The sequence below is a fragment of the Lathyrus oleraceus genome, chromosome 4, assembly GCF_024323335.1.
Source record: "Lathyrus oleraceus cultivar Zhongwan6 chromosome 4, CAAS_Psat_ZW6_1.0, whole genome shotgun sequence".
Lineage (NCBI taxonomy): Eukaryota > Viridiplantae > Streptophyta > Magnoliopsida > Fabales > Fabaceae > Lathyrus > Lathyrus oleraceus.
Genome location: NC_066582.1, coordinates 484,290,414 through 484,362,502, shown reverse-complemented (window position 1 = coordinate 484,362,502; position 72,089 = coordinate 484,290,414). Strand labels below are relative to the sequence as shown.

At 34.8% G+C, this 72,089-nt stretch overlaps 2 protein-coding genes and 2 long non-coding RNA genes across 5 annotated transcripts; 2 read left to right on the top strand and 2 right to left on the bottom strand.

The window, feature by feature from the left end:
* Positions 1-7,538: 7,538 nt before the first annotated feature.
* Positions 7,539-9,348, bottom strand: LOC127135678 (uncharacterized). 2 transcript variants are annotated; one of them, XR_007808645.1, is made up of 3 exons: positions 9,112-9,348; positions 8,812-9,040; positions 7,539-7,827 (listed from the first exon to the last, which is right to left on the bottom strand). It is a non-coding gene; the product is annotated as an uncharacterized LOC127135678 (long non-coding RNA). The 2 variants fall into 2 exon arrangements; XR_007808644.1 differs by lacking the exon at positions 9,112-9,348 and having other exon boundaries at positions 8,812-9,097.
* Positions 9,349-27,765: 18,417 nt separating this feature from the next.
* On the top strand, positions 27,766-38,261 carry LOC127076425 (ubiquitin carboxyl-terminal hydrolase 6). Its single transcript, XM_051018077.1, has 18 exons — positions 27,766-27,934; positions 28,571-28,716; positions 28,922-28,957; positions 29,050-29,157; positions 30,712-30,812; positions 30,908-31,034; positions 31,384-31,443; positions 31,522-31,589; positions 31,889-31,939; positions 33,563-33,671; positions 34,663-34,751; positions 35,943-36,012; positions 36,127-36,207; positions 36,319-36,414; positions 37,320-37,368; positions 37,451-37,561; positions 37,643-37,717; positions 37,942-38,261. The coding sequence occupies exons 1-18, from the start codon at positions 27,925-27,927 to the stop codon at positions 37,995-37,997; spliced, it is 1,443 nt and encodes a 480-aa protein (XP_050874034.1). The 5' UTR covers positions 27,766-27,924; the 3' UTR covers positions 37,998-38,261.
* Positions 38,262-42,743: 4,482 nt separating this feature from the next.
* LOC127138112 (uncharacterized mitochondrial protein AtMg00810-like) lies at positions 42,744-43,862 on the bottom strand. Its single transcript, XM_051064513.1, has 2 exons — positions 43,720-43,862; positions 42,744-43,296 (listed from the first exon to the last, which is right to left on the bottom strand). Exons 1-2 carry the CDS (start codon positions 43,860-43,862, stop codon positions 42,744-42,746), a joined length of 696 nt encoding a protein of 231 aa, XP_050920470.1.
* Positions 43,863-49,959: 6,097 nt separating this feature from the next.
* LOC127076424 (uncharacterized) lies at positions 49,960-51,385 on the top strand. The gene is made up of 2 exons (XR_007786815.1): positions 49,960-50,496; positions 51,059-51,385. It is a non-coding gene; the product is annotated as an uncharacterized LOC127076424 (long non-coding RNA).
* Positions 51,386-72,089: the final 20,704 nt, after the last annotated feature.

Genomic DNA, 72,089 nt, shown 5'->3' with positions numbered 1-72,089 from the left:
ATATTACACATTTTTATAAAAAACATTTTTATAAAATTAAAAGAAAATAATAATTTTTTAAAACTAAAATAAACAGGTCTTAGTTAATTGACTTGGAAAAAATTATGAAGAAAAATATACTAGCTCAACAAGAGCAAAGAGAATAAAAAATAGTTGAAGTCGTGATGTTTTCCTTACCATCATTAACATTTTTCATAAATTTTAGAGAAATTAAGCAAAGTAAATTTCTATTTATGTCATTACTAGATTAAGTCATTTGTATGCATCATACATATCAAATGTTTTTGCCTTTAACTAACCTTATCTAATGAAATTCTTATGCACATTATTAGTTGTTCTCATGTTTATGAAGTTTGAGACCATTTTTACGCTTATTTTGACAAACAAAACTTGTGTCAAGGCCCACACAATTTTTCTACTGAACTTTGCTCAACACACTTCCTTTACAAATTAAAATCAGAGTTTAAAAGCATTTTGAAAATGTTTGAATATTAAGTTGTAGAAAAAAATTGCAAAACGTAAATTGCAGAAAATAAATATTTAAGGGAAGAGATGAACACCAAGATTTTTATTAGGTAAAACTCACGAACTCCTTTATACAAGGAAATTTGGTTGACCTCCAACCAAAAACAACAAGATTGGGAGTTTTGCGATTGAGTCCTCTTTTCCAAGCAGTGGATTAAAGCAATTAGTACTCCTTTCACAAACTGTAGATTGAAGTGGTTAGTATTTTTTCCATGAGAATCTTAGAGCAGTTAGTCTTCAAGCTTCGAAACAACCTTTGTAAGCTTTTACCATTCGCTGAGCTCACAAACTATAAACCTTGGTTTTACAAGAGATAACCAATAACCTGGGAGATTTTAATATCAGGTTAATCTCAAACCTTATCCAAGCTTTTATCACAAGCTAAGCTTTAACCAAACATTGGTTTTACCACAGGCTAACCAAGAACCTATGAGATTTTACGACAGGCTAATCTCGAACCTATTAAGCTTTTAATAACAGGTTATGCTTGAACTTAAACAAGGGTTTGATCATACAATCCTCAAACCAAAAGCTTGTATGGGTTTAGCTTTTAATCCAAACAAATCCCTAAATGGATAATATTCAACCAAGGTGTATACAAAAGACTCCCTTGGTGAATTTACAATTCTACCCTTCCAGAATTACAAAATATCCCTACTCACAAAATGATTTTCTCAAATAAGCACTTTGGTTGAAATATTAGTGAGAGAAAGTAAAAGATTTTTTTTAAAGAGGGAGAGAGAGTGATAAGTGTCATATGAGATATTAGATCGAACTCTAGTATGGTCGAAAGGTAGCTTTTTGGTTTGACAATCTGACAGGATCGTTAGCATGTCTTCGAAGTCTGTTCACATGTTGTAGTCGAAGTATGCTAGGATTGTTATCATGTCGAATTTTGGCCTATTTGTTATGTCCAATTGTTTAAGTTAGCTTGTTCTCTAAGTTAGCTTGTGTAATGGGAATGTGTGTAAAAATCCATTAGTTTATTGTGTTAGTTTTCTTATAAATAGCATACTAGTCTCTCATCATTGTATAAAGGCAAATACTAATTAGGGTGAGAGAGGTTATATGTTATTCTGTAACACTTGTTTAATCTTGTTTCAAAGAGAAAGTAAAGAATAACAGTTTATAACCAACTTATTGTGTTATGCTTGTTTCCTTTTTTCTACCTTTGTGGGTTTCTTACAAATCAAGAAACCGATTATACTTTGTAATTCCGACATCGTTTTCACAACAAATTGGTGCAGTGAGCATGGAGAAGATGTCATTAACAAAGTTTGAGATTGAAAAGTTCACCGGAGTGAACGGTTTCATTCTTTGGCGCTTGTAGATGAAAGCCCTACTGGTTCATCATGATTGTTTAGAAGAGTTGAAGGGATTTGTAGCCATGGACGTTAAATTAAAGGATAAAAAAAAATTAACTATGCAATTGATAAAGCTGCATGAAGAAAGCTAGTTTGTTCCCTTGATGTTATAGAGTTTGATTCAAGGTGGAGATTTGTGAGATATTGGATCGAACTTTAGTATGGTTGAAGGGTAGTTTCTTGGTTCGACAATCCGACAGGATCATTAGCATGTCGTCGAAGTTTGTTCACATGCTGTAGTCGAAGTATGATAGGCTTGTTGACATATCGAATTGGGCATGTTTGTTATGCCCAATTATTTAAGTTAGCTTGTATAATGGTCATGTGTGTAAAAGCTCATTAGTTTAGTGTGTTAGTTTTCTTATAAATAGCATACTAGTCTCTTATCATTATATAAAGGCAAATCCTAATTAGGGGAAGAAAGGTTATTTGCTATTATGTAACACTTATAATCTTGTTTTAAAGAGAAAGTAAAGAATAGTAGTTTATGACCAACTTGTTGTGTCCCGCTTGTTTCCCTTTTTTCTACCCTTGTGGGTTTTTTACCGATCAAGAAACCAATTATACTTTATAATTTCGGAATCGTTTTTGCAACATGTCAAAACACGTTTCTGGAAGAAATGAAATGAGGGAATGGGCCTCTATTTATAGGCTAGAGGTTGGCTCAAAAAGGAATTTGGTTTTAATGACTTTTAAACAATCTAATCGATTAGAAATTTCAATGGTAATCGATTACCAGTTCCAAAAAGGAAAGAAAATATATCTAGTTATTATACATCATTAAGGCATTATCGTAATTACTTAGTGTTTGATTTTGAACGGGTCTAATCGATTAGACAAGAGCTCCAGTCGATTAGAAAAGGCAAAACTTTGCCCATAATAGTTTTGAATACTCTCAATTCATCTGGCACAACTTCAAGACTTTTAGAAAATATTTTATTAATAACACTTATCTTGAAAAATAAGTTTTAGTGTGTTAATCCCTAAGTTTTAATGTGTCAACTCCCAGATCCTTCAGGCCAATTTTCCTGTCAGATTAGGCAACATAGCGCGTTAATCCCTAAGTCACAATTCCTAATTATACTATCTCTGGTCAATTCGTGAATTCAACATTTAAAGTATGTCAGATAAATAGCCTACGGGTCAGTATTCATTACTTATCAAAATCAAATTGAATGTTGCAACAAACAATAGGCAATGAGAATAATCAATTACTGAATAATAACAAAAGAGTCAAAGTAATTACATTAACATCATTCAATCATATGTCCCAATCAAATAAAAATAAGTTAATTATAAAATAAGACCTAACTTAAGAGGAATCTAGCTACTCATGTTAAAATTAATTAATACCATAAGTGTAGATTCAAAGATCGTGAAGAATCGCCAAAGAAAATGCTCTCCGATGGCCTCCAAAAGCTCCAAAATTTCCCTAATATGTCACTTCTCTCCCTTGGAAATCGAACCCATTTTTCTTCTCCTATTTTTCCTTTGAAAGTAAGCAAAAATTGTTTCAGGAAAATGCAATAACACATGCACGCTTGGTAGCAACGCAGGCGCGATGAATAATGATTAATCCAACGTGGTCGCGTTATGAAATGGTGCGGGCGCGTAAAATCCAGTAGATAGCAATGTGTTTTTGTTCCTTTTTCCACCAATTTTCACAACTAGTATTTTTCTTCACCCCAAAAGAACTTTTCCATGCTTTTCCCACTCTTTTGCTTCTAACTTGCTCATTTTAAGTTTGATTTGTATGAATTTTCTTACTAAATGACGTGCAATGATAGCATGTCATCACAACCTCAAGCTCGAACTCTTACTTGTCCTCAAGTGACCTATCTGTACACTAAAACTTTGTCAGAATAAATCATAAACCTTACCACATGAATGTCACTTACTTTTGCTGATCGAGGCCTTCCCTGCTTCGATCTAATCAATTCAGATTAGTGCTTGCACCACAAGTACTCAACTTGTCTCTTTACTAACCATTATGCACCTAATTGCAAGTGTGTTCACTCAATTAAGATACAAACATAAAAATCAATGAATTTGTAAGTTATTTGTAAAATCAGTCATATCATATTTAATCACACAATTTGAGGAATTTAAAGGTTATAATGTGCCTTATGTCGGGGTAGGATAATGTTTGGACAACCTGTTTAATCCTTGGAGTTAGGTACCTTTTTGTATTTCTCTTATCTTATTCCTTTCATATCACTCTTTCATTTATATTGGGTACTAGAGAATTTTTCTTTTTTTTGGTCTTATTGTTTTATCATTGTTTTTTTGAAAATGTCATGTTTTAACATCTTTTTTTTCTCTTTCTTTTTATTTTTCTCTTTCTTTGACAAATTTCTCTAGTACCCCTAACCCCAAACTTAAATGATGCTAACTTCCAAGAATAACCCCAAACTTGGTGATTAGCATAGATTGAAAATGAAATCTATCTACCTAACTCCAAGGAGGGTGGAAAGATTTTATCTTTCAAGTCATGGGATTATAATTGGCTAAGTCACCAAAGGGAAGGCTAAGACTCAAATTGGTTAGCAAGGGATATCAGTTAATATACAGGGGTCGTTTACAAGGCCATCGAGTTTTCACAAATAACTGCCTATATGTGTGTTTATCAGATCAACTAATTAAAACAGATAAAAATTCTAGATATTATAAATGTATGGATACGCTTCAGAACAAAATAAGTAAAAAAATGGAAATATTTAGGCTCAAACCTTACTTGCTTAGATATCTTAAGGTTGAGTATAATTAGTGGTGTCCCTTTCCTTTATCAATCATCACTAAGCTCGGGTACTTCAATCTCGATCACTTTATTCACTTTTTTTTTGTGATTGCTTTTCTATTCAAAGATAAGGTAGCAACTCAACTGAAAAAGAAACAAGCACAAACAAATTCATTAATTCAAAACAAAAAATTAGTACGACAAAGGGGAAGAACAATTTTCGAGCTAGTTCTCCACTTCTAAGACACTAATACAAAAGGGAAATAATTGAAAACAAAAACTAAATACTACAAACCAAATTGTGGGCTGTCTCCCATGCAACACTTATTTAAGGTCCTTAGATTGACTATTTTCTCCGCCGTTAGGGTGGCATATATGACACAAATAATACACCATCCTTATTCTTACTCTAGTTTGGTAGGATTCTCTTGAACTTGAGGAATCGATAATGTGGTTCCTAAATCTTCTTCGGCTCAATAATAGCGAACAAAGCATAAATGAAGCCCAATACTTTATTAATTTCTCCGTTTCCATCTGCTTTGTTCCCAAAATAGCACTTGGGGACATATTGTTGTTGAAGATGCTCATGTTGGATATTTATGTATAAGCAAATTATTGCCTTTGAAACTTCATCTGCAACCAGACCATCCTCTCTTAGTCTTTTTGCTCATTTCATCTAGTGGTGTGCATGTGTCTTATTTTCTCTCTGCACTAGTCTTATTTTCTCTCTGCACTAGTCTTTTATGTATAACTCACCTCTCCACTTCTGAACTCAACGGAGCTAAGATTCTCGTTCTTTGGGTTATCCATTATATTGTAGATAAATCCCCCACTTGAACTAGCTTGAGCTACCATTTGTTGGAACAATTGACCGATTTGCAATTCTAAATTCTTAATAAATGCCTCAGTGTTATTGTTCATTGTCAGCTATTTCTTTATAATCTCTTCATGATTCTTTTTTACTCTATTAAAACCTACTTGAGTGGCTTGCATAAAACTTGCCAATGTTTCTTCTAATTGTGATATCCATAGTAGTGGATTTTGAGGCGCTTATGGGATGAAACTTTGAATGTGGCTATTGTCAACTTACAACTTGAATGCTTATTCCATCTTGAAGAGGTATTGAAGGAAGTGTTTGGCTCATGATAATTTCTCGCATAGTGCACATATGCAATGTAACTCTCTGGTGTACAATGACCATTTTGGTGACATTCACCAAAGAAGTCACATTGTATCACTATGACGAGATTAACATTTGTCGAACTCGGAGTCGAGGCTACAATTTTCTTTTCTTAAGGTTTCAATTCGTACTAATAGAGCATATTAAAGATCCTCTCCATTGTACATTGCTTCTTTACCTAGCACACACAATCAAAAGATAAATACCTTAGTAGCACTACACTAGTTGATAAAACTAAATAAGAACATAAATTTGGAAACTAAACTAAAATGAAAAAAAGGAAAACTATTTTTAAAAAATTCAAAAACTAAAAATAACTAAATACAAAATTTATGAATGTTGCACACTATTGCCTTGTCAAAAATATCAATAATCCCCAACAACGGTGCAAAAAACTTGATGACAATTTACTAGCAAGTGTACTAGTTGTAATCGAAGTAATAAAATGAAATTTTCTCCACAGGGATTGCGAACTTAGAGCAAGGAACGTTGTGCGATATAAGTAAAAAAACAATAAACATGGGTGTTTTCCATATTGTTATAACAAAGATGATAAAGACGATCAGATCTTATTATCATAATCTCCTATTTATATTTTATTGATGAAACATGCATTAACAAACATGTCGTTGTCGTACCCTAAAATTTGTCCTCCCTATTTCATCTTCTCACTCAACCTATGACTTGAGATTCATCTGCACACACTCATCTTCATTCATATGCAACATGCATCCATATTAATACAAGCATCATAGAGTCAAAGATTATGGTTAATTAAAATCAAGGTTTTGCTTGAATATTGGATAATTGCTCATCATAAGGAGAGCAAACCCTAATTTCATGATCTTGATTCATGGAGTTCACATCAGGACATTCATTTATGCATTTTAAACCCTAGCTATTGACTTTGGGTGTTCATTTTTGCTTTGGGAGGTCATGAAGCCCTAATGCATACATTGGCCCTTGGTTTGATCCATCACTTGGTTTTGGTTTAGTACATATTGAATTTCAATTTGACTGTAGTGAAAATTTCTCATCTTTTGGAAGCATGGATTCAAGAATAATCTTTTATTGCAAATTCATATCATTTATATTTTAACTTCCATAAACCATACTTACAAAAGTGAGCAATTTTTGATAATATTGACTATTAGTCAATTGTTGAATTTTTGGTCAATAGTTGACCAAAGTCAACATGAGCTAGCAAGAAAAAACTCATCTTTCTTCATCCATCATCTTCATGCCAAGTTGTTTCATTCAAAACAGTTTGGAACATTTCCATTAATCTTTTAAAAACATTTTTCAAATCCTTTTCAAATTATTGACTTTCAAAAACTATTTCAAGTCAGGATTAGGAAACAATTTTCAACATAACTTTTAATTCATTTCAACTTCTTTTTAAACCAATAACATTTTCATTAACATTGTCATTGATGTTTAAATTATATTCTAATTATGCATTCAAGGAGCAATTTTTAAATTGACATTAAAAATGACATTCTATACATAATTCAAACTCTTCAATACAATAAACATTTTTTTCCATTTAATACAAATTCAATATAACTTTCCATAAACCAAATTCCAAAACCATTACAAAACCATTAATTCAAATCATTCATAGTTAATCCATTATATTCAATACATGTTCAAATCCATAAATAAAGTTTCAATAAGCAGTCAAATGTCATTCAATACAATTACATAGAAATTTAATTCATTCAATTCAATATCATTCAAAGAGTATAATTTTTATTAAAACCTTGCCATAACAAATTCAAAATTCAATACAATTCAATAACCCAATTCATTATAATCTCATATCATAATCCCATTTCCATTAAATCAAGTACATATATCAAATTACAATATGACATTATCAAAAAGCACCAATCCAATTCCAAGCTAACCCAAAGTCTTCAAGTTTTGTCACAACCGCCATGATTTGCCAAACCTTCATCCATGAACCATGACTATATCAAACCTTCACTTCCTCGACAAGACTATTTAATAGCAACAACCTGCAGCATGTCACCGATGCACATTAGAAGGTTTCACTGAATTTGAGTTGATTTCAAACATTCCAAGTACATGGCATAAGTAAAACCAGTTGACATAACTTCATTTGACATAACTGCAGAAAAAGTAGCAGCAACAAGCATATCCAAACAACCATCTGCAGCAGCAAGGCAAGGCAAGGCACCAGCAGCAGCCCCAAGTTGGCGTCAATGACATTGGCAACATATTAAATAAAAAAGGCAATGCAAAACATGTCAACAAGGCCAAACACCTCATGAACACAACACATCTGCAGAACTTGACATTAAACTCCCAACTAACCTATCAATTCACCATGTTGAACCAATGAGTGAAAGCATAAAAAGAAATCAAGTCCCACCTGCATAATTTTTTCAAACGGAACAAAATAAGCAATCCACAAACCAACTCAAATTCCTTTAAAATCCACATAAGCATATAACAATTTATAATCCTAACATCAACTTTAAACTGACGTATTAACTCCAACTAATCACAACTTGACTAATTCATTTGCCAATCTTTACACCAATGCATACCATAAATTATTTTCATGGATTCTATAGTGGGGCACGATTCAAGTTTCACATAATAACTAAACTCACCAGTTTTTTTCAACACTCAAATCAACATCTTATTTCTAGCTGCAATTAATTCAACTGGATTTCACAATTAATAAAATTCATAGTTGTCATAACATAACTAACCAATTCACCTCTTAGCTCTAATAGTTTTTCAGTTAAGAATAACTAACTCAGATGCCAAGCCCTAACTAACATACTAACTATTTTTAATTTGTAACTAACTCTATTCAATATGTGAATTTGAGATGAATTTGATAACTGAATTTCATGGATATATATATATATATATATATATTATATATATATATATATATATATATATATATATATATATATATATATATATATATATATATATATATATATATATATATATATATATACCTTTTCATTCCATCACAGAAAAAGGCTCATTTTTGCTTCTTCATCCTGCAATTCGTTTTCGTCATTCCGCATCCAAAACTTGATCATTCTACAACAATTCCTATTAATCGTTCTGCATCAGTTCTTCATTCTGCATCTCCATCTGAGAAGTTTCTCCTTCTGCACCAAAGCTCCCTCTTCATCCTCGCCACAAAGATCTTCACTCAAGATCCAGAAATCCAAAAGTTCACTGAAGAAGAAGAATAAGAGAGAATGAAATGAAGCAGAGCCAATGTTTCAATACATGTTGATTCACCATACCAGAGTTCGAATAAGGTGAGTTCTTCTTGACTCCATCGTAACCTGTTATTTGGCTTCTCCTTTGATCGATTTCGAGTGTGGCAAAGACGACGAGCGGCGAGCTAGGTCTGGTTTTGTCTGCGCGTTGAGTTGTGAGAGCGAGAAGCATAAAGCGTGGATGGAGAAGCGCTTCGGTTCAGTTTTGGCGGTGCGAAGGGAACGATCCACCTCCTGATTCGTTGAAGGTGTCCTCAAAAACGAGATTACGGTGACGGCCCCGTTTCGGAAGTTGTGAGAGAGATATTTTTGGCCCATCCTGATTCAGTTAAGTTGTTGAATATTTTTCCGATTGTGTTAGTTATGGATAGCACCTACAAGACAAACAAATATAGACAACCTTTGTTTGAAATTGTTGGCATGACATCAACCGAGTTGACTTTTGCTGTTGGATTTACGTATATGGAGTCTGAACAGACAGAGAATTTTTGTTGGGTATTGGAAAAACTAAAAGAGTTGTTTGTGAAGAAAGACTTGTGTCCACAGGTGATTTTGACAGATAGAGATCTTGCTTTGATGAAAGTAATTGAAATTGTGTTTCCCAGGTCGATTAATTTGCTATGTAGATTTCAGATTAACAAAAACGTTGGTGCCAAATGCAAACAACATGTGGTGAATGACCTGCAAAAGACGATAGACACATTATGGATGGAAGTTGTTTGTGTTGGTGTAAGCCCTAGAGGCCAATACTTTTGGTACTTGTATCGAATTATTTAAAGGCATTTTCTTTATTATGGTTGATTAATAAAGTCCCTGGAATAGATAGTCCGTTTAATGTATTAAGTGTGACTTAATCATGAGAACACATTAAACATAAGGACACTATTCTTAAAGTATCCGTAGTCGAGCTTTAGTGTGAAGTGGGATAATATTAAAGCATTAAGACTATTATGTTTGTAGACTGATGATCACATCTCATGGATCATGGATAAAGAGTTATTAAGTCTTAAACATAGGTATGAATATTAGGAGTAATATTTATACCGGATTGACCCGCTATGAGAATACTATATAGAAAGTTATGCAAAGTGTCATAAGTTATTCTCATGGTGATAATAGTGTATACCACTCTTCTACCTGAAACCACTATGGATCCTAGATGTAGAGTTGAGTGCCTTATTACTGATCCAACGTTATCCGTAACTGGATGACCATAAAGACAGTTGATGAGTACTCCACGAAGCATGCTGAGGGACATGAGTGTCCTAGATGGAATTTGTCAATCCTGCGTAACAGGATAAATGTCTATGGGCCCAATATTGAACTGGACAAGGGTGACACGGTCTATACCTTGTGTTCAATATAGACATAAGGGCAAAGGGGTAATTATACACATAATTATTGTCACAGGAGGTTTTGTCAGATCACATGACATTTTCGTGACTTGGGTAGCAGTGATGTGTTGCTAGATACCGCTCACTGTTTATTATGTTAAATGCGTGATTTAATATAATTGCCAACGTCGCGAAAAACCTATAGGGTCACACACAAAGGACGGATTGATGAGAGATAGAATAATTAAGGAACATCGTAAGGTACGGTGTACTTAAGCAGAATACGAAATATGGTAAGGTACCAAATACTTAAGTGATTTTGGCATATTATGAGATATAGGCCAAAATGCACTTAAGTGGGCTTTTTGGCTTGAAGCCCACACAAGTGGTTCTATAAATAGAGCTCTTGTGCAGAAGCTTTGTATGGGAATACAACACAACTGAAGAGTTGGAATTTCGTATCTCTCTTTCCCTCACTCAAAGCCTTCATTCACAAACAGCTAGCACTGCGATTGAAGGAATCCGTTTGTGTGGACTGAGTAGAGACGTTGTCATCATTCAACGTTCGTGATCGCCCCGTGGATTTGCTTCAAAGGATACGATCATTATCAGAGATCTGCACCAAAGGTTTGAATCGCCACAAGAGGTAACGATTCTATCACTGATCATGCTCATTCGTAAGGATCACTAATGGAGAAATTTTTAAATTCCGTTGCGCCTTGGATGGCAATTCTCCTTCAGTTTGGGCTAGTGATGAGGTTGAATATGGTCAACGGTTGCATCAACTTGAGCAAGCATGTGTTGATTATAGTGGATTTATGAATTATGTGAAAGACACATGGTTGACTCCACATAGACATATATTTGTTGGAGCATTGATTAATCGATTGCTACATTTGGGTAACACAACGACTAGTCGGTACGTCTTATAATTTTTTATGTGTTATTTTTATATGTGATATTTTTTCTATGTATTTTTTATGTGTTATTTTCAATATTTTTAGGGTTGAATCTGCTCATTGGAAGTTAAAGCAAATGTTAGGAAACAGTATAGGTGACATGGTCAAATATTGGGAAGCTATGAATAACAACTTGAGGTTACAACTGGGAAACATTAGAGCTTCTTTTCAAAAGAGTTTTTACGAAGTTGAGCACGCGCACATAAGTCCCTTTTATGGTTATTTGCGTGGTTCCGTATCTCGAGCTGCTTTGAGACGTATTGCTGAAGAGTTATTGAGAGTTGATTATGTTGGAACTAACAGGCAAATATGTGGTTGTACTCTTAGAACATCTTATGGATTACCTTGTGCTTGTGAGTTAGGAAGATACGCACTAGGTCGTATACCGATACCCATAGATGTTGCTCATGTTCATTGGAGGAAACTAACTATGGAAGTTGAGTTAGAGGTAGGTGCAGATGATGAATCAGAGGTGGATATGACTTGTGCAATGGATGAATTGTGGAAACGATTTAGATCGTTAAATGTTATTGGGAAAAGGGCATTAAAGAGTAGGGTATGTGAACTAGCATACCCAACAATGACTCCATTATGTCCACCACCCAAGAAACTAAAAACTAAAGGAGGAGTGAAGAAGAAAGGGAAAAACCAGCAGAATATGATGTTTATAGGGACCCTTCGTATCATGAGTATGTTGATAAGGCATCTCAATCTTCACAAAGGCAATCTCAACCATCACAGACTTCGAAGAAGTTAAAATTATCAAAGAAGCAACCACAATTCACTCTTCAATTTCCTCATCATATTAGGTCATACATTGAAGATGTAGTTAATGTTGAATCAGATGGTAATTATGGATTTAGAGTCATTGCATCATTGCATGGATATGGTGAGGATGGTTGGCCAATGGTTCGCAGAGAGTTGGGGTTGGAAATAATAGACAAGGATAGTTCAACTTTGTATGACAAGTTATTTTCCAATCGATTGTCATAAGTGAGAGAATCTTTGATGATATAATCCTTTGGTTCACAGCCACCTGAAAAATGGTTGACTCTACCAGATATGGGTTACTTGATAGCGAATCACTTGTCTGTTTAGGCAATCCGTGCATGACTTTCTTTCCTATGACAAGTTCACATTCACCAAATGTCTCTATTTATTGCATTGGTTTTGTTAACAAAAATCATTGGGTTCAGGTACGTATTTTTTATGACAAGTTATTTTATATGATTTAATATTTTAATTATTTCACTTAATATTTTATATGACTTAATATTTTAATTATTTCACTTTATCAGGTTAACATGAAAGAGGGGTTTTCGTTGCCACCGGTCACATTAGATTGGAGGAAATTTCGTTCTCATACAACAACGTCTTGGATGTTAGCATTTGCAGGACGTCTACAGCATTGACAATTACTTACACCTATACTAGCATGAATATGTACTTAAAACATGAATATGTAATCAAAACATGAATTTTATATTATGTCTATTATATTCAGTTCTAAAACTTAATACATAAATCAATGTGAACGAGAAATATGCAAAGCTTCAAATAAATCAGCAAACTGTGGATCTTCCTCTTCGGCATTAACCTGTCTCAGATAACGATGAATCGATGTAGATACACGAGCCCAATCAGGATCAGATGGTCCGACGTCATATACAGGAACGGGTGTAACAACCCAATTTTTAGTATTTATTTATTATACTGTTATTACTTATGTGGAGTGTTAATTAATTATTTAGTTGATACGAGATATCATGAATAATTGAATTAATTAACTTGGTGGATATATGGTGTTAGTTTAATTTATTTGAATTAAATAGAGATATTTAAATATTAGGTCTTATTGGACCTATTAATTAAATTAGAAGTATAATGACTTAAGCCCAAATAGAATACTAATATAAATAGTAAGAGGTGAGGAGAATGAGAATTATGATTCATTTGATCATTGAAGGCAATAGAGAAAGAGGAAAGGAAAAGTAAAGAGAAAAGCTAGGGTTTCCAGAAAATTGAAGAGGTAAGGGGGGAATCCTTATTATTATGGGTTGGTATGATCGGGTCAACGGGTAAATGTATCTTTAGGTTAAAATCCCTAATTTTGTATGGTTGTTTGAAATTATTAGGTTTTGATGATTATTCTTGAATTGTGGTGATTGATTGTGTTAAAACTGCAAATTAACGTTATATGTTGAGAGTATTGTGTGAGTTATAATTTTCTAAACGTTTGGCTTTTTATGGAATTGAAATCGGAGGTCCAAAGGTCCTCCAACGATGAAAAATGCAGGAAATTCTGCATTCTGTTTTGTGTTAACGCAGGAATAGCATTCTGTTTTGCGTTAATCGGTTAACCAAATGCGTTAACCGGTTAAGACTATTGAAAACATGTTAGAATTGTGTTCTGTCTTGCGTTAACCGATTAACCAAATGCGTTAACCGGTTAACACTGTTGAAATTGCCAGGAAGTGCATTCTGTGTCGCGTTAACCGATTAACCATACGCGTTAACCGGTTAACACTGTTTGAAAAGTGAAAAATTGATATTTGAATGTTGTAATTGTTTTGGAATGGAATCTATATGTGCACATTTGATAAGTAGCTTATATTTGTGAATGATATATTGTTATGAATGTGTATATGTACCATTGGTGGATTGTGAATGATATATTGTTATGAATGTGTATATGTACCATTGGTGTATGATTCATAGAGTTGAATTATGGTGATATGTGGAATGTTAAAATGGTAGAGATGATCTTAACTGCATATGTATTGGTATTTTTACATTCATTCATGGCATGGTCGGCTTCATTGTGGAAGCGGTGGAACGTTGAGTCCATATAGACGTTGATCCTTAATTGGAAATAGACGTAGCAGACGTTGATCCTTAATTGGAAATAGGCGTGGTAAATAGACGTTGATCCTTAATTGGAAATAGGCGTAGCAGACGTTGATCCTTAATTGGAAATAGGTGTGGTAAATAGACGTTGATCCTTAATTAGAAATAGGCGTAGCAGACGTTGATCCTTAATTGGAAATAAACGTGGTAGCTTGGATTCTAGATATTGAATCGGAAAGCGGTGAAACGTTGGGTTCACATTATGGTACCACATGCATAAAGTCACATGTCTTGCATTGAGTCACATTAGAGTCATGTGATAGTTGAATGTTTGCATTGTTGTGATTGTGATGTGTGTATGAGATATGGTAATTGAATTTGGTGATGTTTGGATACATAACTTGGCAAATTATGTGATAATTGTAGTTATGTGTATTTTTGGGAATATACTATTGAATTTGAATATTATACTCCTTGAGTTTTTATGTGTGCTTGAAACATGTGAAATAAATGTTGTTTAATATTATTTACATGGTTATAGGAAGTGTGACGAATTCCTTTAATTGTTGATTTAATCATCGTGCTTGATTAATACTTCTTCATAATGATTTGAATTCTTACCCTTTCTATTTGAATGTTACCTTTACATGGGTATCGCGCAGATACTCAGGAGTAGTATCGCTGAAGTAAGTGGACGGTAGCTCACTCGAGATTAGCTGGAGAGTTGCGGTACTTCGTTTAGAGACTAAGTAGTGAGTCAATGCTCTGGTCATGTAACACTAGGTAGATTGGTAGTATGGAACTCATATCTGATTTGGATACGTTTTATGTTATTAATTGTGAACATGTGTAATTGAAGAGATTATTGAGAGATGATCATGGTATGGGACATGGATCATTTGATGAAATGCATGGATATTCGTTATTTTCCGCTGCGAACGCATATGCTTGAATATTCATGATAATTGAAATGTGTTATTTTAAATGACCAGGTGTATTGTATATTGATGATGAATGATGTTGGTTTTTGAAAGCTCTTAGTTTTTGAAAACGTCGATGTGACACCCTTTTGTTTATATGCGTGCTTATTTACTCTGATTATATGTTAAGTATTTTGGGGTAGAAAAGGGATGTTACATTAGTGGTATCAGAGCATGGTCGACTAGTTGGTCAATAGTCGTTAGGGTTTTCCATCCCGTTGTATTTGATTGTGTATCTGACACGATCGATACTGGTTGTCTGATTGTTCGGACTGTTCAGGACGATGGTTGCAGGCAGGAATGATGATGCCATTGCTGAGGCGCTGAGGATGTTGGCTGAATCCATGGGTCAGATCCCTCAAGCGAATGCTGGTAACCGAAATGGAGATGATGATGAGTTCCGTGCTTTGGGGAGATTCCAGCGAAACAATCCTCTTGTCTTTGAGGGTGGGCATGAACCTGATAAAGCTCAAGCTTGGCTGAAGGCAATTGAGAAGATCTTCAGAGTCATGAACTGTACTGTTGCTCAGAAAGTGCAGTTTGGTACTCATATGCTTGAGAAGGAAGCTGAAGATTGGTGGAATAACACTCTTCAGAGGTTTAAAGAAGACATCATTGAGGTTACTTGGGCTCTGTTCCGTGATGTCTTCTTGGAGGACTATTTTCCAGAAGATTGTCGTGGGAAGAAAGAGGTGGAGTTCCTTGAATTGAAGCAAGGAAATGGTACTATTGCTGAGTATGCTGCTAGATTTCAGGAGCTTATCAAGTATTGTCCTCATTACAATACTGCTAATGCTGAGAGATCTAAATGTTTGAAGTTTGTGAATGGCTTGAGACATGATATCAAGAAGGCCATTGGTTACCAACAGATTACTCGTTTTACGGAGTTGGTTAACAAGAGTCGGATTTATGATGAGGATAGTAGGGAAAGTGCTTCTTTCTACAAGAGTTTGAAAGGGAAAGACCAAGATCGTGGGAAACCGTATGATGACAAGAGGAAACAATCTGGTTTTGGCAAGAAGCCAAGTGGGGGAGGATCTTCTACTCCACTTACGTGTTTCAACTGTGGCGTTGAAGGTCATCGTGCTGTTGATTGTAGTAAGGATCCTGCGATGTGTTTCAAGTGTGGCAAGAGTGGTCACAAAGCAAACCATTGTGGAGTTGGTTTGAGCGTGACTTGTTACAATTGTGGGGAGAAAGGTCACATTAGTACCAAATGTGATAAGCCAAAGAAGGAGCAAGCGAGGGGAAATGTGTTTGCATTGTCTGGCGCGGAGGCCACTACCGATGATAGGCTAATCCAAGGTACGTGCTTTATTAATGGTACACCTTTGACTGCCATTATTGAGACCGGTTCAACACATTCTTTCATTTCTTTGGATTGTGCTTGGAGATTGAATCTTATATTATCTGATATGCGTAGAAGTACGGTTATTGATACACCTGTTATGGGTTCTGTTTCTACTTCCTATGTGTGTCTGAATTGTCCGTTGAGTATCTTTGGTAGGGATTTTGGAATTGATTTAGTTTGTCTTCCTTTAGAGTAACTTGATGTGATTTTGGGTATGAATTGGTTAGAATTTAATCGGGTGTATATCAACTGTTTCGAGAAGACGATTATTTTTCCTGAGGTTGGTGCTAAGGAAGATTGGTTTGTGAAGCGACGTCTTCGTGTGTTAAGCTTGGTATGTTGAAGCTTACGTGTGGCATTCTTGACGAGATTATAGAAGATCGAGAAGTGAAGAAGCTTCGTGGTAAGGAAATTGCTTTGGTGAAAGTGATATGGGGCGGAATCACCAATGGCAATATTACTTGGGAACTCGAGGATAAGATGAGGGAGTCGTATACGGAGTTGTTCGTTTGAGGTGAATTTTCGAGGAAGAAATTTTTTTAAGTGGGTGAGAGTTGTAACAACCCAATTTTTAGTATTTATTTATTATATTATTATTACTTATGTGGAGTGTTAATTAATTATTTAGTTGATAGGAGATATCATGAATAATTGAATTAATTAACTTGGTGGATATATGGTGTTAGTTTAATTTAATTGAATTAAATAGAGATATTTAAATATTAGGTCTTATTGGGCCTATTAATTAAATTAGAAGTGTAATGACTTAAGCCCAAATAGAATAGTAAGAGGTGAGGAGAGTGAGAATTATGATTCATTTGATCATTGAAGGCAATAGAGAAAGATGAGAGAAAAAGTAAAGAGAAGAGCTAGGGTTTCCAGAAAATTGAAGAGGTATGGGGAGAATCCTTATTATTATGGGTTGGTATGATCGGGTCAATGGGTAGATGTATGTTTAGGTTAAAATCTCTAATTTTGTATGGTTGTTTGAAATTATTAGGTTTTGATGATTATTCTTGAATTGTGGTGATTGATTGTATTAAAACTGCAAATTAACGTTATATGTTGAGAGTATTGTGTGAGTTATAATTTTCTGAACGTTTGGCTTTTTACGGAATTGAAATCGGAGGTCCGAAGGTCCTCCAACGATGAAAAATGCAGGAAATTTTGCATTCTGTTTTGTGTTAACGCAGGAATAACATTCTGTTTTGTGTTAATCGGTTAACCAAATGCGTTAACCGGTTAACACTATTGAAAACCTGTTAGAATTGTGTTCTGTCTTGCGTTAACCGATTAACCAAATGCGTTAACCGGTTAACACTGTTGAAAATTGTCAGGAAGTGCATTATGTGTCGCGTTAACCGATTAACCATACGCGTTAACCGGTTAACACTGTTTGAAAAGTGAAAAATTGATATTTGAATGTTGTAATTATTTTGGAATGGAATCTATATGTGCGCATTTGATAAGTAGCTTATATTTGTGAATGATATATTGTTATGAATGTGTATATGTACCATTGGTGGATTGTGAATGATATATTGTTATGAATGTGTATATGTACCATTGGTTTATGATTCATAGAGTTGAATTATGGTGATATGTGGAATGTTAAGATGGTAGAGATGATCTTAACTGCATATGTATTGGTATTTGTACATTCATTCATGGCATGGTCGGCTTCGTTGTGGAAGCGGTGGAACGTTGAGTCCATATAAACGTTGATCCTTAATTGGAAATAGACGTAGCAGACGTTGATCCTTAATTGGAAATATGCGTGGTAAATAGACGTTGATCCTTAATTGGAAATAGGCGTAGCAGACGTTGATCCTTAATTGGAAATAGGCGTGGTAAATAGACGTTGATCCTTAATTAGAAATAGGCGTAGCAGACATTGATCCTTAATTGGAAATAGACGTGGTGGCTTGGATTCTAGATATTGAATCGGAAAGCGGTGAAACGTTGGGTTCACATTATGGTACCACATGCATAGAGTCACATGTCTTGCATTGAGTCACATTAGAGTCATGTGATAGTTGAATGTTTGCATTGTTGTGATTGTGATGTGTGTATGAGATATGGTAATTGAATTTGGTGATGTTTGGATACATAACTTGGCAAATTATGTGATAATTGTAGTTATGTGTATTTTTGGGAATATACTATTGAATTTGAATATTATACTCCTTGAGTTTTTATGTGTGCTTGAAACATGTGAAATAAATGTTGTTTAATATTATTTACATGGTTATAGGAAGTGTGACGAATTCCTTTAATTGTTGATTTAATCATTGTGCTTGATTAATACTTCTTCATAATGATTTGAATTCTCACCCTTTCTATTTGAATGTTACCTTTACATGGGTATCGCGCAGATACTCAGGAGTAGTATCGCTGAAGTAAGTGGACGGTAGCTCACTCGAGATTAGTTGGAGAGCTACGGTACTTCGTTTAGAGACTAAGTAGTGAGTCAATTCTCTGGTCATGTAACACTGGGTAGATTGGTAGTATGGAACTCATATCTGATTTGGATACGTTTTATGTTATTAATTGTGAACATGTGTAATTGAAGAGATTATTGAGAGATGATCATGGTATGGGACATGGATCATTTGATGAAATGCATGGATATTCGTTATTTTCCGTTGCGAACGCATATGCTTGAATATTCATGATAATTGAAATGTGTTATTTTAAATGACCAGGTGTATTGTATATTGATGATGAATGATGTTGGTTTTTGAAAACTCTTAGTTTTTGAAAACGTCGATGTGACGCCCTTTTGTTTATATGCGTGCTTATTTACTCTGATTATATGTTAAGTATTTTGGGGTAGAAAAAGGGGTGTTACAACTGGTACCTCTCTTGGATCGTCACGATGGGGATGGACCAACCGTGGATGCGAAACACAATAATACCACTCCAAATAACCATCTTCTACATCAGATGGAGTGGTGGCCAGGGTAGTTGGACGGATCACTTCGATAACGCTCTGATGGTAACCAATCCAATCAACATCAATATCCGTCGCCATCATACAATCAAGAGGTGGGGATGGAACATACTGCCTGTACCCGAACTGACGTAAATATCTGTCTGGCAAGTATGGAACAACTGTGTCACCCCACTTCAAACACCCCCTGTAGAGACATAACTCATCAAAATGACGCCATGCTCTATGATCCTCAAATGGACGCCATATGACGTCGGCAGGTGTCAGCTCGTCCAAAATAGGTCGTAAATCATCAACCTTCAGGACTCCTTGCCTATACGACCATCTCATCGCTCGAGGAAGACCACAATTATCAGCTGGTTTCCAATTCTCCCCTCTTTTTCCAACAGTTAGAAAGTACTCGTGAATCCAACACTGTTATAAAATACAAACATAATAAATTAAATAAATTAAGTTAACATATTTTATAAAATGAATCCAACACTTAATAAACAAAATTAAATTATATATCTGTAGGAGAGTAGGATATCCACCGAGCTGTTTACAACTGAACATGGACGCATCTCCAAGATATCTGTATAGGATAACTAGTGGAGCTGCTCCCCAACTATATTCTGAACATCTATCTAAGTCCGTAAACAGTAGGAGGTATCGTTCCTCTACAAGTGTAAAGGTCTTATCGGCAAAAATGGTGGAACCCACCAACATCAACAAATATGCTCTGGTCGCATATGCCCAATTGGAAGCATCTCTATGTTGTACGAATAAATCGTATAACCACTCCAACTTATAATACGAACCCCTGCAGCTACGAACATATGATTGTGTCTCACCCTGTGACACTCCTAAGTAGTCAACAACAAGTTCAACAGCTACCTCTTCCGTGACATCCTGAGAACTCCAGAAGATACCCCTAATGGGCAAGTGAAGCAGACATGAGACATCATCCAAAGTAATGCTCATTTCACCAAACGGCCTGTGAAATGAAGATGTCTCTAGATGCCATCTTTCCACAAATGTAGAGACAAGATTTGTGTCTATCTTGTTCATACTAGTTCTCTGAAGTGAAGATAAACCAGATCTCGATACCCAACTCTCCATCTGTGGTGGAAGAGCCAATGGAACCTTAGATGTCAGCTTCAGTCCATGTCCAGCAACCTTTAACTCTTTCTTTGGACCTCTTTCCTAAAAACAATTAAAACACATATTAGAAAACACAATATAAATATTCAATTATTATTCATTTTCAAATATATCCATTGATTTACCTCACCAAACCATAAATGCCGAGCAACATGATGCTCGTACTTCACCAAAAGAGACGTATCGTACTACCCTCCTGGATATCCAGCCGGCTCAACTGCAGATGAAGATGCGCCCGTGCCTAAAGTGCGGTCTGGAATCCTACCATTTGCACCTCGTCTTCGAACCACTACAAAAAAATATTATAAAAAAATATTAAAAATAAAAAAATAAAAAAAATAAAAAAAATAAAAAAAATAAAAAAAATAAAAATAAAAATTAAAACGCACCGGAACACTTCAAAGAAAAGTTCCGGTGTGGAAAAATAAAAGGTTGACTACCGGAACACTTCTTAAAAGAGTTCCGGTTTAGTTCATCCAAACCGGAAGTCTTTAAGAAAGAGTTCCGGTATACATCATACCAAACCAGAAGACTTTCTAAAAGACTTCCGATTCAATGCCCCCAAAATGCAACGAATCGGAAGACTTTAGATAAGTGTTCCGGTATACAATATGTGAATCAGAAGACTTACTCTTAGTGTTCCGGTTTACAATGCCAAAAAATTAAAATGTGTGTTCCGGAAGTCTTCAAGCGCAAATGGGAAAAATTTCCATTTCTGAAAAGTATACCCTATTTATATGAGGGTATTTTGATCAAAAAAAGTTATTTGTAGGAGTGTGGGTACAATTGTAGGGGTACGAGGTAAAGTTTTCCTTGCACACTCTAGGGTTCAACGCACCCCCTCTTGATCATTGAATTTTTGGGCCTTGCTTCCCCAGGCCCAACCATTTTTTGTGTGGTTGTTCTATCATCCTGAATTCAGGCCTACACCCTGTATTCATCAATTAGGGCCCAAATTCCTTCTTTTTATCATTCTATTGTTTATTTTATTGTGTTTAGGGGTAAAATTAATCATGATTAAATTAGGTTAATTAGAATTCTAAGATATTTAATTAAAATTTTATTTATAGAATAAATATTAATTAGATTTGTATAAATTACTACATTTTAATTAGACCATGTTTAGGTTTTGTTTTGATTAAGGTAGTTAGGATAATTAGACTAATTAGGATTAGCATAATTAGATAATTATGCCTAAGTCAGTTTTGATTAAATATTGATTTTAGATTCTATTTTCCTAATGAACTCATTTTTAGCATAATGACCTTTTTGCCCTTAGGGCCTAAAATATTGATTTTTAATACATGCTTCCTTAGTTTAGGGCCTTGATCAAATTTGTATGTATCTTATTCAATTGATTCATTCAATAGGTTTAACTTATACCTAGTTTCAACTAATATTTTCAATCCCATCAATTAGTGTTAACCAAAGGTCGCTTTGGTCAACCAAATCCTTTGTAATTGTGTTTTCATCCCCAAGCCCATTCAAGTGATCAAAAGACCCTTAATCACTTGATATGGCAAGTTCATTACGCTTAAGATGTTGTGGATATGCTGAATCTCAGGAGCTCAAGACCTCAAGGTTCAAAAAACAAGATCAAGACTTCAAGTCAACATCAATCAAGCATAACTATCAAAGTGGACTGCTTCTCAAGCATTACAAAGGTATCAACGCTTAATGATCATAATTCAGAGTGTGTGGCACGGACCTTAAGAAATAGAAAAGGAATGAGAGAGGATAATTCCTATCCTCATTTTGAATATCTTTAGTTACGCGACGTTTGACCCAATTGCTCATCATATCCTCCTCTATTCATAGACTTTAGCACAATTTAAATTATGTGATTGTCAAGTCTTCTTCTACAACAAGTAATACTACATCAATAAGATCAACACACGTTGTCAGCAACTTGTTAATTTTGATTCAAGTTGCGCGCTATGAGCCTTAAGAAACAAAGAATAATAAGAGTGGAGAATTCTTATCCTTGTCTAGAATATCCTTAGGTACGGGACGCTTAACCCAATTGCTCAAGGTATTCTCCTTTGTTCATAGACTTTAGTGCAATTTGAATCACACAATTGACAAGTCTTCTTATTCAAACAAGTATAAAGCTTTCAACACTTCAACGATATAACATATTTTGCTATTAGCAACTTGTGGTTGTACACCCTCTTTCATTCACTTCTTCGCCTTGTAAGGTGATAAACCTTGGCACTTGCCTTGAAAAGTGATAAACCTTGGCACTTGTTATTTACCTTAAGAGTCATAGTCTCTGGCATATGTTTCTCTTTGCCTTGATAGATGATAAACCTTGGCTATTCAATTAAGTTTGTTTCCCTGAGAGTCATGGACTTTGACATATGTTTCTCTTTGCCTTGTAAGGTTATAAAATTTGGCAATCCAGTTTAGTTCCTCAACATTAACAGTGTTAAACTCTAGTGGTGATATCTTGCCTAGAAGGATGTGAACCTTGGCACTCCTTTTTCAGCCTTGAAGGGTAGTGTACCCTGGAAAATCAATGTCGTTCCCTTTTGTTTCAGCCGTATTAGGCTGAACTATGATTGCTCTGATTTTCTCATTGCACGAAGGGAATACGTAGGCACCAGGGTTCAAATCCTCTGCGAGCATACTTATTTATTCCTCCTTTCGTCTTAGGTCACCATCCATATCTTTCATGATTCCATTATCTACCTTCGATCATAAACCCTTCACCCTAGTGACACATAGTTATTTTGAAATCAGATACACTTTCTTTGGGATATCCATATACACCCTTTTAGGACCATATAATGGCAAATCTGCATTTGTACCTAGAGTTGTTTGGCTCGTACCTATTTGCATTATTCATATTATCATATTATCAATACAATCAAAAATTTACAATATCTATCTCATAATACGGTTCATAGTATACATAATCAAACATTCAACCAATTCATGACATATACATCATCATATAAAAATATTATTCATAAACACACACAACACAACACGCCTTAATAACTCACGAGTTTCCTTCTCATCACTAGATGAGGCTGTATTCATATTCCAAAGAGTTCAACCTCATAATAATCGGAGGTACAGTTCTCGTTTCATGGTGGAAACGGAGAATCAACTAATACCATTCTCATAAAGCATCCTCCATGATCAACTTAACTTAATTTTTTTATAGGTTATATCTCATTCTAATTGTTTAATCCAATTAAACAATATTAATGCAATGCATCTAATCACGGTAAAAGTTAGAAAATATGTAGGATATAATTGCATAAGTGTTCAATAACATTAGTCCTGACTTGGTGGTAAGACGCATGCCTTATGACCGGGGAGTCTTGAATTCAACTCCCATTGAAGGCAAAATTCCATTTTTTTGGTCTATAGGTCCACCTGTGATGGTCTTAGATCGATCTATGGAGGTGATTTGCAATTGTTTTGTTTCACTTCCAACAACCAATACATTGTTTTGTTTCACTTCCAACAACCAATACATCCAACATACAAATAAACACACGTGACATGACTCATCAAACACCATGTATACATTCCAAAGTTCTAAAGTTCATGAAGTATATAATCATAACAACATCAATATTCAACCATGGATCATCACAATAATAATAGATATTAGGAGCAAAACACGGATTCATGGAAATCTTCATAGTTAATATGTAACACTTATCATGAACCTCGCTAACTAATATATGATTTTAACATAAACCGTAATTCCTAAAAATCATGAAGTTCTAACTACGACTCACCTTGCTATGAAGAGTATGATGAAGAAAATGGTGAATGATGATGAAATGAAGTTGTAGATGATGATGATATTGTGAAGATGACGAGTTCTTCTTCAAGCTTATTCTTCTTTCCTCTTCTTTACTTTTCCTTCCTCTTCTATCTTCTTCCTTTTCTTTTCTTTCTCTTTTCCTCTTTCTCTCTTTTTTTGATAACTCTCTTTCTCACTTCTTATTCTTATCTCTTTTCCTTCTTTAATCCTCCACCACACATTATATATATAACATATATAATATATATATATATATATATATATATATATATATATATATATATATATATATATATATATATATATATATATATATATATATATATATATATATATATATATATATATATAATATTAAGTGGTGATGCAAAATATCTCAAATGATATTCTGCCTTCTACTACCAATTGATCAATTATTAATGTTACCAAAATATCTCCTCTTATACTTATTAATAATGACCAGTTCGAAATAATATTAATTAAGTCAATCTGAGTTCACTAGTTACTCTATTAGTCCCAATTGACGACTTTTATAGCACTTAAGGGTATATTATATATTACATCAAATACATATTTATTGCATTATTCATATTATAATATGCATACAATCATATCGATGATTTTGGTTATCGTGTTAATTTTTCACCATTTTTGTTCTTTTTTATTAGTCTCGTTTTTAAAGTTTAAAATAATATCAGTTGTTTTTCTGTCAAAATTATTTATAATTACTAATCCACTCTAAGTGATGGAAAAACACCATATAAAAATTCAAAAATGTCATTCTGATTTTAAAAATATATCTCCAGATGCATCCCAGCCCATTCAATTCATTCATCTTTGAGTCACGCCCCAGTTCTATGAATACATTTATTCCAAAAATACATTTTCAGAGAGTCTCCGAAAATACATTTTCGGAACCTACCACTTTCCTTTACATTTTCAATACATTTTCTTTAAGTTTTTGTGTTATTCTTCACCGTGTTCTCTCCGTACACCTTAGGATACTTTCTTCATCTTCTGATAAATAATACTAGTATTTTTTGATCAAATGGTCAATTAGTTAAAGTTCATCATTGGTAATGTCCACTAAAAACAAATATTGAAAGGTTTTATTGTTGTTGGGTTAATTTTTCAAAGATTGAAATGGAATGTAGAGACATTTAGGTGGAGATATGTTATTTAAAAGAGAGAATGAATAAAAATGAAAACACCATGTATACATTCCAAAGTTCTAACTACACGTGACATGGCTCATTAAACACCATGTATACATTCCAAAGTTCTAAAGTTCATGAAGCATATAATCATAACAACAAAAACATTCAACCATGGACCATCACAATAATAATAGATATTAGGAGCAAAATACGGATTCATGGAAATCTTCATAGTTAATATGTAACACTTATCATGAACCTCACTAACTAATATATGATTCTAACATAAATCGTAATTCCTAAAAATCATGAAGTTCTAACTACGACTCACCTTGCTATGAAGAATATGATGAAGTTTGGTGAAGAAAATGGTGAATGATGATGAAATGAAGTTGTAGACGATGATGATATTGTGAAGATGGCGAGTTCTTCTTCAAGCTTATTCTTCCTTCCTCTTCTATCTTCTTCCTTTTATTTTCTTTCTCTTTTCATCTTTCTCTCTTTTTCTGATAACTCTCTTTCTCACTTCTTATTCTTATCTCTTTTCCTTCTTTAATCCTCCACCACACATTATATACATAACATATAAATAATATATATTTAATATTAAGTGGTGATGCAAAATATCTCAAATGATATTTTATCTTCTACTACCAATTGATCAATTATTAATGTTACCAAAATATCTCCTCTTATACTTATTAATAATGATCAGTTCGAAATAATATTAATTAAGTCAATATGAGTTCACTAGTTACTCTATTAGTCCAAATTGACAACTTTCATAACACTTAAGGGTATATGATATATTACATGAGATACATATTTATTGCATTATTTATATTATAATATGCCTAAAATCATATTGATGATTTTGGTTATCCTGTTAATTTTTCACCATTTTTGTTCTTTTTTATTAGTCTCGTTTTTAAAGTTTAAAATAATATTAATTGTTTTTTTGTCAAAATTATTTATAATTACTAATCCACTCTAAGTGATGGAAAAATACCATATAAAAATCCAAAAATGTCCTTCTGATTTCAAAAATATATCTCCAGATGCATCCCAACCCATTCAATTCATTCATCTTTGAGTCACGCCCCAGTTCTATGAATACATTTATTCCAAAAATACATTTTCAGAGAGTCTCCAAAAGTATATTTTCGGAACCTACCACTTTCCTTTACATTTTCAATACATTTTCTTTAAATTTTTGTTTTTGAATTTTTGTGTTATTGTTCACCGTGTTCTCTCCGTACACCTTAGGCTACTTTCTTCATCTTTTGATAAATAATACTAGTATTTTTTGATCAAATGGTCAATTAGTTAAAGTTCATCATTGGTAATGTCCATTAAAACAAATATTGAAAGGTTTTATTGTTGTTGGGTTAATTTTTCAAAGATTGAAATGGAATGTAAAAACATTTAGGTGGAGATATGTTATTTAAAAGAGAGAATGAATAAAAATGAAAATGTAAGCATTGTTTGATTAATTTTCCAAAGATTGAAATGGAAATGTAGAAGATTTTTGGGATAGAGATTTATTGTCACCGTTGTTGTTCTTCCTAAGTGAACAAAAGACAAAACAATCTTCAAGAATTTTCAAAAGTGTATTTCGAAATTCCATAAGTATATTTTCAGTTTTTTTTAACTTAAATAATTTTTTTGGTATTTGTAAGTTAACAAGTTTTTGATTTTGTTCTTTATAATTTTTTCTTTTGATTTGAGTTCCTATTTCTCACTTTTGTGTTGGTTTTAATTCTTAAAAGTAAAATCTACGAGAAGATCCAAAGGAAAACTGCAGATTTTGACTAAAATCAGAAAATAAGATATAAGAATTAATACCAAAAAATAAAAATTTCAGAAACCAAAATAAAAAATTCTCTAACTTATCGGAATGAACAAACTATTTTAACTTTTTTTTTAATAAAATAAGAGTGGAACATAAATTTAATATAATATATTTAAAAATACATCTTCAAAATCTTAAAATATAAATATATTTTCAAGAGGATGTGGTAGTAATGGGTGCATTAAGAATTCCATTTTACAATTTTTTTTTGAAAAGCATAATGAAGAAATATCGACCCACTTTATTGGGTCGTATATGGTTTATCACCCCGTTGTTTATCAACCGACCGCTACCCAAACCCGAAGAGAAAAAGTGGGCCAAATACCCGTCTCGGCCTCAACTATATAACCGAGAGAGCCCGCAACTGCACGTTTGGTTTCGTATCGTTCTTGCCCTTTCCTTCAAGCCAAGCTCTTCTCAACTCTTCTCTCTTACTCTCATCCCCCCCTTCTCGATCTTTCTACTTCCTCAACCATGATTACAGGTAACGAACCTTCTCTTCCTTCGTTTTTCAATCACTCTCCATTCCTTTTCTCACATCTACAGCATCCATTAGCTTTATTTGGATTTCTGTTGTTTTCAATTTTCAATTTTCTTAGCGATTTGATTCCTGTTGTGCAATTGACTTCAATTTGACGTGTTGTTTGTAATTTAGGTTTAGAAAAATGTGTTAATTGGGAATTTTTACGGGATGAGGTTTTTAGTTAGATTAATTATGGTTTCTTTTTATGAAATTGCGCTAAGCTAGGATTGGATTTTGTGTGGTAATGTTATCTTATCTTTACGCTTTACTGTTTTCAAGTTATGTGGTTCGATACTCTGTGTTTTTATTAAGTGCTTTTTTGTGTATTTGAGCTTTTGAAAGTTGAGATTTAGTTATGTTGAGCTTCTTTTCAAGTCAAACTACTATGCTGGACCTGTAATGCATTGTTTTACTTCTCTTTAAACACTGGATTTTCTTTTTGAGGATAAATGTGAAGGTTCTGGTTTTGCTATAAAGCTTAAAATTTGGTTTAATATTAATGAATTGATGCATTGCCAATTGTTAATTAGTCTATTTTTAATGTGATATTAGGTTATTTAATTGATTTCGATGCTCAATACTGATCTTTCTCTGCAGTGAGTGTTAAGTGGCAAAAGGAGCTTTTCAAAGATGTAGAGATTGATACCAGCCAGCCCCCTTATGTTTTTAAAGTCCAATTGTTTGATCTAACCGGAGTGCCTCCTGAAAGACAAAAAATTATGGTCAAGGGTGGTCTTCTAAAGGTAAGTAGATAAATAGTTTGTTGAATGTGATACTAAGTAGAAAACTGTTGACGGGCATGCTTTGTCTGATTTCAATTTCTATTTGATGTTTCCTTATGTTTTTTTAATAAGCCTACATGTGCAGGTCTAATAAAATATATATATCTATTAAAATTCGGAAGTTTTAATTTTTTCCCCCTACCTTTTTCCCCCTCTTATAATGCAGGATGATGCTGATTGGGAGAGGTTAGGAGTGAAAGGGGTTAGTGGTGCTAGAATGTGTTTTTCAGTAATGTTTCACTCTATTCCATACTTCTTTTTATTTGAATGACCTAAATTATATATCTTTTGTAGGGTCAAAAGCTAATGATGATGGGAACTGCTGATGAAATTGTGAAAACTCCAGAGAAAGGAACTGTTTTTGTTGAAGATCTTCCTGAAGAAGAACAAGTAGCTGCTGTTGTAAGTTTCAACTTTTTCTTTATATATTAATAGTATTTCATAAACTCTAGAGTAGTTGTGCGTATGTCATATGATTCTTAAAAACTGAAACTCAAATTAACATGTATGATTTCATAAGATTCTTGATTGCAATGATCCCCAGGTTATGTCATCTATAGAACTTAGAAGTTAAACTAGATTTGCTCTAGTTTAAAAGTTTATTGTTCCCAAAGACCATAAAAAACAAATTGATAATAATCCCTTTTATCTTCACACTTATCTATTTTCTTAAAATTCATAATAACCATGACGTTTGATTGGGAAAGAAAAGATTCAGCAACTACCTCTTTTATTTCCACTAAATTTTTCCTCTGGGTTGTCCTGGCAATGGCAAGGGCAGTGTTATCAAATATCCGCCATGGCGGATATACACGGTGGTTTCTCGGCTTGCTGCAACGGTAAATATTGGCCTGATAATGGGGGGTTTTCTGCCATAATCAGCTATAACGGCGGTGCGAAGTCCCCCATATGGAAGGATTTTGGCTCTTCACCATGGACCGCCAACCCCCCTCAACAACACTGTCAATGAGGATTAAATGCATAAGCACATCAGATATTGCATGGTCTATCCTATTGAATTTTGAAGGGAAACTGAGCATTGCCCATGAAAGTGCTCTTGTTGCAGTTGTCTGCTTTGTGCAACTTATTCTTAGGATTGTGGTTTAGTTGATTTAGGACTCATGTAGTTTTTTTTTTTAAAGAAAAAGCGTTTAAATTTTTTTAATTAGAATTGTGTAGAAGAATTTTGTAATATTCTTGATAAAACAGTTCGACAAAGTTTAACAATTTTGCGAGTTTCATGATAAGAACTCAAAATTAGTCTAAGTACTGTTTTTAGAAGCTAAAAGTAGCAGGTTCTGAAAAAATCTCTAAGAAAGGCAATCACTATTATTATTCCTTATGCTTAAATAAATAGACTCAATTGTTTTGCCTATTTCGTGATTTATGTTTTCTTAATAGAAGCTGTTCAGAGCGGGGACATCTAGTATTTGTTTCACATATTCTAAGTTGCTGACCGGCTATAAAATTGTAGTTTTGTTTTCTGTTTTATTGAAGTATACAGGATGGTTGTACATTTTGGTCTTCTAAAGAAATACGTGCCATCACATTGGTAATCCAGAATGCACAACATCAAATTAATATTCCAATGATATACTATAATATATCAAACTAGTCCTCCAATATCACATTTTTGCCATCAAGTTGGTCTAAAAATAACTGCTCATTGGTCCTAGAAGGATGAAACTGATGGAGTTATATATCATTTAATGACTCATTTGACTTGACTTCATAGATTAATAGCGGACCAATGTAATGTTGTGTTTATCTTTGGTGCTACAAAAGTAGGTGTTTTAGTGCTCTAAACTAAATATGTATTATCTAATACTATCAAATGGGCTTTATTGTTCGAAAAATCTTAAATTTTTTCGGTTTGTGTTCTTATTTTCTTGGATTGAATCATAGAATATTTTTTATGTTTGAATATTTGATTTCCTCCCTTTTCCTCTGGGACAGGGACATACTGCTGGTCTTTTCAATTTGGGAAATACTTGTTATATGAACTCAACATTGCAATGCCTCCATTCTGTGCCAGAGTTGAAGTCGGCTTTGATTGAGTAAGTCTTTTTTAAGGAGACATTAATCAACATTTTTATTTGCTGCATTTGAAGCTAATGTTTGATTAACAATATTTGAACATGTTTGGTATCAGTTACTCACATTCAGGACGAAACAATGATGTCGATCAGTCGTCTCATATGCTGACCGTCGCAACCCGTGACTTATTCAGTGAGCTTGATAAAAGTGTCAAGCCCGTAGCCCCTATGCAATTTTGGATGGTACATAATCTAGTGTTGATTATATAGTTAATGGTTACTTTTTGTTGATTGATGTACTGTATGGGTTTGTTGTGGTAAAATTGGTTCAAGCCCCCTTTTTTGTGAAAAATATAATGTCATTCTGAAATTATGACAATACCATTCAAAGGGGGAATGTGATTTAGGAAAATATTGATAATTAATTTCTGCCGCCTTATTTTACTGCTTTTGTCATTTGAGTAGGGTAGTTTATTCTCTGCCATTGTATATTGTAAATTTTGTTTCCATATTATAATGATTGATTACTGTTTGGCTTTTGCTTTACATATTAAGAAATGGTACTGTCCTGATTTGTTTTGGCATTTGCCAGGTATTGCGGAAAAAGTATCCTCAATTTGGCCAGCTGCATAATGGAGTGTTCATGCAACAGGTTCATAAATTGCATGCATTTTCTGGAATTACTTTCATTGCTCTAGTGCATCGATATTTAACTTTTCATGTCTAACAGGATGCCGAAGAATGCTGGACACAAATCCTATACACACTTTCACAATCTCTAAGATCCCCTGGATCTAGGTACTTTTCTTCACATTTCTTGGTAAAAAATGCAACTGTTGCAGTATCTTGTATATATTTGATTTAGAAAAAGTAGGCAGACTTAATTGAATTACTAAATAGTTGGTTGATTTCCAGTATCTGTGTTTCTTCTCACTCCTAGATATACTGTCTGTCGTCTGGTCGAACTAGTTTAAAATGCAACTTCAAAGTGGTCTTCTAGGTTTTACGAACTGTTTATTTTGCTTTATTTTTTGTCAACATCTTTTTGCTATGAATATTTATTTCAATCTCACTAATTTTATCTGTCATTTGTTCAGTGAAAGTACTGATGCTGTAAAGGCTCTCTTTGGCGTAGAACTTAAGAGCAGGTACATTTCGAGACTTCAACATTTTTTTCGCCCCATGTGCAATACGTTAATTACAGTCACAAACTAAACTGTTTGTAGATTTATATTTTCTCTTTTGTAGTACTTTTGTTGTTACTATTTTCCGTTAGTAATTGGACATACCTACCTAGAATATATGAAAAATACTTTGCATCCTAATATCCTTTGTTTATTATGTATATAATATTCGTCCTTTATCTTTTATTGAATATTCATGTTAGTCCTTTATTTTTTAATATGTTTTAGCCCTTATCTTTCTTAAATGTTGAACGTTAGTCCTTTTGTATACTCAAAGTCCTTATATGACATTGTGTTAGTCCTTTATCTTATTTATATGTTTTAGTCCTTCATCTTCTTTATATGTTGTAGTCCTTTATCTTTCTTAAATGTTGAGTGTTAATCTTTTGTATACCCAAAATCCTTATATGCCATGTCTCTTCATCGGGAATATTTGCACATAATGTCATCCAATTGCAACCTTCTTTAGTCATTGGTTGATTGATTAGTTTTATGTCAATCAGAAGTAGAATCATGAAAAGGAATAATTCTTTGAACCTATGATATACCTCACGAAAATCCTCATAACTAGTGAATCGACCTTTTTTCAATTGATTGATAGTCTCTTGTTATTACAAACTATTTTCATGAACTAAAATTCCCTCAATTTATTTCTGTTTTGATTTTTAATTTTTGTTATCGATAATTAAGAGATCCTTGTGAGATGACTTAAGTTTACTTACCTTGTTACTAAAATTTTAAATTTTAAATTGTTTAAAAAGGTTGTGAATGAATGGCATTATATCATGTGCAAGGCTTCCCAATGAAGATACCCGACATATAAAGACTTTGAGTATACAGAAGGACTAATGTAACAAAGATCTAGGACTAAGATGGATAAAAAAAGATAAAGAACCAAAATGAATATTGAGTAAACGATTAAGGACGGAAATTATATTTAAGCCTATAGGTTAATCTCACAAAATTAATTAGAAGTGCCATTTATAATATATGTAAATTAAGAATCAAGTTGACCACAAAAGGATCCACCAAGAGGGGATGAAGATATGCCACATGAAATAGGAGAGACTCCTGCTTGTTTATTTAATGAGGTGTAAACTCAGCAGCTCATGCAGTTCGTTTAGGTATGAGCTTCAAAGCTCTGAAGGAACATAAACTGTACATAATTTTTTTTTTCTTTGGCTGAGCAATTAGAGTACTTGAGCCACTAAATTATTCTTTTAATTATTTGAAGAGACACTGTTTCAAATTAAGTTAACTAGGCAGCTTCTTGTGTAGAGGATAGACAGGACTCATTTCCTAGTAGTTTAGGCCTATAGTTATGTGTACATGTCTCATTTCCTTAATAATTTTTTAGTTTGTTTCTAACTTTCTGTTCTAACTTGACTTCATTTGAATATTTTTTCCTTTAACTTTATAGCCCATGCTTTAGGATGCATCTGGCTTAGTTCAACTAAGTATGGATAATGATGTCAATTTACATGTTTTTAATGTTCAGAAGTCTATTAAATCTTTTGTTAAGTTTTTAAGATTGCAACCTTTTATATACAACACCCATTGTCTGTTAATGATTTGATAAATTTTCAGGATCTATTGCCAAGAGAGCAATGAAGAAAGCTCAGAAACAGAGTCTGTTTATTCACTTAAATGCCACATATCGCAGGAGGTAAACCATTTGCATGAAGGACTAAAACATGTAAGTGCTAAAGCTGATCTCTTCCAATTATTGATAGTGCATGCGCATGTTTATCGTTCGCTAATGCTGTTGATTTCTTCATATGACCCATACTTAGTGTATCTGTTTTGCTTGATTATCATTTCTTTTCTATACTCAATACTCATTGCTTGATCTGTATATATAATATATTCTGCCTCACCTTCTATCCTCCCTCAATACACTCAAAGATTTTACAATAATTATTCTTGATAAATCTTCATAACTTAACTATAATTATTCTTGATAAATCTTCATAACTTAACAATAATTATTCTTGATAAATCTTCATATATGCGGAAGTGTAATGACACGTTGGATTACTGAAAGTCTAGTAGACTTGATAATTTCAATATTTTAGTCATGATTACTTCTATTGCCCAATCATAATAAGCTCTTGGTTACCAAGAGAAGTCAGGAACTTGGTAGTTTAACTTAAGTACTTTCACCTGTACACATATTATTTTATTTTGGTGCTGAGGTAGGCGGGGCCTTAGGCAGAGGTGTTGGGTTTGGTTGAAAGTTAGTGGGCACTAATTCTTCCTGTTTTGGTGAAGTGTTAGGTTTGGTCAAAGTTATTGTGTACTAATTCCTTATGTTTTGGTACAGAGGTTGGTGGGGTTTTAGGCAGAGATGTTGGTTTGGTTTGAAGTTACTGTGCAATAATTCTTAATTAGAAATAATTAACTGGTTAATGTCATTCAAATAGTGGTTAGTTATAACAGAGCTTGTTTCATTTATTGACACTGCAGTGATTAACTGTCACTAGTTTAGAATTGTATATGTCTTCTTATACATAGGTCCCCCCCACAAATTTATCCCCTTAACATTTGCTATATAAATTTTTTGGCCAATACAAAATAACTGATGTCTACCTAATAGTTTGATATTTGGAATTCTACATAGTTTTCTTTTTCATATGATGAATAATTTGCATTTGATGAAGTTCTATTAACATAGATGATTTTTGTAGGGTTTAAAATCAGAGTTGGAAAAGGCTTCTGCTGTTTTGGGTCGTAGTGCTGTTTACCTGAAGGAATCACGCATCAATGCCCTGCCAAGGTTATTAATCTCTTCTTAGATATGATCTTTTTCACCCCCTCCCCTTTTGCCATTGCCATGCAATTTCAGTTGGAACTTGGATTGGATCACATTCCCCATTTCAATAGTCATTTAGGTATGAAGTTGTTAGGGTCCCACCACCACCTGACACTATAGAATCAGAGAAAATAGATTTCTTGCCCATGAATTTTATTGATTCAAAAGAAAAAGATATACAGAAGAACTATTTCCCCCTCCAGAATATTCTCTAGTCAGCAATTCATAACAATCTTCCTAACTCTTCAGGAAAAGCTAGTCCTATTATAAGTCATGGGTCTAACAGAAAAAACATATTAACCCATATAGAAATTAACTAACACAACAACTATTCTAACATTACCAACTGTTGGTTTACATCTTTCCCTTTTTCCGTTTAGTAAATCTGCATGGATGTGGCAGGGATCAAGTTCCTGACCAGTAACCACTTAGTCACAGTGGCTTTGGTACCTTGTCACGAATCGTATTAATCTAAACTAAAAGCCTAACCTGTTAGTTTGTGGCGCATTAATGATTTTATCTGTAACAGGGACAATGAGTGGAATCCCATTCTGTTGCTTGTTTATTTGTCTTTTTCCATATTGTACAGCTTATATTTATAAGCCTCTCTCCCACCCCCTTCCCAAAGAAAACTTACTCACAGAAAATATGAAGGCAAAAGCATACTATTAAACTATCATGGCTTTATTCAATGATTTATGTCTTGTTGCATATGAATAAAAAGGCATAGATAGTCTAGATGGGGTTGGTTTCTAAGTTGAGTTGGCAGGGTGCTTTCTTCCATTGGTAGTGAAAATGAGTCAGCCTTATTTGTGTGGAGTTACAAAACAAATCTCAGCTATGAGTCAGCCTTATTTGCGTGGAGTTACAAAACAAATCTCAGCTATGAGTCCTTAATTTATCATTTTTGATATTACTAATTTCCATTGTATACATCTTAGAAATTACATGAAAGAGTTGTTAAGATCTTTTGCTATTACCTGCTATCTTTCTCATTGGTCATACTCACAATCAACTTACTGGTCCTGTATTTGACTACATTGAATTTCAAAATATTGGCCTCATGGAGATCTTCTGTTTCTTGTGTTTTGTTTCTTCTAATTAATTGCTCTCTGAAGATGCAATTCTGAGTGGTTTCAACTGGTTTTTTTCAAGGTACTTGACTGTTCAGTTTGTCCGTTTCTTTTGGAAGAGGGAATCAAACCAGAAGGCTAAGATTTTGCGAGTAATACTTATTACTATCTTGTCTTTTTTTTTTGATATGGTTGGGAAGGAACAAATTTCCTTTTGTTTGCTTTCTCAATTTATTTTATAATGCAACTGTGCTTGGTTATGTCAGAAAGTAGATTATCCTCTGGAGTTGGATGTTTATGATCTTTGTTCTGATGATCTTAAAAAGAAATTGGAAGCTCCTAGAAAGGTAACCACTTTGTTTTGACATTTGAAAATCTGATGGTTGTTTGTAGTAAAGACATGTCTGCCTAGTAAGATGTGTGGGTCTATATTCTCATCCTGGATTTTGTGCCTACAGTTCCTAAGAGACGAGGAGGGCAAAAAGCTTGGTCTGAAAGTGAACGAGAAAAGCTCTGTTCGCAAGGAAAGTGATGTAAAAATGTCCGATGTTGAGGTAAGGAAACAGCCAAACTTAACATCATGTTGATATGATGGTGATTCCATTCTGTTTGCAAGGTTTGCCAGCATGAAAGTATGGAATAACAATTTTATCCCATGCTTCATTGCACAAATAAAAAGGGAGGTGTTGAATCCTGTTTCTTCTGAATGGTGGGGTTAGGATTTCATGCTCCATGAAATGATATGAATATTTTCATTTATAAACATAATTTGTTATGTTCTAAAAATGACCACTATCAGTGTTATTACCTCCGCATGCTCCATGGAATGATATGAATATTTTCATTTATAAACAACTTGTTATGTTCTAAAAATGACTACTATCAATGTTATTACCTCTGCTCCTTTATATAAGAGACAAGGTTCATTGAATACTCAATGTATCTAGTCTATGTACCAACCAAATACATTGGTTATTCAATGAATCTAAAAAATGAGTTGTCTCTTACATAAAGGAACAAAGGTAGTATTAAATTAAGTATATCATGTGAAAATGAAGTGTGACTAAATATTCAATAATTTTTTAAAATTTACAAAGATTTGTTCTTAATTACTTAATGGGTACTTATAATTCAATAGCTGAATTTGTTGAATGCATATTTTATAGAAAGTTAAGCAAAGTAAGATCAGAAAACTAATTTCAATAATATGTGGATCCTCATGTCTCATGCTTTAAGAACTTGGGATCCCATACAAAGCAGCAAAGATATAGAGGGAGATGCAACCATAGGTTTACAGTAGGGTAGTTGAAAGGACATAATGCTTCAGGTGTGATATTCGGTATAAAAAGTACTTCAAGAATACGCACACATGTATTCCATGGAATCACCATTCAACATTTTACAAATGTGTATGAATAGAATGCATTAGTTGCTTATACTGTCTTTTGCATTAATTTAGGGATCCTCAAATGGAGGAGGGGAGCCATCTGTTGCTCCAATGGAGGAAGGTAAAAACTCACTACATTCTTCGACAGTTTTTTTCTTCACTGTCAACCCTCTTTCTGCTTTTTACTCCATTTTTGTCTATAGGTGAAAAAGAAACCCAAATGACTGGAGTTTATGATTTGGTTGCTGTATTGACCCACAAGGGCAGGAGTGCTGATTCAGGACATTATGTTGGTTGGGTAAAGCAAGAAAATGGTTAGTTCTGGGAAACAATTGTTTTTATCTGGTATATGACTTTCTCTCACTATTAATCACTATATATATTATTTTTGACAGGGAAATGGATAGAGTTTGATGATGACAATCCAAAACCTAGAATACAAGATGATATCACTAGACTATCTGGAGGAGGTGAGAATATACTGAATTAGTTTTACTTTAATTGAGCCTAGCATGAGCTGACATTCAGTAAAATATCAGCATGCGTACCTCTATATATTGTTCCTCCAAGGATCAAGCCAATTTATTAGTTTGTTTTTAAGGAAATTTTAAGTGCAATCATTTTTTTCAGCTTCAACTTTGTTTTATATTATAATATGATAAAAACATGTTAAAGCATCTTTCTTTGTCTTTAGGTGATTGGCATATGGCATATATAATCATGTACAAGGCTCGTGTTGTATCTCTGTAACTGCCAAGAGCTTTAGCATGTTTGATGTTTTACCTCAGATTTAAGGATTGTGAAAAAGAATGGTCCACGGGTCATTGTTTGTATTTTACCATTTGAACTTTGATGAATGTTAGTTAGTCTTATTTGTTTAATTTAGGTATTGTATTTTTTTATTTAAAGAAAGGATGTATAAGAATTTGAGAGTACTTGCTATCCTGAGTAACCTCCCTTCCTTCAACTGAGCTCAAGAGATAGCCGAATGTCAAGTTATATTTATTTGATGAATTCCAGTCTACTTCTATGAGCAAGGCATTAGAACAGTGTCTTTTATGGAAAATGCTTAATGAGAAGACAAATTAATATTTAATCCAAAGGAAAACTCAATTTAAGTTGTTAAATATTGGAATCTTTTTTTAGACGTTTCCCCTCTATATCTTAGTCTTTTACTCACCATCATCAGTTTATGGTAGTAATATACTGTAAATTTATCATTATCGCCGATGTCTATTGCAAGACATCTTTATTTTCATATGCTATCTCCAATGGGGAGGAGATTCTCTCCCCTGGAAATTTTATCCAGTGAAATTTGAATCAATTATTAAGGAGAGAGGGATAGCCAAAATATTAGAAAAACCAAAAAATGAAAGGTTGATTATATTTTGATGGTGCAGATTTACACTGCTCCACCTCCAGTGAAAAGGTACACCGGAGACAATCCTTACCCGATATACAGATGTCACAGTTTTTATTTTTTAAAAATTCGAGGACTTCCCACAACTGTGTTGTTGTTTGGCCTAAGTATTGTGAAATTGTTAACCCATTTTGTATCAAATCAATTCTCCAGATCCTGCTTTGGTCTTTATTCCACTTTTGATGCACTGTTTGTGTTGACGAAGCACCAATAATGTTAATGATGGCTTTGGTGGCCTGGTTCATTGTACTGTTGGAGGCTTTTAGTCACTACTCCAACTAGTGTGCATTTTGACATTGATCATGAGCGGGTTCTTTATATGCCTTGCTCTAAGGCCATGTCACGACTTATGGCGGGTTCTTTATATGCCTTGCTCTAAGGCCGTGTCACGACTTATGGCTTGGTGATAGAGGGAATAGGCTGCATTTTGAGTTAAATATTGTCAAGATTGAGTTTGACCCGCTAAAAAATAGATTGTGTCAGAATGAGTTTGATCAGCTAAAAAGTTTAAGGGGTTGCTTTTCCCACGTTAAGCATTGCCTCGCACCCTAGTGAAAAATTCAATTAAAAATTTGAGAGGTTGCTTTTCCCACGTTAAGCATTGCCTCTCACCCTAGTGAAAAATTAAAATTACTTATAGAATTCAAAAATGCACTTTCGAACGCATTCTCTTCATACACAACTCATTCATTTTTGAGTGAAGTCCTAAGAGTATAAAAAAATTAATACGAAAATGCATCTTTGTATACCTTACGAAGATGCATCTCCGGACGTGTTTTTAATCAAAAGCGCTTCAGATCCTTCTCCTTTCTCCTTTTTCTTTTACTCTTTCAACTCATAAACTCTCAAACTCTCTGTACTTAAGTCCGAGTTTCTACCACCAACATTCAATCAATCAAAGAGTTCACAATCAAACTCACATTTGGTAAGTTTTTAATTTTTCTATAATTTTTTGATTTCTCTATACATTCGTAGAAATTAAGCATTAGGTTATGTAATAGGTAGTTTAGATAATTTATTTAACTGATCAATGTGTTTGACATGTAGTTTAAATTATGAATGCATTTTTTTTTGGATGTTATATTCAAATGTACTTCGGCCATTTTCGTGCTTCTCTGAGATGTAGAACAATATAGAAATGCACTTCCGAATATGTTCAATGTTATGATTATCTAAAATTTGGAAATCCATTTTCGTATTTAGCCTGTCTGCATTATTTGGCGTTATTTTCATTGTGTTTCATCCGTATAATGCTTGTGTGGTTTAATTATAGGCATTATGACTGATAGCCAAGCTAAATTAAGACACAACGGAGTTGCGCAACATGCATCGGTTCAGAGGGAAAGAGGCTGAGCCTTGCAGGCATTGGTCGAACCATGCTGCCAGACTTGTGTGGGATGTAGAGGAAAATTCAACTGTATTCATCTTTTGAAATACATTTGTTATAATATTCGAAGTTTCTGATGATGATTTATTTTTCTGTAGGATCGTACTGCTTAAAAATGTATCAACCATGGTCGGAAGATTGTGAGTCTACCACAAGTCAATGATTTCAGGATGTGCTCTAACTATCTGGGATGCGAGACCTATGCAAGACCTAGTATATAAATTTTGAGATGGTGCCGTTTCAAAGTGAGAGGTGGAGTTTCTCTCATGAAAAATTTACGAAAACAGAAAAACACATGGCCATAAATAATGCTAGGTGATATACGTAGACGAAGAACTATTAAAGAATGTGTGTGTAAGGTAACATCGATATAATCACAAGGGATAACAGTTCAAAGAATAACTACCTAACATTTCGATTAAACTTTGCGTTATCTTTACTAAGAATAAGTTCAAATCGAAAGATACTAAACTGTATTAACATTCTTTTCCTCTTTTTTTCTGGAATTGATTTTGTCATTATTCGAGAGATTGTTGTAAATTATTAACAATTAATAATCTTGAGTGTGTTCAAGAATAACAAGCAAATATGCAAGTGAAAAATAATTTTTTAATTCAGAAATAGACAACACTTGTCAATTATTGTAGTAGATAATTTGTATTTTGAATTCAGAAATAGACAACACTTTCGTGAAGTGTTGCAGAATGCGAAATAATACAGTCTTTGAAAACTGTTGTTGTAGGCGAAACAATGTAACATTTAGTAAAATTGATGTTATTTACGAAACAATGCAATATTTGGTAAAAATGTTGTTGTAGGTGAAACAATGCAACATTTAGTAAAAATGTTGCTGTTGGCAAAACAGTGCAACATTTGGTAAAAGTGTTGCTTAAAATATGTGTTTCATTAAGGGTCGCAACCTTGTGAAACAACACTACTTTGGCCTATAAATTGTGCATTCTGGAGTCATAAAAATACAACGTAAAAACCCTATCCTCTTCACACAAAATTTTAGATTTCATTTATTAGAAGCTTAGTACAATTAGTCTTACAAGAAACAAAAAAACCCTATGTTGTTTAACGACTTTTCCTAACACCATTCAACGACTTTATATTTATGACTCCCCCTAAATATGAGAAACTCTCTCACTTTCTCTCAATCGCTAAATCCTAATGATTGGTGATTCACCCAATTATCAATGTTGAATATTACAACTCAACTAGACAAACCTTCTATGCCAAGTTACTGAAATATAGAGGCGTGCATAAAGATTTTGAATATACAATTCAACTAGACAAACTTTTTATGCCAATTTACTGAAACATAGAGGTATACATAAAATAACAAAGACTCTTGTAAAGCCTAGCACTCTAAAATATTCAATGTGAATGTTTGCCTTCCAATATAGGTTTTAGCTCCTTATATAACATAATAACTATGTACTTTTCTCCTTGGATAATAACTTTAATTTTGTCCAAAATTAATGCATAATCTGTGGGATATTATCTATTCCATAAATCTCTCAAACAAGATATGATTTGTTTCAATTAAAATTAAAATTAAAATCTTTATTTAAATCTGAATCAATCTTCGTTCAACTGTCAAACAAATCACCTAATCATATTGCTAATCCATTTATCAATAAAATCTAATCCAATCTTCGACCAAAAAAATTCCAAAACATAGCGGCAAGATCTGTTGCACAAGGCCCAAATGTCGCACCCACATGCTATGACATCGCATCCAGTATATGCCCCTTCTGCACCTCCATACAACTTAAACAAGTTAGATTAATCTTTAACACTTTGAGCACTTCTACATTGTTGTTGTTTTACAAAATGCAGCCAATCCAAATGGAACAACAACCTCCCTTTTTGACAAATTGTGGCAAAACAACTCCTCAAGATATAACACTTATTCATACCAGAACAAGTGACAGTCTTTAGAGCATACAATCATCAACAATCTTCCAAATATCAGAGATAAGCTTAACAATGGAAAATTAGTAGCATTTATCACAAATGCCACACAAACAATGCTCTAGAATCAATCAGACAAACATGCTCCTTCATAACTTAGTCATGCATGACACTTAGTCAACTCATAGTTAGTAGCATACAATCCTACTAACTAACAATTATCAACATGCAATAATTAACATACTTAATCATTAACATACTTTGTTGTCATTCATGCACATGTTAATATGTTAGTACATACACAACCAAAACATGAATAGAACAACCAGAACAATATCCAGAGATGTAGAGAGTATGCGAGAGATATTGATCTGATCTCCTTGCATATTTCCCAATCTTTGACTGCTATAGACTCTTCAATATGCACAATCCAAGTGAACTTCTTAATTTTTTAAAGCAGAAAACATCCAATGGCTTGGTGAAAACATCCTCCAGTTGTTTGTCAGTGGCTATGTGCTATATATTGACCATTTTATCTTCCATAATATCCCTAATGAAATGATGAAGAATTTCAATGTACTTGGTTATATGATGTGTTGAACAAGATTTTTTTTAAATATTGATAGCATTTAAGTTGTCACAGAACCATGTCATGACGTCTTGTTCGAAATTGTACTCCTTTCAACATTTGTTTCATTCAGAGTAATTATCTGTAACTGCTTCCAACAACAATGTACTCAACTTTAGTAGTAGATAATAAAACACAATTTTACTTCTTGCTTAACCAAGAAATCAAATTGTTAAAAATAAAGAAACATCCCCCTGATGTACTTTTTCTGTCATAAGCACTTCGAGCCCAATCTGCATCACAATACCCTACAAGTATGAGATTTATATCATGAGAGTACAAGAGACCATAGTCATATGTCCCATTTATGTACTTCAAAATTCTTTTCACCTGAGTAAGATGACTAGCCTTAAGATTGACTTGGTACCTAGCACATACACCTACAACAAATGTGATATCAAACATGCTAGTTGTGAGATATAGCAAATTTCCTATCATACTTTTGTAGAGACTTTGATCAACATCATCTCCATTTTCATCCCTAGAAAGCTTCAAGTGAGTTACAACATGAGTTCTCTTATGGATTGCATTGTCAAGACCAAACTGCTTCACTATGCTCTTAGCATACTTTCTTTGAGACATGAAAATATTTTCTTCCATTTTATTCACTTGAAGACCAAGAAAGTAAGTGAGTTCTCCTACTAGGCTCATCTCAAACTTAGATTGCATTTGTTGAACAAAATGTTGCACCGTCCTGTCAGACATCCCACCAAAAACTATGTCATCCACATAAATTTGGGCTATCATAAGCTTCCCTCAAACATTCTTCACTGATAGAGTTTTGTCTATTCCTCTTATATTGTATCCATTATTGACCAGGAATTCAGGTAATCTTTCATACCATGCCATTTGAGATTTTTCAAACCGTAGAGAGCTTTCTTCAATTTGAAAATATGATATGGAGAGTTTGGATTAGTGAACCCCTTATGTTGCCCCACATAAACCTCTTTATTGAGATACCCGTTTAGAAATGTACTTTTAACATCCATTTGATAGTTTGAATTTCAGAATGCATGAAATTCCTAGCAATAGTCTAATGGATTCCAGTTTGGCTATTGGGGAAAATGTATCATCAAAGTCCACTCCTTTTATTTGAGTGTACCCTTGAGCAACTAACCTTACCTTATTCCTTGTCACATTACCACTTTCATCAAATTTGTTCTTGTAGATCCAATTGGTACCAATGAAGTTCACATCTTCAGTTCTAGGAACTAGCTCCCAAACCTTGTTCATTTCAAACTGGCAAAGTTCTTCTTGCATAGCATTGATCCAATTTTCACCAGTCAATGCTTCCCTGACATTCTTGGACTTAATCTTAGAGATAAAGCATGATTTGAAAATACTTTCTCTGAATCTTGTTATAACTCCTTTGTTTATATTTCCTATGATATTCTCTATAGGATGATCCTTCTAATCCTTGATTGATGTTCCCTTGATGGTTTGAATATCATCAAAATTTGTGATCTCAGGCATGTCAGATTCTTTGGGTGTCACATTTTCTGGGACATCAGTTTGAGGAGGAACCTCATCTTATTTTTATTCCTTTTTTTGAAGATTGTCATCAATGACCACATTTATGGACTTCGTAATAATATTTTTGCATTTGTTAAACACTCTATAAGTTATGCTGTTTGTAAAGTATCCAAGGAAGATTCCTTCATCACTCTTAGGATCCATCTTTCTTATTTGATCCCGATCTATCAAGATGTAACACGTGCTCCCAAAGACATGGAAATACTTGACATTTGACTTTCTCCCTTTCCACAACTCATATTAAGTTTCTTTAGTTCTACACCTGATGATCACTCTATTATGTATGTGGCAGGTTATGTTCATTGCTTCAACTCAGAAATAGTAAGGAAGTTTCTTGTCATGTAACATAACTATGGCTGATTATTGAAGAGTTATATTCTTCCTTTCCACCACCCCATTTTGCTGCGAAGTGATAGGAGTTGACGATTCATGACATATACCTTATGAAACGCAGTACTCGAGAACTTAGATTTTTCAAACTTCGTACCATGGTGATAAGGGCCAAATTGTGTATATAATGAAGAGTATTTTATGGCCCTTTTCACTTGGTTTCATTGGAATTTCATGGCGAAACCTTAACTTTAGTGTAGATATTTGTTTTTTATTTTTATCATGTAAATGTGGTATAGTTTGATCACATTCATTTCATTTTGTAGGTTTCCTTGCATAGTTGAACCATTGGGAACTTAAAAGGAAAAAGAAAAGCTTCAAGATGCATTTTTGATGGAAGTCAAGAATTTCAATTTGGGATCAGTGCGGTCAAAGCACGCTTAGAGGTGGCCAGATAGGAGGTTGCATGCTCAGCACGGTTAAAGCGTGCTTAGAAGGGGCCAGGAAAGAGGTTGCACGCTCATTGCGGCGCTCAACGTGGTTTGATCATTTTTGTCATGTAGTCGCGCTAAGCGCGCTCTGATGGGGATTATCGCGGTTTTCTTTTTCAACCTAGTATTTATACTTTTTACTCCATAATTTTAGAAAATAATACCCATTTTGAGATAAAAACACACCAAAAATATCAAAGGAACTCATAATCAATTCTTTGGAGCATCAATCTTCAACTTTTCGACATTGATGCTTGTGAATCTCTTCATCTCTCTTATGAAGCAAGCTACCATGTTGTGTATCTAAGCCCCCTTTTGTTAAGATTAAATGTAATTAGTCTAAATAGTATGTATTTATTTTGATCCTTTGTATGTGAACTAGTTAATGATCAATATAGATGATTATCTTTGCTTTTATGTATATTTGTGGTTTGAATCATTATTGAGAAATATCTTTTAAGTCTTGACCTAAGTTTTCATCTATCAAAGATAAAAGTATAGATATAGATTTGGAGTTTGATATTCACTTGTATCAAGTTTTAATGTTATTGTATTGGTTAATAGGCTAAGAGATCGTCGATTAAACAATACGGTAAAAACGGCAACACCAGTTAGACATAAGCAGTGTTGATGAGTGATACATGATTGTATTGGTTATTAATGAAGTTCACACACTAGATTAATTGAATACATATGAAATAGGTTAATGAACTCTAATCATGACATGATTTTTGAACCGTTAAAGTCCTAATCTTTTACCATTATTACAAATTCTAGTGAATGTTTCTTTCCACAATAGAAAACCCTTTGAAACCCTTACTTAAAACATTGTTAACTATAGAACGATGGTGATATCACACTAATCCCAGTGGAAAAGATATAAAATACTTACCCACCGAAAACTATTTCAATAAAATGGCATCTTTGTCGGGGATTAGCGTTAAGATATTGCAAGCATATCAATAATTTGTATTGTTTTAGGTCATTTTGCATCATTATAAACTATTCTATTTATTATCTCTCGTGTTTGTTAATTTGCATGGTTAGTGTTTCAGAACTCTGTTTATGCGGGGAAAGTTACCAAAAGTTCAACTTCTTTTTGATCCCGAGATTGAAAGAATATCTCAGAAGCTCAATGGCAAAACCAGAAAGAGAAAGCAACTAGCTAAACAAAGAAACCAACGCGAAGGTACTACAACTTCTACTCATTCAATAACTCTTATTGGTGAAGAAGCTATCGCGGAAGAAGTAATCATAAGAGGACCTTGTGTCAATAGCCCAAGAAGAAATGCTCATGTTGTTCGACCTGCGTAAAATGCAAGAAATCATGAGATGAAGACCAGATTGCTCCAAATCTTATATGCGAATCCTTTTACCGGTATTGACCATGAAGATCCATATACTCATTTCAACAAATTCTATGAGATTGTCGGCATACTTGGTGCTCTAGAAGCTGAAGAGGAACAAGTGTTCATGAGATTGTTTCCTCATTCTTTGATCGGAAAAGCGAAAGAGTGGAATCTTGATCATCCAACTCAAACAATGACAAATTGGAATATGCTAGAGGAGAAATTTCTTGATAGAATCTTTCTAAACAACATATTTATGGAGGCCAAGACTTCAATTGCGGCATTTTCTCAAGGTTCAAGCGAATCCCTTAAGGAAGCATGGGAGCGATACAAGTCAATGCTAAGAAAATGTCCCAACCGTGGTTTTGATGAACTTACTCAAATCCGTATCTTTTGAAATGGACTTCAACCACAACCAAAACTTTTTTTGGATGCAATTGAGGATGGATATTTGATGTCTAAGAATGAATAAGATGCAATAGGCGTTATTGATCGAATGGCACTAAATGATCACCAAGGGCAACACAATAGAGGGCCTACATAAAAGAAAGCTAAAATTGTTGAATTGGGGACAAATGATGCAATTTTGGCGCAAAAAAGTTATTATATCAATAAGTGGAAGAACTTATAAAGAAAATATCAAAGCTTCCACAACAAATCAAAGAGATGCACGAGCTTCATATCAAACATCAACAAGTTGCTTCTTGTGAATTGTGTAATGGAGATCATCCTACCAGTTATTGTCATCTGATTAATGAAGAGGTGAATTATATGAGAGATCAAAATCAATACCAATAAAGGCAAACACCGTATCAAAATAACTCCTATTATCAACAAAGAGGAAAAAATATACAATATGACCAAGGGCAGAGACAAGAAGGAGGACCATCCAATAGACAGAATCCTTATCAGAATTTTAATCAGAATCCTCAATCCCAAGAAAGATCTTCTAAGATCGAGGACACTTTGAATCAATTCATGCAGATGTCTATGGAAAATCAAAAGAGCAATGAGGTGGCCATTAAGAATCTTAAAACTCAAGTAAGTCAATTAACTAAGCAATTAGCTGATCAACAAAAAGGAACATTTTCTGCAAATACTCAAGATAATCCGAAAGAGCATTGTAAGTCCATTCTAGCTCGTAGTGGTAGAAAAAGTGGAAAAGGCATTGGTGACGATGTTGAGAATGAGGAAGTTGTGGTATAAACAGAAGAAGAAAAAGATGAGGTTGAAGTAGAAAAAAAATAAAGAGGGAGAATTAGTTGAAAATGAGAAACTTGAAAAAGAAGAGTTAGAAAAGAAAAAGGGAGAGGAAAAGAAGAAAATTCAAAAGGAGAAGTAAAAAATGAAGAGTATTCCGGTACAACACCTACCTTATCCACATACTCCTTCCAAGAAAGACAATGCAAGGTGTCATACCCCAATTTTGTCCGGACATTCTTAATTTTTCATAAGTTCGATTTCATTTTCAGTTTGCATTAGTTGTACAACATAACATCCGTTTCATCTCAAATAATGCCTAAAATATCAGTCGAAATAAATTCTTGAATATACAGTCAAATTGGTTAAATCATTCCTCAAGTACATGCAAAATCAGCGGGTAAAAAGTTTTGAAATTAAACTTGCAAACATCAGTTTTATTAGCCTACAGTCTGCGTAGCTTAATCTGGTATGCTCGTTATATTTTTCGACGACTTCTTCAGCTGCATTTTAATCCGTCTAAAGCTTTTAACCGATGAAAATTTATTTCAAAATAAAAAGAAACGCTGTATTTTTTCAATAAGTATATTTCATGTTGATCATTTTAGTGCATCCGATTTAATTTTTCGAGCAAATTTTCGCCTGACTTTTATTCATTTTTGGTGGTTTTATTTTTGTTCTTTTGTCAAAATGTTCGAATTGAATAAATAGAAATTTCCATGTCTTCATTCTATTTTTATCACATTCACTTTAGAAATTGTAAATTCTATTTGATTTAATTGATTTAAATTATTTTAAACCAATTAAATCATTTAGAAAAGGTAATTTTGACATCTTTAAAATTAGTTGCCATTTCTGTTTCTTTGATTTAATCTCGATAATCGAGATTAATCAAAGGTCTATAATAAACTATCCATGTGAGTGTCTCTTTACCAATCATAAACAATCAAATTAATAATAATATGAATTAAAAAAAATCTTAAAACTCTCTCTCCAATCCAAGAGATCCTCCGGTCACATAAAAACAAAAGAAAAGCGAAAGTCCGCCAGCTGTCCGTGGAGGACCACTCAATATCACCTCACAAACCCTCCCTCTCACAAAGGAAGAAAAAAGAAAAGAAAAAGGACCCACCACTAAAAAATGTCTCTCTCCTTGCTCATGAATAAAGGAATTGAAAAAAGATTCTCTCTCCACTCATAATCTGGCTCTCAGTAAACAACTTCAAGTTACAGTCTTTTCACCTAATCTCTACCCGTGTGACTTCTATCTAAGAACTCTTAGATATGAGACCCTACTCACTCCCCCTCAATCGCAGCAGTGATATAAAAAAAATATTACAAAGAAAGAAGACACTCTTCAAGGACACATACTTGTTCTTGCTTAAAAGCTTCAACCAAGTAAACAAACACTCGTGCTTCAAAGCTTAAAGTGGACAAATTACAACATAAAAGTCAGTCTAATTCAAACATCAATAAGATGAATGAATGACTCACAATACACAAGCTCACACAAGGCTAAAACCCTAAAACTCTCTCTTTATCATTCGTCTCTTGTCTGTTTAAACCAGGTTTTACATGGCCATTAAATAAAGGCTTTTGAGTGGGCTTGGGTAGCACAAAACCCTAATTCTATTTTCCTTACGTATCTTCTAATAAACAACAGCTAATCATCCCTTATTGGAAAATAAAACAATATGGTTTTAAATCAAATTACTCCTTGATTAATGCATTCAATCTTCACATAATCACACACAACTTTACATGAAAAGCGCAATATTAAGATACATAACATTCAGACTGAATGTTCCGTATACACATGTCTTAACATCGGATCTGACATCTTAGCTAAATCCTGCACAACCATATTTAAACATCCTGTAGGAAGCTGATATCACATGTCAAGACAACATGCGTGACAACTTGTGATAACACTAAGTTTTACCAAAATTGATGCCAACACAAAGAACCAACACATTTTAGTGTATCCGATTTAATTTTTTAAGCAAATTTTCGCCCGATTTTTATTCATTTTTGGTCATTTTATTTTTGTTCTTTTTTCAAAATGTTTGAATTGAATAAATAGAAATTTCCATGTCTTCATTATATTTTTATCACATTCACTTTAGAAATTGTAAATTCTATTTGATTTAATTGATTTAAATTATTTTAAACCAATTAAATCATTTAGAAAAGGTAATTTTGACATCTTTAAAATTAGTTGCCATTTGTGTCTCTTTAATTTAATCTCGATCGTTAAATCGAGATTAATCAAGGGTCTATAATAAACTATCCATATGAGTGTCTCTTTACCAATCATAAACAATCAAATTAATAATAATATGAATTAAAAAAAAATCTTAAAACTCTCTCTCCAATCCAAGAGATCCTCCAACGGTCACATAAAAACAAAAGAAAAGAGAAAGTCCGCCAGCTGTCCGTGGAGGACCGCTCAATATCACCTCACAAACCCTCACTCTCACAAAGGACGAAAAAAGAAAATAAAAAGGACCTACCACTAAAAAACGTCTCTCTCTCTGCTCATGAATAAAGGAATTGAAAAAAGATCCTCTCTCCACTCATAATCTGGCTCAGTTGGAAAAAACAAAAATAAAGAAGAAAAAAAGATGAACTACTGTTCATCTTCCTAAACAACCAAAACTTTCGCCGCTCTCGCACCACCGCCGGAAGCTGCATTACTCCCACCCTATTCAAATCATCTTCGTACACCTCAAACACAACCATATCTTCTTTCCGTGGAAACCCACTCGACCTCATCCGCCGCCGGAAATCTCCACTACATCCTCCGTCCATAGCCGCGAGCCACTAAACCATTTCTTCTTCGAACTACCCTTCAGCTACCGTTATCTTTCCACCGAAATCCTTCCATCACCGACACACCGTGACCTCCAGATTCCGCCGGAGCAACAATAACAGAACCCGATGAGACACCTTTACTCCACCGCGTTTCAAATCAAGCTTATGAAGTGATCAGTTAATAGACGAAACACCCCTGCTGATTTGATATTGTTTGTGTGTTTTTATTGTGATGATAATATGCTCTTGATTACTTTATAATTATGTGTTAATTTAGTTGTTGAAATTTGTTTCATATTTCCTTTGCAATGATTTATGGTTACGTGATTATCAAATCAATTTTGGTTGACAAATAGGTTTTGTGGTTATATACTCAGCTACTGTTGTTCCTCATATGTTGTCATGAATGTGTTATTTTATTGATTGGTATTAAGTCTGTGTAAATTGCATGGTTTATGTGGATATTTGTTTTATTTTATTATGTCAATTGGTGATTGAATACTGGTGTATGTTGGGATTTTGTAGTAGTTAATTTTGTTTTGTTTTTTTTTATTCCATAGTATTTGTCTTGATTTAAGTGTTGCACCGATTTTTCATCACTACAAATAAACTTGTAAACATGGTACATTATTGGGTTGCTGTTGTAAATTCGGTTCACTTGCATTTTTTTAATGATGAGGTTTAAAGTTTGTTTTCATGGAAGAATTGAGAAGAGATTTTGTTTTCTTATAAAATGCAGAATAAGGAGATATTGATAGAAGGAGGGAGGGGCTTTGTTTATGTTCATAGGGGTTGGAGTAGTTTCTACTTAATTTGAAAATGCAGAGTGATGCGAGAGTAAGAGTTGGCATCCATTTTTTTCCTTCTTTCCTTTTTTTGAATTTTGGATCTTGGTTTTATTATTATTTCTTATTTTAATTTCTAATTTTTATAATTTTTGTATAAATCATGTATTGGGCTTTTATGTGTGCTAGGCTCATTAACCGTTTTTTCTTACACCTCCCATACTTTGTAAATAATTCTTAAACTATGTAAATAAAGTTTGTGTTGCTACTATTTAATTTAATTTTGAATCGGATTTTATCCATGGGTTCGGAAATTTTATGCCGTTACACCGTTAAATTTTTCACACATTAATATGATATTTTTCGCCGTGTTTCGGTCCTCACATACGACACTTCGATTCTGTTGTCTCGATGTACAAACCGGCTATGAGCACATTGAGACTAATTCAATCCGATCATCTTTTAAATCAACATTGTTACTTATTCCATTTTCATTCAAATTAAATTAATTAATTAAATTTTGTTTAATTAGTTAATTTAGATTGATTAATTTTAATTAACTTAATTATATGATTTAATTAAATAATATTGATAATTAATCTTAATTTATCAATTTAATCGAATTTTAATCGATTAATTTTGATAATTAAAGGTTGATCGATTTCCTCCACTATCATTTCATAATACAAACTTGATTTCATCATCAATTCAAAACCATGAGAAACAACGAAAGTCACACAATTTTCGGTTCAATGTCGAACCCATTTTCAAATACCTTTGTGAGTCGATTGCTTTTAGCATCGCCATCAACCTCACATAGCTTACTCTTGGCATTTCTTACAATGAGACCTATTCGATTTTAATTAATCGAGTAGATGATTGATTCACTAAATAAAATCCAATTTATTCACAAAACACAAATTTAAAACCTCGATCGAATATCGAGTATTTTATTCAAGTTAAATTAAAATACCTAATCACGGTTAAACACCATTTCATTCGGAAATGAAAGGGGAGATGGTTTTGAGTTTTCAACTCCTCTCATCGATTATTTGAATACGAGTTCTCTTACTCGGTTAGTCAGATAATCGTCATTTCTAACTCTCCTAAGCACAATCAAAACGAATCATTCTGTTAATAACGAAATGAAAAGGGAGGTGGTTTTAAGCCTTTAACTCCTCTCTTCAATTGGTTGAATACGAGTTCTCTTACTCGGTTAGTCGAACAATTGTCATTTTCCCACAAAATTATAACTTAATCAAATCATTTTCACAATAAACAATACGAAAAGGTAGATGGTCTCGAGGCTTCGATTCCTCTCCTCAAAAGCTTGGATATGAGTTGTCTTACTCAGCCATTCAAGTACTTGTCGTTTATTCTAAAATACATCAACCATACATAAACCTATTTTCATAATTACTCAGATGAAAAAGAAAGTGGTCGAAAGTCTTCTATTCCATTTTCCGCTTATTAGGATACAAGTTGTCTTACTCGACTATCCAAGTAATCGTCATTCAACAAAAATATCTCAACACATTAAATCTCTTTCTCGCCCCCGTGCGATCGAAACCAATCAAACAAAACCCCCGTGTGACCAAAACTCTTTTCGGAAAGAACACTATTAATCCTTTCTAACGCGTACAACAAACTAGTGCTTAAGCCTCCGCCGAGAGTAGACAAGCCAATGTTTAGCCTTTAGAACACGATCTAAACAACTGTTCGGTAAAAGACACCAACCAAACGTAGTTCCCCGAACTACAAATGCTCTAACTTCCTTATTGCATCATGATGATACATAGGCACGAGATTGCGAGATCTTGGCAAGCACACTAATAAAAAACCTCCCTTTTCCCCCTTCTGAGGTTTCCATCCATCTTTTTTCAATATTTTTATCACTCGAAGAGAACAAACAACATAAGCTAACATTCAAATCGTAAATTAGACTAAAAGGTTCCCGTTGAGTACAACAGACGTGACGAGTGCTAATACCTTCCCCTTGCGTAATCGACTCCCGAACCCGAATATGGTTGCGATGACCATTAGTTTATTTTCTAAAGGTTTTATCTATATTTTACTATTCCTTCATTGGGATAAATAAAGTTCGGTGGCAACTCTGTTCGAACTAATTTTTTCCGCGACCATCGCGAGGAATCGTATTTTTCGAGATGCGACAGATGACGACTCTGCTGGGAATTCAGTGGCTCCAAGCTAGAGAGAGTCAAGCCTAATTTAGTTCAAATTGCTACGAATGTTAAAATATTGTTCTTCTTCATTGTGTGCTTCTTTATATCTTGATGTATTATTTATGCTGTGTGACTTATTCTGCTATTATATTTGGTGGTCTATGGTGCTTGATACATGTTGTGAGATAAGCTCAGTACCCGAGCTTTGAGAAGAACTTAGAACCTGAAGTTGTGTAGTATTGAACCAAGGGGTATACACCTTGTTGGGATAATACGAAGACTCCACCTAGAGTAGATCTATTCGGAATTTCCATCAGAATATGGCTAGCCCACTATTGCGAGGAAACTTTGAACATGATCCGTGACTCTAGGAACCTCGTCTTAAATTAAAGTCCATCTTCTTGACTGGCGATTGTGTAGTATTGAACCGAGGGGTCTACATCCCGTTCGAACAATACGAAGATACCACTTAGAGTCGATTGATTCAGAACTTTCATCATGACGTGGCTAGCCTATTATTGCGATGGGATGCTAAACACAATCCATGACTCTAAGTTCTGTCTTGGAAAGGAACAACCTTAGGAGCCATCCTTTGTGTGTGAGGTAGAGAACATAGAACCTCCGTATAGGGTGTACCATATGATATTCATGATATCCTGGATCCTAACTATACCTGAATTACATTTCCTTTGCATACCTAAATACAAAATTTCATGCATTCTCATCTCATCAGCATGAATTGCATATCATTTTCATAAACAAGAAAAACTCATCCCATCCTTTGTCCATAACCCGCAGTTAAATTCCTGACATTCGTATCGGACTTGAAGTAGCTCTGGAAAGATTATGGATCCATTGGAGCAAAGTCACATTGCTTTGAGAGGAGATGTTGACTCGATGAAAAACCAGATAGACCAGCTTGTGGAGGCTATGATAGCTTTAGCAAAGAGGGATGACAATATTCAGCAGACTACAGTTATCGAGAATGTCATTCCACCTCCAGTAAATGATCCTACCCAACCTCAGCCTGTGCAAACCCCAGTTGATAACTATGTTGTACAAGAACGTCATACTGTTCGAGACAGGGGTTCCTCATATCATGATGCTGTTGAGTATCACAGTTTTGCATTCTCTGGGCCAGATTCCAATGGGATAAGCCTGGTGGTTAATACTGAACGACCACAAGATGATGAGATTGCTGAAAGATGCCACGTGCTAGAGAAAAGACTCAAGGCCATAGAAGGACACGATACTATTGAACAAAGTGCCTTAGATATGTGTTTGGTACCTGGCCTAGTTATACCCCCAAAATTCAAAGTACCAAAATTTGAGAAGTACAAAGGGGATAGCTGTCCAAAGCACCATTTGGTGATGTTTTGTCGTAAAATGACCTCTCATTCCCACAATGATAATCTAATGATTCATTGTTTTCAGGACAGTTTGACTGGGGCATCATTGAGTTGGTACATGAAGTTAGAAAGGAGTCACATTTAGTCATGGTTGGACCTAGCTAACACCTTTTTGAAGCAGTACAAATACAATTTGGACATGGCTCCCGATCGCATGCAGCTGAGGGCCTTGTCTCAGGAAAACAACGAATCCTTTAGAGGGTATGCCCAAAGATGGAGAGAGTTAACGACTTACGTTGAGCCCCCACTCTTAGAGAAAGAATTGATGGAATTATTCAGGGATACCTTGCATAGTCCTTACTTCGAAAGGATGATTAGCAGTGCAGCATCAGACTTCGCTCACTTGGTGTCAATTGGAGAACGCATCGAGCATGGCCTTAAAAGTGGAAAAATCCAACACGCCTCGAATAGCCAGAGCATTGAGAGTGAATCCATTATCAATTCCCAAAAGGAAGAAGAGGCTGAAATTAATGTAATATGGGAAATCCCGCAAGCTCCATATCAGACACCATTCTCTCGACAGGACCAGTATCCTACAAATCAAGGATCTCTTCAGTATCAACGAAAAATTCCACCTCAACATCCATACAAACGGCAGAACACTCCACATCAACAGTGTCATCACGCCCGACAAAGGCCAAGAAAGCTAGAGAGACACATCGATCCGCTTCCAATGCCATACAGTCGAGTACTTCCATATTTGATTGAGAAATGACTGATAGTGCCAAATGAGCTAAAACCAGTAAGTCCTCCATATCCACCAGGCTTTGACGCTAATGCTCGATGTGACTTCCATGTTGGGGCACATGGGCATTCAATTGAAGACTGTAAGGTGCTCAAGAGTAAGGTATAAACTCTGCTTGATTCAAAGATGTTCTCATTTGCACCTCGAAGCTTGTAAATCAATAGTACTCCTTCACCTAGTTGTGCTGGTCCATCAGTCCATGTTATGGAAGAAATTTTTGAGAATAGGTCTGAAGATGATTATCATACTGGTCTCAATGAGAAGAACGACCTCCACTTTGAAGAAGGCTAGCCAAACAGCGAACCAAGCACGAAAGAGCTTCCTCTGCACTGGAAACCATTTGGCTATTTTTAGCATCTCATTTGTATTTTTCTTTGCATGTTAAAGTACTTATCTGCTGTCAAGTATTGTTGATTTCCTTCAATAGTAATATTAATGAAATTATCATGCATGTTTTGAACGAATCCTTTCGTGCTCACCCATTCACTTACCAAGTTATTGTTTTAGCAAGATTGAAGGGAGGATGACGAAAACAAAATACCCGTAATTATTGGCTGTATGCTTTCGGATAAAATCCTACTGATGATGGACACACATTGTTTCAAATTCCCAAACACTGGAGTAATAAGGAATTAATCCCTAGTCAACCACTTCGAGCCTAGAAGTAGGAGTTTCTTCCGGATTTGCAAACCCTTACGCTTAACCTGGGGTAGGGTAGTGTTCAGTTAATCTAACTACACATTCGAATTACAAGATGAAACATCTCATATGAGAATCAACTACATTCCGTTCTTCGCACACATCCTGAGTTTCGAAGGAACCTTGAAAAATCCCAAAGTTATGTCGGTTGTTCTTCAATGACCAATGACTTGGCAGTCATAATTTTCCAAAAAAAATCAAAGAAAGAGCCCGCTAAGTCGAACACCCAAAAAGGTGACTTAGGCAAAAAAAATTAGGGCAATCCCAATGGAATAAATCTTCAAAAAGAGGTCAAGGCAAAAGTTAGGGATCAAAACAAAAATCAAAAGAGGCAATGAAAACCGTCAACAAAACAAAATAAGATTCAGTGACCACCATACCTAAATCAAAGGGTCACCAACATCCATGAAGAGCAAAATAAGATGACTGCCATTTCAGGAGATCTTACACTGAGAAACTCTCTTAAAAGTTGAATGTGTATGTTGAATTAACTGAGCGTAGGATTGAAGATCATCATGAAGAAGGGGTGGGTTAAAACAAAATTTGAGCCTTACATCCTTGTTTCAAAAACCATGAACCAAGCCACGTTACAACCCTTAAAAGACCTAATTGATGCAGAGTTTATTCTGAAAGAATACTACAACAAGGTTGCGTAAATTGACTCCTAAATATTTGTTAATCACCTGTATTGGCGTCACATTCTCGTTGTATCTTTCGCACTAGATAAATCAACATAGTGTTTGAACTAACGGTTCATTCATCACACACTATCACATCATCCCAATAATTGATTTTTCAAAACTTGAATGAGTATCGCATTAAAATAACCATTTATGAATGAACAGTTTTAACTGCAAGTCAGTACTTGACATCAAGAAAATTCCAACAATAAGGAACAATCAGAGGAACTTGATCATTCATCAATGTTGACCCAAATCAAGAACACCTCTTAAACCTATGGATTAGGGGAATGGCATCTAATGACTATGACATGGTCAGTCAAAAGACAAATCTTCAAGCATCAGTTGATCAAAGAGGCAAACCATTTCAAAATATTCAGTCCATCTGGGGCCAGCCTTTCAAAAGCTTAACCTGGGGAAAACTACTGAAAAACTCATACACTCGGGAAAATTTGATTCAGGCCATGGTATAATCGTTCCCATGATTTCCTTTCAAAGGTGAATTCCTTCAAAGTCCCTACATGCTATGGAAGACAAGTTACAAAAGAGCCTTGGGGCAGAGCAAAATCACAATCATCATGCATTGATTATGTCGCTACGCTCATTAAATCATTTGCAAGCCATCAAGGCATATCAGGCAAAGAAGTTGAGGTTCTCTCAAGAACAAACAGACAGTCTATAGACAAAGGATCAAAATTGGGGCACCAAGAGCATCCACGTCTATCTTCCAATCATCATATCGTCAAAAGACCGAGTGTCGGGAAATCAAAATCTTTCACCAACCAAAAATCCAATCCATATTGGTGACTACCAAAAATAAAAGTCCACTTTGTTGGCATCGTCATAATATCAAAGTCCAATCCCTATTGGCATCTCCAAAACTAAAGTCCAATCCATATTGGCAACCACGGAAAGTCCACTTTGTTGGCATCTTCATAGACTAAAATCCGATCAACATTGGTACCCAGAAATTCTCACCTTCAAAAAAGGAGATTAATCCAAAAATGACCAATAATCCTCTTGCATTACCACATACACTGTATACAATAAACACACATGACTTTTCTTCCAAATCAGGAAGTTGCATATCAAAAATCTCTCTCACAAAAACAAGAAAATTTCATTAACATGCACCATATGCATACATAACGTAATAGGTCCTTCCCATCAACCCTTTGACGTGGACATAACCTGACAATCTTTTCCGTCAACCCTTTGACGATGACAAATTATTTTCCATCAGCCCTCTGATGATGACAATTTTCTTTCCGTAAACCCTTTGACGATGACAAATTCCTTTCCACTAACTCTTTGGTGATGACATCTTTTAATTACTTCCATCAACCCTTTGATGATGCCACTCCATAATGAAGTTTCTTTCCGTCAACCCTTTGACGATGACAATTTCTTTTCCATCAACCCTTTGATGATGCCACTCCATAGTGAAGTTTCTTTCCGTCAATCCTTTGACGATGACATTACATATATAATTCCTTTTCCGTCAACCCTTTGATGATGCCACTCCATAGTGAAGTTTATTTCTGTCAACCTTTTGACGATGATAAATCTTTCCATCAACCCTTTGATGATGCCACTCCATAGTGAAGTTTCTTTTCGTCAACCCTTTGATGATGACAATTTCTTTTCCATCAACCCTTTGATGATGCCACTCCATAGTGAAATTTCTTTCCATCAACCCTTTGACGATGATAAATTTTTTCCATCAACCCTTTGATGATGCCACTCTATAGTGAAGTTTCTTTCCGTCAACCCTTTGACGATGACAGTTACCTTTCCATCATCCCTATGATGATGATCCTGTCCATCAACCCTCTAATGATGACATTTACATTTCCATCAGCCCTCTGATGATGACACTTTACAACAAAAATCTTTTCCATCAGCCCTCTGATGATGACAATTATTTTCCATCATCCCTCTAATAATGACATTTACCTTTCCGTCAACCCTTTGACGATGACAGTTACCTTTCCATCAACTCTTTGATGATGATATTCCCCAATAATCTAAAAAAAAACCCTACAAAAAAAATCCAAATATCCAGTTGCATTCCCACATGCATAATTTTCCTGCCAAACAGGAAGATTTATCAAACATAATCCCATCAGTTATCAACATACTTATGCATAAACTTATACAAAATCAAAGACATATTCACATTCCCATGCACATCCTAAATATCCCCAGCAATCGCATACTTCATACATCTCATGCATCATTCCATACATGGTACGTCCGCCCATGTCATACAATACATCAAACATAGAATATCAGGATCCAGGGTCGTTCATATATATCCCGGACTCTCCTCATTTAATTTAATAGAGTTATTACCTTGCATGTGCTTGTGGAATTATTTCTCAGTTAGTCATTCCTCAATTTTATGGCTGATAGTGATATTCCCCAGCATCTTTGCTATCATTGCTCCCCAAGCAGAGGCTACCCTAAAAAGTCTCTTATGAGCTTTTCCCCTGCAGAGAATTTCTAGTAAATCTCTCCCAAAAAGAGTCTTTTAAAAATCATTTCCCCCAACAAACGAACATTTAAGATAATGCTTCCTTTATTTGAAGAATCTCATTTCTCTGTTTGAGATGCTGCTTCATCAATATGAAGAGTCTCATTTTGTTTTTAGAGATACTGCTATAGTATCCTCGAAGAGTCTTAGATTCAATTAAGATATCATTCCCTTCGTTTGGAATATCTTAATTCTATCATAGAAGATGCTACTTTGATATGATACAGAGAATCTCATTTTGCTGTTTGAGATGCTGCTTCATCAATATGAAGAGTCTCATTTAATTTTTAGAGATACTGCTCTAGTATCCTCGAAGAGTCTTAGATTCAATTAAGATATCATTCCCTTCGTTTGGAATATCTTAATTCTATCATAGAAGATGCTGCTTTGATATGATACAGAGAATCTCATTTTGCTGTTTGAGATGCTGCTTTATCAATATGAAGAGTCTCATTTAATTTTTAGAGATATTGCTCTAGTATCCCCGAAGAGTCTTAGATTCAATTAAGATATCATTTCCTTCGTTTGGAATATCTTAATTCTATCATATGAGATGCTGCTTTGATATGATACAGAGAATCTAATTTTGCTGTTTGAGATGCTGCTTCATCAATATGAAGAGTCTCATTCAATTTTTAGAGATACTACTCTAGTATCCGTGAAGAGTCTTAGATTCAATTAAGGTATCATTCCTTTTGTCTGGAATATCTTAATTCTATCATATAAGATGCTGCTTCGATTCGATACAGAGAATCTCATTTTGCTGTTTGAGATGTTGCTTCATCAATATGAAGAGTCTCATTCAATTTTTTAGCGATACTACTTTAGGTATCCTTGGAGAATCTTAAATATGATTGAGGTATCATTCCCTTGTCAGAATATCTCGATTATATCATATGGGATACTGCTTCGTTGATACTCAGAGAATCTCATGCGTTCAAATCAAGACATTATTCTGTCGATTTTCAAAAAGTCTTAGATACGGTTGAGGTATCATTACATTATTGGAATACCTCGATTGTGACATCCAATATACTGTTCTGATAATTCCCAGAGAGTCTTGATTGTTTCATTTCACATTCTAATAACATTTTTTACTGTATTTCTCACTGCATTTTCTTTCTGCATTCCTTCCTTGCATTTCCAAAGGACAAAATTTGGATCTTTTCGTATTTAATTATCTTCCACTACGAATGTATGAAGAATGTTGTCATTCATACTTTATGGTTCAAGGTAATTAAATAGGGACAGCTGTCATACCCCAATTTTGTCCGGACATTCTTAAATTTTCATAAGTTCGATTTCATTTTCAGTTTGCATTAGTTGTACAGCATAACATGCGTTTCATCATAAATAATGCCTAAAATATCAGTCGAACTAAATTCTTGATTATACAGTCAAATTGGTTAAATCATTCCTCAAGTACATGCAAAATCAGCGGGTAAAAAGTTTTGAAATTAAACTTGCAAACATCAGTTTTATTAGCCTACAGTCCGCGTAGCTTAATCTGGTATGCTCGTTATATTTTTCGACGACTTCTTCAGTTGCATTTTAATCCGTCTGAGGCTTTTAACCAGTGAAAATTTATTTCAAAATAAAAAGAAACGCTGTATTTTTTCAATAAGTATATTTCGTGCTGATCATTTTGAAATTCTGGTATCAAATATGAGATGTCGAAGGTAATGTCACGACACTAATATCTGAACAACAACTAAAATATAAACAGGATAAAAACAAAGAAACAATTGAACAAGCGACACAAGCAATTGTTAACCCAGTTCGGTGCAAACTCGCCTACGTCTGGGGGCTATCAAGCCAGGAAGGAAATCCACTAAACAAAATTAGTTCAAAGACTCTCAGTAAACAACTTCAAGTTATAGTCTTTTCACCTAATCTCTACCCGTGTGACTTCTATCTAAGAACTCTTAGATATGAGACCCTACTCACTCCCCCTCAATCACAACAGTGATATAAAAACAAATATTACAAAGAAAGAAGACACTCTTCAAGGACACATACTTGATCTTGCTTAAAAGCTTCAACCAAGTAAACAAACACTCGTGCTTCAAAGCTTAGAGTGGACAAATTACAACACAAAAGTCAGTCTAATTCAAACATCAATAAGATGAATGAATGGCTCACAATACACAAGCTCACACAAGGCTTAAACCCTAAAACTCTCTCTCTTTATCGTTCGTCTCTTATCTGTTTAAACCAAGTTTTACATGGCCTTTAAATAGAAGCTTTTGAATGGACCCGGGCAACATAAAACCCTAATTCTATTTTCCTTGCGTATCTTCTAAGAAACAGCAGCTAATAATCCCTTATTGGAAAATAGAACAATCTGGTTTTAAATCAAATTACTCTTTGAATAGCGCATTCAATCTTCACATAATCACACATAGCTTTGCATGAAAAGCGCAATATTAAGATACATAACATTCATACTGAATGTTCTGTATAGACATGTCTTAACATCGGGTCTGACATCTTAGCTAAATCCTGCACAACCATATTTAAACATCCTGCAGGAAGTTGATATCACATGTCAGGACAACACGCATGACAACTTGTGATAACACTAAGTTTTACCCAAAATTGATGCCAAAACAAAGATCCAACAAACTCCCCCTTTGGCAAATTTTGGATAAAACATACATTAGATCATATGTACATAAGAAATCAATCAAAGTATCAGTTCAGCAGCAGCAGAAGTAAACATACACACACTGCTAGCAAAAATAACAATTAGTAAACACACATGCGCTTGTGCTCAGAACATAACACACCACCCCTTCAGCTAGTCCACACCAAACACCAATCTGCTTCACACTGACAGAACACTTCCCCCTCTTCTCCCTCTTTGTATCAAACATCCAACATCATCTATAGCTATAACTACTTCTCCCCCTTTTTAGCCAAAAGAGACCAAAGAGACAAAATAAATTTGTATTCAGTCATAAACCAAAATGTTAAAAGTTAAGGGTTACAAAACCAAGTACATATTCAGCTGTAAGCAAGCTGAGATACAAACCAACAAAACATAAATACAACAAAACAGAATTGCCAAAATCAAGAAAATCCATCAAAACAACAACAAAAAACATCACATCAATAAACACCATGACATCACTAGGGACCAAAGTCAAAGGAGCTAATCAGAGGAGCCTGAGCTTGCGGCTTCATCAGCATCAGAACCAGAATTGCCACTTGTCTAATCATTATTTGCAGACCTCTCACTAGAGGTGTGGGCTTCAGCTTCCTTAGCATGTTCAATATTCTCACCTTCAGCTTGCTCCAAGCTTGCAATCAGGGCTTCCAACGATTCTTTCCTAGCTGTTGCTACCCTTATCCCTTCACCCAGCTCTTTACAAGTCTCCTTCATCTCAACAATAGTTCCAACTTTTGAGGCTGACTTTTTCATAGCAGATGTGATGATAATGTCTTTGACATGACTGCCTTCAAACAGTTTATAGTGCACTGATAGAGCAGGTTTTCTTCTACTTGGTAAGTCATTAGAACTCAGAATACCAGGGTGTTGATTCAGGATAATCCCACAAATCATAGAGGTAAAGACAATAGGCAGCTTAACTGCATTAGTAGATGCATGCTTGATAATTTGTTCAAACATAAATCTACCATAGTAAAAATTAATTTTGGTTCCAACAACAAAAATAAATCTTCCAAGGGTATTAGCAATTGTGGAAATGTGGTTGGTAGGCACCCAATTTGTAGCTCCTACTTTATGCAATATTGCATACTTGACAGTCAACTTCCCAGCAGGAAGATGCTTTTTAATAGGCCACCCTTTCACCTGTCTTGCTGTAATTTCTCTACAAACCTTATTGTCTGTAGCTTCCAATTCACCTGCACCCTTAACCCTTCTTCCCAGAAAATTGTTAATGACAGTGGGAGAGAATGTGATACACTTACCTCTCACAAACACTTTGCAAAATTCCTTGCTGTTCTTATCATTAATATCCTCAGGAATGTTGACAATGAATTCCTTAACTAAACCCTCATAGCACTGAGAGAACCCAACCACAGTCTTCATTAACCCGACAGTCTTTATCAGGTCCATGACCTCATTGAATTCAAAAATATCCTTTCCTAACTCTCTTTCCACAACCACCCTTCATTGAATCAAAAATTTCCATTTGGCAGCCCCATCCTCAAGATGGAAAGAAATATTATCCAAATGCATAACAACAACTTTCACAGGGGACTTCTTCACAGGGGTCTTCTTCACAGGAGAGATGTCAGGGACATCTTCCTCGACATCCTCTTTAGACTCAGAAACTTCTCTAACCTTCCTCTTCTTCACTTCAACCTTGCTCCAAGATTTGGAAGGACCAACACCAACAACCTTCTTACCTATTCTAGCTGACATCAGTTTAGCCACAGATCTTCCTTTTCTAGTCTTCATACGCTTAGCCATACTTGACTTTAAGTGATGAAGTAAGCTATCCTCTTGATCATCAGACCTAGCATCCTCTAGGTCAATCACATCGTTTGCAACATCATGCTTCTCAGAATGGGAAGCATTGGCAGTTTTAGTTGCCACATATTTTCCTTTACCGGGAGAGGGATACATTTTAGATAGGGAGTGGAGACTCCCTTCACAGAATGTCCTTCATTAAGGATTCTAGTGACTAGGTTTCTTATGACACGATCAATGTGGTGTATATCTTCCTTAGAACTTGTGGCATGAGTTGAGATAGAAGGGATACTAGAGATGTTACCTTGATTGGGGCATGCAGAAGCTGATGCATCCATGGGATGGTTCAAATCAAGGGCCTCGCGGGGAATAACTGATAAAGGAACCACATCCAGAATCTCATCATCGTGAAAGTCCATGGAAGGAGCGCTAACCTTTTGACTGGACTTAATAGTTTTTGAAGCAGAAGTAGTTTGATGTTGTGACATTTTGACGTTTATGTGGAAAAATTGCAGTTGCCCTAGCAGAGGAGTATGAGGAAGAAGCAGGAAGTTGGAAGAGTTGGAGTAGGTAGTGAGGTTGTGGGGGTTGTGTGTGAAAAGGTAATATATGGTATTTCCAAAACTAGGTGATTATTTACCATAATGGGGGCGCTTTATTTTAGCCAAATAGACACTACTTTGCTTACTTTTCCCACTCCATATTAATTGCTACAAGTCTTCATAAATTCAAAGCCCTAATTTTCCTCTCAGAACTTCAAACTTATTTGCATCCAATGCCTTTGTAAAAATATCAGCTAACTGCATCTCAGTAGCAACATGCTCTAAGGCTACAATCTTATCCTCCACGAGTTCTCTAATAAAATGGTGATGCATATCGATATGTTTTGTCCTGCTGTGCTGAATAGGATTCTTAGAAATGTTTATAGCACTCAGATTGTCACAGTACAATGTCATGACATCTTGCGTGACATTGTATTCAGTCAGCATTTGTTTCATCCACACCAGTTGAGAACAACTATTTCCAGCTGCTATGTATTCAGCTTCAGCAGTAGATAGAGACACACAATTTTGCTTCTTACTAAACCATGATATTAAATTGTTCCCCAAGAAGAAGCATCCTCCTGATGTGCTTTTCCTATCATCAGCACTTCCAGCCCAATCAGCATCACAATATCCAGACAACACAGATTCAGATCCATGAGTGTATAACACTTTGTAGTTACTAGTGCCATTGACATATTTCAGGATCCTTTTCACTTGGTTTATGTGGCTCACCTTTGGTTCAACTTGATATCTAGCACATACACCTACAACAAAAGCAATGTCAGGTCTGCTTGCTGTGAGATATAACAGACTCCCTATCATGCTTCTGTAGAGACTTTGATCCACACTGACACCATTTTCATCTTTAGACACTTTCAGATGAGTAGGAGTAGGTGTCCTCTTGTGGCTTGCATTCTCCATGCCAAACTTCTTAACAATATTTTTGGCATATTTACTTTGAGATAGAAATATAGAATCTTCCATCTGCTTGACTTGCAGGCCAAGAAAATAGGTTAGTTCTCCAACAAGGCTCATTTCAAATTCAGACTGCATTTGCTCAACAAAATGTTGAACCATCTTACTTGACATCCCACCGAACACAATATCATCCACATATATCTGAGCCACCATGAGCTTTCCTCCTTCATCTTTGCCAAACAAAGTCTTATATATGCTTCCCTTCCTGTATCCATTATCAATGAGAAACACTGTGAGTCTCTCATACCAAGCTCTAGGAGCTTGTTTCAACCCATAAAGGGCTTTCCTCAATTTATAAACATGCTTTGGAAGATTTGGGTTTGTGAACCCTTTAGGTTGTTCAACATACACTTCCTCATTTAAGTATCCATTTAAAAAGGCACTTTTCACATCCATTTGGAACAGTTTAAACTTCAGAATACATGCCACTCCTAGCAATAATCTAATGGACTCCAGGCGAGCTACAGGAGCAAATGTTTCATTAAAGTCAACTCCTTCAACTTGAGTGTATCCTCGTGCTACCAATCTTGCTTTATTTTTAGTAACCACACCCTTTTCATCAGATTTATTCTTGTAAACCCACTTTGTACCAATAACATTTATTCCTTCAGGTCTTGGAACCAATTCCCACACTTCATTTCTCTTGAATTGGCCTAACTCTTCCTGCATGGCATTGATCAAGAATTCATCAGTTAAGGCTTCTTTGACATTCTTAGGCTCAATCTTGGACACAAAACAGGCACGTGAGATCACTTCCCTTGATCTAGTGGTGACCCCTTTATTTGGGTCTCCTATAATGAGATCTTTAGGATGATCCTTCTGAATTCTGATAGAGGGTCCCTTATTAACTTTATCAGCTTCAGGTTCAGCTTGAGTGGACTCACTCTCATTACTTTTGTCCAGGAGATCAGCTGGGGCATCATTCAGAATTTCAACATCGTCTGTGACATCAGTCTCTTGATCATCAACAACAACATTGATAGATTCCATCATAACTTTTGTTCAGGAATTAAAAACTCGAAAGGCTCTGCTGTTTGTTGAGTAGCCCAAAAATATTCCTTCATCACTCTTGGGGTCCATTTTCCTTCTTTGTTCACGATCAACCAGGATATAACATTTACTACCAAACACATGGAAGTATTTGACAGTAGGTCTTCTTCCCTTCCAGACTTCATATAAAGTGGTTGGGGTCCCTTTCCTCAAGGTTACTCTGTTGTGAACATAACAAGCCGTGTTCATAGCTTCGGCCCAGAAGTGGTAAGGCAACTTCTTAGCATGAATCATAACTCTAGCAGATTCTTGGAGAGTTCTATTCTTCCTTTCTACCACACCATTTTTCTGAGGGGTAATGGGAGAAGAGAACTCATGACCAATTCCTTCAGACGAACAAAATTCAGCAAATTTACTGTTCTTAAATTCTTTCCCATGATCACTTCTGATTCTGATAACATGACTCTCTCTTTCTCTTTGAAGTCTTTGGCAAAGATCTTTGAACACATCAAACACATCAGATTTTTCCCTTATAAAATTCACCCAGGTATATCTGGAGAAGTCGTCCACTACAACATAATCATACCTTTTCCCACCAAGACTTTCCACCTACATAGGTCCCATCAAGTCCATGTGGAAAAGTTCCAGCACTCTAGATGTGGTGTCATGTTTGATCTTCTGATGTGACATCTTTGTCTGCTTTCCAATCTGACATTCACCATAAACTCTTCCTTCATCAATCTTTAATTTTGGGATTCCTCTGACAGCTTCAACAAATATAATCCTCATCATTCCTTTAAGATGCAGATGACCCAGTTTTTGATGCCATAGTTTCACTTCTTCTTCTTTAGCTAGAGCACACATTGATGAATAGCTAGTTTCTTGAGAGTTCCACATATAGCAGTTTTCCTTAGATCTGACTCCTTTCATGATCACCTCATTTTTTGCATTAGTAATCAAGCATTCAGTTTTTGTGAAGTTCACATTTAGACCTTGGTCGCATGGTTGACTGATATTGATCAGGTTTGTAGTCTATCCTTTAACAAGCATCACATTATCAAGGTTAGGGACTCCAGGACAGTTCAGCTTTCCAATCCCCTTGATTTTACCCTTTGCTCCATCACCAAAAGTTACATAGCTGGTGGCATGAGGTTGGAGGTTAATTAGAAGGTTTTTGCTTCCAGTCATGTGTCTGGAGCATCCACTGTCAAAGTACCAATCTTCTTTGGCTGAGACTCTGAAGGAGGTGTGAGCTATCAAGTTAGTAGCACCAACCCTAGGAACCCACTATTTTCTGTTAACAGGGATGTGTTGTTTGGGTCTAGGTGGATGATGAGTAGGACTAGGATAACCATACAACCTAAAGCATAATGGTTTTATGTGGCCAAATTTCCCACAGTAATGACATCTCCATCTTTGGTGTTTTTCTTTATGTTGTCTTTCCTTGTGATGTTGAGACACCTGATGTGCCATATTTGTTTGCTACCAGTGGGACTACAATCAGGAGAGGATTCATTGAACCCAAGGCCAGTCATGTCTCCTGCCATCTTTCCAGTCTGGAGGATTTTGTCTAAGGTGTCAGATCCACTGTTTAGCATTCGGACATACTTCGTCATCTCATCCAGTTTGGAGTTCAGGAACACGACTTTGATCTTCAACTTAGAAATGGTTTCTAAGTGTTCTGTCTTCTTATCCTCTAGTTGGGTTATCAATTTCTTCTGATTCTCCACTTGTTGACACACTTCTTCACTTCTGAAACACAACTTCCTGTAGGTAGTAGCTAATTCATCAAAGGTTAATTCATCATCACTGGAGTCTTCATCAGAATCCCATCTTCCAGTCAAGGCAGTCACAGGATTGGCAGACTCTCCTTCTGTTTCACTTTCAGAATTGTCATCAGACCAAGTAGCAGCAAGACTCTTCTTCTGTTTCTTGAGATAGGTCCCACATTCAGCTCTAATTTGTCCATACCCTTCACATTCATGGCACTGAATTCCTTTGCCCTGTTTGGATTTTTCCTCAAATTTTCTTCTTCTTCCAACATCATTGGACCTACTGATGTCAAATGAGTTGTTCTTGACATTAGACTTTTACCTTACATCCATCCTCTTCAGGAGTTTGTTGAATTGTCTCCCAAGTAATGCTACATCATTTTCCAGATCTTCATCAGTATCCTGACTACTGCCTTCCTCTTTCTCTTTAGTGTTTGACATAAAGGCTATGCTTTTGACTTTCTTTTCAGATCCATCACACATTCCCAACTCGAATGTTTGGAAGGATCTAATTAGCTCATCCACTCTTATCTTGCAGATATCTTGAGATTCTTCTATGGCTGTCACTTCCATGGCAAATCTCTTGGGAAGTGACCTGAGAATTTTCCTCACAAGCTTTTCATCTGACATCTTCTTACCCAGGGCTCCCGAGGCATTAGAAATTTCATGGATATTCATATGGAAGTCATGAATACTTTCATCTTCTTTCATCCTCAAATTCTCAAACTTAGTAGTAAGCAGCTGCAATCTAGACATCTTCACTCTAGAGGTACCTTCATGAGTGGTTTTGAGAATATTCCAAGCATCTTTAGCCACCTCACAGTTGTTCACCAGTCTGAAGATGTTCTTATCAACCTCATTGAATATAGCATTCAATGCTTTAGAGTTTACAAGAGCTAGTTCATCCTCCTCCTTGGTCCATTCTTCCTCATGCTTCTTATCAGTTGTAACTTCTCCTTCCTTAGTAGTGAAGGGATGTTCCCAGCCTGTTAGAACAACCTTCCAAGCCTTATTATCCAAAGATTTCAAGAAGGCTACCATTCGAGGTTTCCAGTAGTCATAGTTAGATCCATCCAGAATTGGTGGTCTGTGTACAGATCCTCCGTTTCTATCCATAGTACCAGAAAGTAACGTCCCAAGATCTCACCCAGAACCAAAGCAGGATGCTTGCTCTGATACCAATTGAAATTCTGGTATCAGATATGAGATGTCGAAGGTAATGTCACGACACTAATATCTGAACAACAACTAAAATATAAAAAAGGTAAAAACAAAGAAACAATTGAACAAACGACACAAGCAATTGTTAACCCAGTTTGGTGCAAACTCACCTACGTCTAGGGGCTACCAAGCCAGGAAGGAAATTCACTAAACAAAATTAGTTCAAAGACTCTCAGTAAACAACTTCAAGTTACAGTCTTTTCACCTAATCTCTACCCGTGTGACTTCTATCTAAGAACTCTTAGATATGAGACCCTACTCACTCCCCCTTAATCACAACAGTGATATAAAAACAAATATTACAAAGAAAGAAGACATTCTTCAAGGACACGTACTTGTTCTTGCTTAAAAGCTTCAACCAAGTAAACAAATACTCGTGCTTCAAAGCTTATAGTGGACAAATTACAACATAAAAGTCAGTCCAATTCAAACATCAATAAGATGAATGAATGGCTCACAATGCACAAGCTCACACAAGGCTAAAACCCTAAAACTCTCTCTCTCTCTCTTTATCGTTCGTCTCTTGTCTGTTTAAACCAGGTTTTACATGGCCTTTAAATAAAGGCTTTTGAATGGGCCTGGGCAGCACAAAACCCTAATTCTATTTTCCTTGCGTATCTTCTAAGAAACAACAGCTAATCATCCCGTATTGGAAAATAAAACAATCTGGTTTTAAATCAAATTACTCCTTGGATAGCGCATTCAACCTTCACATAATCACACACAACTTTACATGAAAAACGCAATATTAAGATACATAACATTCAGACTGAATGTTCTGTATACACATGTCTGAACATCGGGTCTGACATCTTAGCTAAATCCTGCACAACCATATTTAAACATCCTGTAGGAAGCTGATATCACATGTCAAGACAACACGCGTGACCACTTGTGATAACACTATGTTTTACCAAAATTGATGCCAACACAAAGAACCAACACATTTTAGTGTATCCTATTTAATTTTTTGAGCAAATTTTTGCCCGACTTTTATTCATTTTTGGTCATTTTATTTTTGTTCTTTTGTCAAAATGTTCGAATTGAATAAATAGAAATTTCCATGTCTTCATTATATTTTTATCACATTCACTTTAGAAATTGTAAATTCTATTTGATTTAATTGATTTAAATTATTTTAAACTAATTAAATAATTTAGAAAAGGTAATTTTGACATCTTTAAAATTAGTTGCCATTTGGGTTTCTTTGATTTAATCTCGATCGTTAAATCGAGATTAATCAAGGGTCTATAATAAACTATCCATGCGAGTGTCTCTTTACCAATCATAAACAATCAAATTAATAATAATATGAATTTAAAAAAATAATAAAAATCTTAAAACTCTCTCTCCAATCCAAGAGATCCTTCAACGGTCACATAAAAATAAAAGAAAATAGAAAGTCCGCCAGCTGTCCGTGGAGGACCACTCAATATCACCTCACAAACCCTCCCTCTCACAAAGGACGAAAAAAGAAAAGAAAAAGGACCTACCACTAAAAAACGTCTCTCTCTCTGCTCATGAATAAAGGAATTGAAAAAAGATCCTCTCTCCACTCATAATCTGGCTCAGCTGGAAAAAACAAAAATAAAGAAGAAAAAAAGATGAACCATTGTTCATCTTCCTAAACAACCAAAACTTTCGCCGCTCTCGCACCACCACAGGAAGCTACAATACTCCCACCCTATTCAAATCATCTCCGTACACCTCAAACACAACCATATCTTCTTTCCGTGGAAACCCACTCGACCTCATCCGCCGCCGGAAATCTCCACTACATCCTCCGTCCATAGCCGCGAGCCACTAAACCATTTCTTCTTCGAACTACCCTTCAGCTACCGTTATTTTTCCATCGAAATCCTTCCATCACCGACACACCGTGACCTCCAGATTCCGCCGGAGCAACAATAACAGAACCCGATGAGACACCTTTACTCCACCGTGTTTCAGATCAAGCTTATGAAGTGATTAGTTAATAGTCGAAACACCCCTGCTGATTTGATATTGTTTGTGTGTTTATATTGTGATGATAATATGCTCTTGATTGCTTTATAATTATGTGTTAATTTAGTTGTTGAAATTTGTTTCATATTTCCTTTGCAATGATTTATGGTTACGTGATTATCAAATCAATTTTGGTTGACAAATAGGTTTTGTGGTTATATACTCAGCTACTGTTGTTCCTCATATGTTTTCATGAATGTGTTATTTTATTGATTGGTATTAAGTCTGTGTAAATTGCATGGTTTAGGTGGATAATTGTTTTATTTTATTATGTCAATTGGTGATTGAATACTGGTGTATGTTTGGATTTTATAGTAGTTTATTTTTTTTTTATTTATTCCATAGTGTCATACGGTGAACTGACTTGGGGTATTTTGCTTTTTATCGCAATGTCGCGGATAGCAAGAGTCGCCACCGACTTTTCTTTTATCCAATAAGGAAAGGTGGAAAAGAACAGGAAAGACCTCAATAGATTTTGGGTTCGGGAGGTACATTATACAAAGGGAAGGTATTAGCACCCTTTGTATCCATGGTTATCCATGGGCTCTTAATTGCTGGATCACTTATATTTTTGTCTGAAAAGTGTTGGTGAATTGTTTAAAAATGTTTCGAAAAGAGAGTTTAACTTTGTAATGATTCTCGTATGAATGTATACAAAGTATTTATCTCGTTTGATTTCGAAAAACAGTTTAGAAAAATATAACTTGGTAATGATTCTAGTATGAATGTATACCAAGTGGTGATTTTCTAGGACTTGTAAAGTGTGAGGGGTGGAAAATGTTTTA

Bases quoted from the DNA above. Each gene is read 5' to 3' on its own strand.
- LOC127076425 (XM_051018077.1), top strand. The intron at 31,035-31,383 runs GTACATAATCTA...GGCATTTGCCAG, and splicing joins CCCCTATGCAATTTTGGATG to GTATTGCGGAAAAAGTATCC. The intron at 36,415-37,319 runs GTAAGGAAACAG...GCATTAATTTAG, and splicing joins TAAAAATGTCCGATGTTGAG to GGATCCTCAAATGGAGGAGG.
- LOC127138112 (XM_051064513.1), bottom strand. From the start codon at position 43,862: ATGCAAGAAGAACTTTGCCAGTTTGAAATGAACAAGGTTTGGGAGCTA. The intron at 43,297-43,719 runs GTTAGTTGCTCA...GATGTCTGACAG, and splicing joins GTGACAAGGAATAAGGTAAG to GACGGTGCAACATTTTGTTC.